The sequence below is a fragment of the Lottia gigantea genome (genome assembly GCF_000327385.1).
Source record: "Lottia gigantea unplaced genomic scaffold LOTGIsca_27, whole genome shotgun sequence".
Classification (NCBI taxonomy): domain Eukaryota; kingdom Metazoa; phylum Mollusca; class Gastropoda; family Lottiidae; genus Lottia; species Lottia gigantea.
Window position 1 is genome coordinate 317593 of NW_008708846.1, and position 72089 is coordinate 389681.

Sequence of the window (72089 nt, forward strand, 5' to 3'; positions counted from 1 at the left end):
GTTTCCTCAATCATTTCAAGTTCATTGGTGAGCTCTAGAATAGTATCTTCTTTTTCTAAATTCTCAGATTTACTGGTATTCAACTGTCTTGTTAGGTTTAGAGAAGCAGTTTGGGAGTTTGAAAGTTTGCTCTCATTTACTAACAACTCTTCTTGAAGAATTTGTAGCTGTTCAGACAACTTTTCTATTTGTAACTGATATTCTTCTGTTTTTCTGATTAGAATTTCACTTGAAGCTTGTAGTTGTGATGTTTTAGAACCTTCTTCAGACAATGATAAAAGTAGTTTTTCATATTCCTGCTGTTTCTCACACAAATGAAATTGGTTTTTATGTATAACTTCCCTGAGGTACTTTTCTACATCTGAATTTTTCTTTTCCAGTTCTACAATGTATAGTTTTTTCTCATCTAAACTTAATCTCATACTGTGTTCAGAATCAGTAAGAATTTGAATGGTCTTTAAGTATTGTTCCTGCTTCTTTCCAAGTTCACAACAGAGGTCTTTTGAATCTTTCAATCCCAACTCAATACTAACTACTTCTTCTTGCAACTTTACCAACTGTTTGCTTAGCTGTACCTTATCTTCTTCCAAACCAACAATTTGGTATCTAGATTCAGATGCTTCTGCAGTTAATCTATTGACATCATATTTAATTTCTTGAAGTGATTTGTTTAGAATTGCTTTTTCACTTTCTAAGGATTCAATGATTTGGACTTTTTCGTTGGCTGAGTTACCAACTGACCTCAACTGTTCTTTGGTAGTTTCTTTTGTTTCATTTAAATAATGCTGAAGTTGCTTGCTTTCAATCTTCAAGTATTGCAATTCTTGAGACAACTTGCCGACATACTTATCTTTTTCAGAAAGTTCATTTTGAAAGTACTGTATTTTTTGCTTCATAACACCATTTTCATTTAATAACATTTCAACCTCATTCTTAGCAGTTTTAAGACATTGTTTTAAGTCTTGAATATCAGAATTCTGGATTGCTAATTGCTTTTCAAGCTCCAGATTAGAGTCAACAGATTGCTGCTGGATGGCCTTAATTTCACTTACACTTTGATGTGCCTCATATAACTCGATTTCTAATTTCTGTTTCTGAGTATGAGATTGATCCAACAAGTACAGCTTAGTTTCAAAATCTTTTGTTAATTCATGGAGATCACTTTTCACTTTCTCAACCTCATCAACAGTTTGACAGATCTTGAGTTTCTTGTGGTTTAATTCCATATTCATCTTTTGTTTATCTAAATCCATTTTGAAAGCATGATTTGTCAACTGTGTGTTTTTTTGGATAATTTCAGTGCATTCACATGATAAGATGTCAGATTTTATTATTTCGTTGTTTAAGTTAATGTCCAATTTTTCAATTTGTATTTTCAGTTCTTCTGTTAAATCTTCTTTTTCTTTGACCATCAGTTTAGTTTCCTCAACTAATCTTTTTAAAGCAATTTCTTCTGACTCCAGTGTTTCAAGCCTTGTCATGGTAGATGTCAAATACTCTTTTGATGCAGCTAAATCCAATTCTAACCTTTTAATATTGCTCTCCAATCCCATATTTTCTTGTACCAAACCATTGGAGGACTCTGTTACAATTTTCAATTCTTCAGCCATTTGTTTAGCATCAGTTCTTTGAGATAAAATAGTGTCTTTTGCAGACTGCAGACTGTCTTTTAGTTCATCAATCATGGTATCCTTTTCATCCATGTGTGAGTTATTCACTGACAAAGCATTATGACTTTCAAGTAATTCAGTGAGAGTCTTTTCAAGTGCACTTTGATTTCTGCTTAAATCATTTTTTAGTTCATCACACTGTTTCTGTTTTTCTGTCAAAATCAAAGTCAGCTCTTCAATGTCATTAGATTTGGTTTCATTCAGTGTATTTTGTTCTTGCAAATGCTGTCGTGTAGCAGACAAAATTTTTGTGAGATTCTCAATTTCTTTTTTACCATTATCTAATTTAGCCTTGGTATCAGTCAATAGCTTATGCATGATCAAAGAATCTTCTTCTTTTTCTGTTAAATCTTGATTTAACTTGGCAATGATCTTCTTCGAATCAGATGTTTTATGATTTAACTGTAAATTCAAAGATTTAATTTCTTCTTCACATTGTTCAATAGTTGATTCCATTTTAGAATGTTGTAAAGATTGATCATGCTTTTTTTCTTTAAAAGAAGAAATTTTGTCTTTCAATATTTTAATTTCAGCCTCTGTCTTGTAAAGTGTGGATCGTAATTCAATCTGAGACTGGTCACTTCTGTCTTGCTGTTGCTCAAGATCTGTTATAGTTTTCTGGCTGATACTCAAAGTTTCTGTCAAATCATTTATTTCAAAGTCTTTAGAATCAATAGTCTTTTGGAGGTTTTCTATCATGTGCTTCAAATTGCTAATCTGCTGTTGAAAGTCATCAATGATTGTCTTTGTCGTTGTTTTAAGATCTTTGTAATCTTCATTTAAAGTTGTGTTCATTTCTTTGACTGAAGAATTTTCTGACGAAAGCTTACAAATGGATTCTTTGAAATTTCCAATTTCTATTTGCAATTGGCTTATTTTAGAGTCTTGTATAGTCAGCATGTCTTCTTTACTTTGCAGTTGCTCTCCATGGTCCTCTATCTGTTTTAATCTTTCAGTTGAAAAAGAACTATATTCTAATTTCAAGTCATTATATAATTTTTCAGTGTCTTCTAGTTTCGCTCTTGTTTTGGTAGCCACTTTCTGTTGGTTTTTCAGTTCCTTTGACATGCTTGAAATTGAACTTTGAGATGATGAAGTTGCTAATTCAAGTTGATTACTTAGATTGTCAACTTCTGAAGACAAAATAGTAAGCTGATGATTATTTGTCAATACAACTTCCTGTTGTTTATTCAAAAGTGCCTGTAGCTGCTGTATTTGTGTGTCTTTAGATTCAACTTGTGTCTGTAACTGCTGTATATGTGTGTCTTTAGATTCAACTTGTGTCTGTAGCTGCTGTAACAGGGTGTCTTTAGATTCAACTTGTGCCTGTATCTGCTGTATATGTGTGTCTTTAGATTCAACTTGTGTCTGTAGCTGCTGTATTTGTGTGTCTTTAGATTCAACTTGTGTCTGTACCTGCTGTATATGTGTGTCTTTAGATTCAACTTGTGTCTGTAGCTGCTGTAACAGGGTGTCTTTAGATTCAACTTGTGTCTGTAGCTGCTGTATATGTGTGTCTTTAGATTCAACTTGTGTCTGTAGCTGCTGTAACAGGGTGTCTTTAGATTCAACTTGTGCCTGCATCTGCTGTAACAGGATGTCTTTAGATTCAACTTGTGTCTGTAGCTGCTGTAACAGGGTGTCTTTAGATTCAACTTGTGCCTGCATCTGCTGTAACAGGATGTCTTTAGATTCAACTTGTGTCTGTAGTTGCTGTAACTGGGTGTCTGTAGATTTAACTTTTGTCTGTATCTGCAGTAACTGGGTGTCTTTAGATTCAACTTGTGTCTGTAGCTGCTGTAACTGAATGTCTTTAGATTCAACTTGTGTCTGTAGCTGCTGTAACTGAGTGTCTTTAGATTCAACTTGTGTCTGTAGCTGCTGTAACTGAGTATCTTTAGATTCAACATGTGTCTGTAGCTTCTGTAACTGGGTGTCTTTAGATTTAACATGTGTCTGTAGCTGCTGTAACTGAGTATCTTTAGATTTAACCTGTGTCTGTAGCTGCTGTAACTCCGTGTCTTTAGACTCAACATGTGCCTGTAGCTGCCCTAATTCAATGTCTTTAGATTCAACATGAGTCTGTAGCTGCCCTAATTCAAAGTCTTTAGATTTAACATGTGCCTGTAGCTGCTCTAACTCAATGTCTTTAGATTCAACTTGTGTCTGTAGCTGCTGTAACTTGGTGTCTTTAGATTCAACTTGTGTTTGGAGCTGCTGTAACTCAATGTCTTTAGATTCAACATGTGCCTGTAGCTGCTGTAACTCAATGTCTTTAGATTCAACATGTGCCTGCAGCTGCTGTAACTCAGTGTCATTTGATTCAACTTGTTCTTGTAGCTGCTGTACTTCAGTGTCTTTAGATTCAACATGTGCCTGCAACTGCTGTAACTCAATGTCTTTAGATTCAACATGTGCCTGCAGCTGCTGTAACTCAATGTCTTTAGATTCAACATGTGCCTGTAGCTGCTCTAACTCAATGTCTTTAGATTCAACATGTGCCTGTAGCTGCCCTAATTCAATGTCTTTAGATTTAACATGTGTCTGTAGCTGCCCTAATTCAATGTCTTTAGATTCAACATGTGTCTGTAGCTGCTGTAACTGGGTGTCTTTAGATTCAACTTGTGTCTGTAGCTGCTGTAAGTGGGTGTCTTTAGATTCAACTTGTGCCTGTAGCTGCTGTACTTCAGTGTCATTTGATTCAACTTGTTTTTGTAGCTGCTGTAACTGAGTGTCTTTAGATTCAACTTGTGTCTGTAGCTGTTGTATTTCTGTGTTTTTACATTCAATTTTTGTCTGCAGCTGTTGTATTTCTACGTTTTTACATTCAACCTGCAATTCATGCTTTTGCTGATTGGTTTTTGACGCATTTTGAGTTGATGTTAAATTTCCATGCATAGATTTGTTTTCTTCATTCACAGAATATAATTGATTTGTTAAATCAAGATTAATTGCAGATTTTTCCTCCAGCATAGACTGAAGAACGTACACTTTATTCTGTAAGTCTTGAATCTGAGTGCTAGAGTCTGAGGTTAGTGTATCAAGAGATGTAGTCATGCTATGAAGTTGTGAGGAGAGAGAGGATATATTTTCATGCTTTTGTTTACATTCAATGTTAAGTTCACCAATTTTATTATTAGTCACAGAAAGTTTATTCTGAAGACACAGATTTTCTTCCTTTAACCTATCAATGTCTACTTTATATTTTTCACATAATACTTTTAGTTCTGAATTGTCAATTTTTAAAGCTCCTAGATTTTTTTGAAATTTATCAGACTCTTCTACTTTGAATGACAAGTCCTCTTTTAATGTTTGTATTTCTGTGGCACAACCTTTTATTTTTTCGTCTAACTGATTTTTTTCTTTGGCACTTAGCTGTAATTGATTATGAAGATTTGCTAAAATAGACTGGTTAGCCCCTAATTCTTCATTTTGATTATAACAGATAGTTTCTATAGCAAAAATTTTATCTGTGAGACTATTATTTTCATATTTAACTTCATTAAGTTTAGTTTCAACTTCAATAATACAACATTTAGAGGAATCACACTGCTGTAAAAGAAGAGTGTTAGTTTCTGTCAGTTGCCTCACCTGATCACTATGCTCAGCTAATTCCTGTTCCAATTTCACAACTTGATTTTCAAATTTCACTTTTTCACTTAAACTTTTCTGAACTGTTGATTCAAGGCTTAGAATCTTTGATATTGAGTCTTGAATTTCAGCATTGAGGACCTGAATCTGGCTGTCCTTTTCCATACACAAATTAATCTTACCATTAACTTCAAATTGCATAGTGGACAGAGAAGATTCCAAAGTTTGTACAGTTTTATTAAGGGAATTTTTTTCCTTTATCAATGATTCAATATCTTTTTCTAATGTCTGAATTTGCATGTCTTTGTCTTCAAATAAAAGCTTCATAGTAGAGGTATCAGATTCCATTGATAAATTCAATTCAGTCAAATTCTGTTCTTTATTAGACAGAGTCTTTTGTAGATGCTCAACTTCACTTTTAGACTGGGTTAATAATTTCGTTTTTTCAACTCGTAAAGATTCGATTTGTGACAGTAATTCATTATTCGCACTTTCATATTTTTCACTGATGATCACAAATTCTGAATCTTTGTGCTCTAAATCATTCTGATATTGCACAATTTGAGCTCTTAAGGATTGCAGCTCATGTTCCTGTTCTTGTCTGATGTCACACACACTCTTTACCTCAGTTCTTAAAGATGCAATAATGTCTTCCTTCACAACCAACTCATTGCATAGTTCTTGACATCTCGTTTTAAGATTGTTTCGCAAAATGTCAATTTCACTAAGATCAGATTTGAGTTGTTCAATGGATGATTTCAGAGAAGAATTTTCAGATTGCAGAGTTTGTACAGCATTTTTTTCAGATTCAAGTTTATTTGATACAGATTTTTCACCTAAAGTTAACTCTTTCAGTTGAGACCTTAGACTCGTTATCTCACCTTCCTTTTCAGAAAGCAAACTAGTCATGGCACTACATTCGGACTTGGAATTGTCTAACTCATACTGAAGTTTTAATATAGTGCCCTGCGATTCGGTAGTAGTTTTTTTATGTTCAAGGACCTCAGACTCTAGATCAGATATTTGATATAATAATGATTGAGATTTCTTTTCAAATTCGACCCCTTTCATAGATTGACCCTCTTCAGCAATTTCAAATTTTTGAGTTATTTTTTTCACATGAAGTTCAAGTTCAGCATAATTATCTGATTTTTCACGAACCATTGATTGTAAATTTTCAATTTCACAATCTTTAACATTGATTAGTGATTTTAAGTCTGAAATGCACCTAGACTTTTCTTCACTTTCATTCTGATGGAAATGAACATCGCCTTCAAGGACCTCATTCCTTCCACGAAGATCTTGTAATTCTGCTTGATATTTTTCAAGGCTGTTAGTTAATTCTGTTTCCAAATTTACCACTTTATATTCTGTTGAAGATAATTTCACAGCAGATTCATTAAGGTTTCTTGTTGTTTCTTCTAAAGTGATAACAGTGGTCTTCAGAGTTTCCTCAAGATTTTCAATTTTCTGTTTAGATGACTGTAACTGCTGTAACTAAAAAGACAAAAATTAGACAGATTATATCTTCTTTCATAGTGTCTATTACATGATAATAGATAGTTTGCTATCATTTGCTAACATTCACCCACGGACAGTTTTGTTTAAATTTATACATCGTCACGTGACCGACATATGTTCTGCAGCGCATGCGCATAAACTTAGCGGTATTGTTTATTTCCGGTTGCTTGTCAAAATGTAAAATTGAGCACACGAGTCTTAAAAATTTTCAGCCAAAATTTTAGATTGAAAAGGAGAAGGTGTTTCTTTTCAATATAAACAGACGAACTGTACTATTTTGAGGCTTCTAATTCTCTTTAAAAATATAGAAAAAATTTAAAAAAAACCTTTTTGGTTTACTCAGTCTAGGAGTACTTTGAAATGTTCAATCCAATTTTTGTATATGTGATATGTCACATTAACACAAGTTAACAATTGTTTTTGCCATTTCATTATGCATCATCTTTCAATATATGATTTGTAGCTGTTTGTCTTTCCTAAATGGTCTCCTATTTTATTTCTGTTTACTTTATCAAACAAAAGAGATAAATTTTGTAAGTATTCACAAATCTTTCTTATTTTCTTTTATTCAGTATGATACATTTCTAATTAATCAACAATTTAGAAAATCAGTACCAGTATCACATAATATTGTGATATGTAAAATTTAATTCAAGATTTAACATACAAATCAATTCCTAAGAATTGTAAAAAAAATCAGATTCTATTTCAGATTTGACAGTTTTAGTATAGAAGATGTTGAGAATATTCCAGAAACAGTGACAGTCTGATCATGTAAGCTTTCTGATACATTCATTTTGTGTTCCGTAGATAATAAATACATAGAATGGTCACTGGTTGATGTAAAGTTATATCTCACATACTTGAATAATGTTGAGTAGAGCAGATTCTTTTATATTTTATCTGAAATGTAAAAATGTGTTTTCTATTGTAAAAAGAAATGAAATGAATTGAGTTTTACGACCTACTTTTCTGCACCATGTGGACTAATGAAGACTTGCACTGCCATGCAGGGTGCAATGAGGGAAATTTTGCCAGGACAGCAGCATCAGCCTGCTCTTTTTTGATTTCCAACTGTCAAGGGATCTTTAACGTGCACAGACTGTAGCATACAGGGCCTTGGTTTACTGTTCCATCCGTATGTCAAGACGCTTTTTCCATGTCAGCCCTCTTACCTGCATCACTGACAGGGGGAAACCTGCTTGGAATATCCGAATGGTATCATCTTGATGTTTTCTATTGTAGGAATAACCTTTGGATATTCTGTTCCTATTATCAGAGACTTAATGCTTAAAGATGAAAATAGTCTTGAATAACGACCTAAAGAAGGCTAATTGGTTTAGTTAAAAGAATCCAAACTCGAGAATTTATTTAAGTTGTATACTTGGGTGTTACAAATGCAAGGATTGATTTAAAGAGTATGTCAAACAAGACAGTTTATTTTAACTTCAAGTCGTCTAAGATATACATTTGAACTGATCAGTAACAGTGTTCACAGCTCACCTTGGAAATTTGAGTCTTGAAACCCATGTGTGTCCAGAATTTTCCGTGATTGAATGTTAAAATGATGACTAGTCATTTCTTGCGACTCAGCCATATATACAGAAAAGAAATAGAAAGAAAAATTCCTAGTTTCAGGTTTGATGCAATTTTTGTACATCACCACTGCCTTTTAAGTAATAAATCATGAAATGCTGCCCCACCCATTACATTTTCTCCTGGGTGCCGATGGGTAGTTAGCTGTCAATCTTACAGGCAGCAACTTTGAACATATGCACACTTACTGTGACGAAGGTCTGTAGAGCACAGTTCCGATGTAATAATTGTATGACAGACACATTATGTACTACAGGTAAGAATAATCCCAACGCAAGATCCAAAATTTATGTTAAATACTGGTCATGAACCACCTCCACATAACATTACCTATTGAATAAAATAAAAACTTTTTAATTAAATTACATAGGATTTCAACAAGATGTTTGATTGGTTAAATTTATCTAAAAAGAATAATATATTTTGATATTAGGCCTATTAAATATGATTATCACATTATTTCAATGACCAATTCATAAATCTTTTTTACACACTTACCTGCTATGAATTGGCAATGTACAGAGTGGTAGGCCTACTGCATACTTCAGAAATTCATCATCCTAAAAAAAAGAGTCCAAAAAGTCTAATTTGATGTGTTTAACAAGACAAAAAAAAAGAGAAGTTTCCAATCTGTAGTAACATTAACAACACAATCATGTTACTTGATGACTGTCTACAAAAGCACACAGTAACAAGTGCAAAACCAACGATTAAACGAATAAAATTCAATCTTCAATAATAAAATCTCATATTATAATGCTAACTGTTTTAAGATTTTAACTAAAAGAAAACTTTACTTACATTACACAATTCATTCAGATTGTAAAGGTAAGATCCACTAGCCTTTGCCATCTTGCTGTTTGACAAGCGACTGGAAATAAACACTACCTCTAAGTTTTCGCGCACGCGCTGCAGAACATATTTCGATGACGTCATGTACCGAGTGATGAGTTGGTGTTCCATCTATTACAGTTCTATGGTCACACTCTGTGCCACGTGCGGCCCTAGTTGTGTTTTCGATTGTAAATTCTTTTTTTTTTTTCGAAATTTACACAGCTTCCTGTGCTTAGACTGCAATAGTTGTAGCAACCATTCAACTTTCCTAGACTTTCTGTAGTGGCAACGTGGAACTTTTTTGAAAAACCGAATGTGCCACAGTTCAACATGTGCAAAAAGTAGAAAATCAGCCCTAAAAGTCGCATTTTTTGGTCAATTTTCTTCGGTTTTCATTTCTGAAATCTAAATGTAATTTCTGATATGATAGCACTTAAAAAAAATTGGAAATACGGCAGAGTTTTTCAATTTTTTACAAAAAAAAATTTTTTTTTTGGCTTTCTGTCTGATTAATTAAAAAAAATTTGAGCAAAGACAAATTTTTTTACTTTACTTCCCGTTTAAACATGAAATCGATTCTCACTTCCGGTTGAAGCCAATCGCTAGCCAATGTTATGACAAAAAAATACAGAAGAAATAATCCGGTCCGAACATGAACATGATACTTTGGTCGCCATTTTGATTTTTCTGAAATGCGTTGATTATTATTCAGACAATACGGCTTATCCAATTTTGATGATTTTGGTCACTGACCTATACTATCAGCTGATACTTTCATATTTGACTTCCAACATCTACTTTCGGTTTTATAGATGTCCAAAAACAGTGATATTAAAGAAAAGTTTTTTTAAAGCAAAATAGAAATTTGTAATATTTTTTAATTTGAGTGTTTTTTACAGTATTTGTGTCTCTTTGAGCTTAGTGCATGTATATATTATGACTTATTTGGTGTTGAGGCTAGAAATTTGGAACACAACTAGACATTCTGAATATGAATAAAACTATGACAAAAAGTAGAGGTGGGCGTGGCACATTCAGGTTAAACTGCAATTTGTTTAAATCATAATTCGCATAGTTTATGTTGTTCAAAATGGGACTTTGCACACAATTACCTCATCCATTTGGCCAGTTTGTGTTAAAAGCTCAGCTGTTTCAGCTTTATAGTTCAAAAAAAGTAACAGGTTTAAAAATTTCCATAATTTCAATTTTTGACAATGACCTTGGCTATTCACTGATACTTTCATTTCTGACTTCTACTTCCTGTTTCACAACCTTCTAAAGAGAAAAATTGCCTTTCTTTAGACTTTTCTGGCACGTGACCTAATTAACCTAAAACATTGATTTTTTCAGAGTCTCTTGCTATTTGCAACATGAGCAAAGTCCCACTCTGTGCCACATGTGGCTCTATGATCTTTGAATGGCATTTAGTAAAGGTGTTGGATGTAATGAAAAAATTCTTATGGATTACAATTACTAACTTTATTTGAGCGACATTTTTTTTGATAAAGACCAGAAAACACTGGTCGAAACGTCTTGATAAAGACCAGAGAACACTGGTCGAATCGTCTTGATAAAGACCAGAGAACACTGGTCGAAACATCGCTCAAATAAAGTTAGTAATTGTAATCCATAAGAATTTTTTCATTACATGTGTCTCTAGTGTTTTTGTTTGTTTTCTCTTAATAAATTTCCTATAGGTATGTATGAATTTGAACATCATTATTAGGTATTAATTATCTGTAATTAAAGCTGCAAGGGTTAAACGGGTAAACATTTAGGTCAGTGTACAAAATGGACAATTGAGTAAACAAAATTTAGTCTGTAGTTTGATTTTGATATTCCCGCTGATAGGCTTGTTAACATGTATGCAAAAACGTGAGCAAAGCGATCATCATCACCATAGTTATATACATGTCTATGAAGTCAAGCCTTAAAACTGCTAGAGGTGTCTTTACTTTATTGCTACTTTACACAGTTCCATATAAAATAGTGAAGTCATAAGTGAATGATGTAAAAAGCTAAAATTTGATGTCATTAAAAAGGTGAAATATAAAGTCATTAAAATAGAAATAATATGTAAGCACAGAGTGGGGTTAGGAGTTACAATAGCTATAACTTTGAGAATTTTTCATTGTATTCAGTATTCATTTAATCCTCTTGGCTAAACTGTGTTATGTTTATGAAAGCAAAAAGCTTTTTAAATGTCATCTTCAGTTTTATACTTTCAAACTTATCCCTTTTCAAATTTTCAGACTTTGCTTTCAATTCAGAATATTCTTGTTTTAGTGAAGTCAATTCTGTTTCTGAATTTTCTAATGATGTCTCCAGTTCTTGTATCTATAACAATATAACAATAGATGTCTGAATGAAATTGATTTTTTCCCTACCGTATTCATTCTATCAAACGCACTGGGGTCATTTTTTCCAGAGGGGAGTGTTTATTTCGTAGGATAAATCTCCGTTTTAAGCCATTTTGGAGTTCTGCATTGCGCAAGAGTGTACGCTTTTAAAGGGAGGCACTTCAAAAAGGTCAAAAATGATTGTCATGTACCGTAACGTCAGACGAAAAGTAACAGCAAAACACCCAAATACAATTTATTCAGTAGTGGCAATTTGAAAATCTTAAATGTGACACAGACATATTTATACTGTTCTTTGACCGAAACCAAATTTCATAGCTGAATCTTTCTGTGTTGGGCGCAAAACTTTTTTCACAATCACCAATAATTTGCTGATTCATATTCAGAGGAACATAATTATGGGACATGCTTCGCAGAATGGTAAGACATTGTAAAAATAATAGATGATAATTGTGATAAATCATGAAACAAAGTTTCTGAGTGTCTGGGCCGCTGTTTAATGTCATAATTTGTAATACACAGAGTGTCGGAATACCCAGAGGTTTTTAAACTAACTAAAGATTTCGGGTTACGCAGAATGTCGGATAACACAAAGTACACTGTAGTGTAAATACGTTAATGTAGATGATTTTTCATTAGGGTTCATTCTTTGATGTTAGATTGAAAACACTTGATTTTTCAGATATTAAATAGGGTTCAACCTTGGGTGTTTACAAACACTCAAACTAAGTTTTGTCAAAGTCCCTCAAGAATTGGGCCTTGTACAGTGTTTACGAGCTTGCAATTGAACACATTTTTAAGAACAAGGGCAAAATATTTTGCCATTTTTCTGATTTTCGCTAGGGTTTTGAGGTGATTACAAACACTCACACCAAGTTTTATCAAAATCCGTCAAGAATTGTGACTTGTACAAGCAATTGTGGACATACTGATAGACGTACGGACACGCATGGGTGTCGCCAATATATGCTTAACATTTCATGTTGCGTATATGGGCGTATAAAAATCGTAAAAAAGTTTCAATTTTAATATAATTCTGACAAAAACTTTTCACTCCCATGCATGTGTACAGGTCAGAAAAATTAATCAGTAGATTACACATATATTTTGTGTCCATTGCGTCAAACTAAATGAAAACTAAAGATCACTGGTTTGAATTACATTGACTTATCACCACACATTAAAAGTCAGCACCCCTGTCTGTCTATTTTTCTGTCTGTCTGTCTGTCTGTCCACAAGCTGGTTTCTTGACGGATTTTGACCAAACTTGGTGGAGTGTTTGTAATCACCCAAGGATGAACCCTATTGAAAATCAGAAATATCGAAAAATAATCAATGAGTTGTTGCCCTTGTTCTTGAAAATGCCTTCAATATTTAGCACATAAACCGTCTAGAAGGCAAAGAATCTTGGTGGAATTGTTTATTATCTCCAAGGGATGAACCCTATTTTGAAAAATCAAAATAAATTATATTATTGTCCTGTTGTTTGACGTTTCGGCTTACTGCCTTCTTCAGAAACATCGAAAATAGATCTCGATCACATCTTATTCCGTTATTTTGCTAACTTTTTAAAGTTTAGATTAAGAATCCGAAAAAATTAACCCTCTAGGTAAATTAGGTCACATTCTAGAGCAGTCCAAAGTTGCCAATATGGCTATAAAACTGGAAGTACATGTCGGAAGTCAAATGTTAAAGTAACAACTGATAGCCAACGTCAATGAACTATGACCTTATAAAGGTCAGGGTAATCAAAAGTCAAGGTCACAAGATAAAAATTGCAAAGATAGCTTGCCAGGCAAGGTAACATACGCCCACTATCAGAAATGATAACAAAATCTTTAGTGGCTTAATAATGAATTTTCAATTAATCTTAAGACAGCTTGCCAGGCAAGGTAACATACGCCCACTACCAAGTTTCATGAAGACTGGATAAAAACTGTAGCCTCTATCGCAACTACAAGACAAATATAACGTGTTTTTTCTAAGTCAAGCGCAATAACTCCAAAAGCATTCTTCCAATTATTACCAGTTTCGGACTCAACTGAGATCTCATCAATATATACATGCATACTTAGTTTCATCTAGGTTGGATAAAAACTGTAGTCTCTATCTTGCCTACAATCGCAATTTGACACGTTTTTAGTAAGTCAAGGGCAATTACTCCGAAATCATTCATCCAATTATTACGAATTTCGACCTTGACTGAGATCTCATTAATATATACATGCATACCAAGTTTCATGAAGAACAGATAAAAACTGTAGTCTCTATCCTGCATATTAGCCAAATTTGACACGTTTTTACATGCAGATTCCAAATATGAAATTCCAAAGAAAATCGATCCAAAAATAAGACCTCTAGAGCAGATTTTCTACTTTTTGCAAATGTGCAAATATTGGCTTTGCAAAACTGTTCCAATTTATATTTAATAACAACGTTGCCACTACAGAAGGTCTACAGATGTAGAAATGTTGCTGCAACTACTGCAGTCTAAACAAATGAAGGTGTGTAAAAATCAAGAATAAAAAAAAAAGGAATTGACATTTCAATAACAATGAATCATGCTTTCAACAACTGGACAGTATGAATTAAAATTGTAATAGGCCTATCTTATCGGCATTGTTATCACCTGCATCAATTAACAAATCAATTATGAAATTAATTTATCAATCCTTGTCACTTCATGTCCATTTCACATCTTATTCTAAGCCATTTTAATGAGGCCTGTTTTGCTTATTAATTGATTACATAATGGATTAAACCTCTCTGATTATTTCGATTAAACGATTATTATTTTCTTCCGATTGCCTATCACTATTCACAATCCAAATTCAATAAAAAATTAGTAAAACTCATCAGAGATCCCACAAATAAAATAATGATAACAAGTTTCGTCAAAATCAGGATCAAAACTGTATCTTTTATTACTTGACATTTTTGACATATCTTTGATAAATCAAGGTCCATTAGTCAAAAACCAATAAATTCAAACTCATCCAGGACACCCAATAGTAGACAGAGGGACATTTATTTTACTTTGATGTTAAAAAAAATAAATCTTACAATATCAGTTTCTTTTTGTAATTTATTTTCCTGATTAGCTTTGTTCTCTTCTTCAAGCTTTATAATCTTACACCTGCCTTCGTCTACATCTTTCTCTAACTGATCCTTCTTCGCTCTAATTTTCTCTACCTCCTGTTGTAAACTAGTGATCAGTCCAGACTGACTTAAATCATGTTGAACTTGGTTCTGCAAATATATAGAACATTCAAATAGGCACATCTAAAATGTTGTTCCAACTGAACAAAATGTTGTGTGAAAGCTGGTCCACTAACAAAACACATGGCACACCGAAGGTTCATAATATTTTGAACTATTAACAGCTAGATTGTAGGAGAAGAAATTTGAATATCTGATGATAAACTGATAAGAACATGGAGTAAATGAGATGATGTAAGTAAAAAGATACTGGAATGTTGACAAGGAATTTTTACACTTTATTTTTTTATGAATCTATATGTATCAAAAAACTCATCTTCACACTGTCAAGCTATCTATTACGTACTTTGTCTTATGTGATTTCATGTTCATCCGAGTGTTACCAATTTTGAACTCGACTGAAATCTTATCAATATACACATGCATTCTAAGATTTATCAAGATCAGATAAAAATGGGAAATTAGACAACATTTCCATGTGGGCGTATAAAAACTGTAGTCTCTATTGTGATCACAAGAAATGTTTGAAAAGTCATATCTAGTTGATGATATTTATTGTGATGTAGACATATATGATGAAAGACAATACATAAAGAGAGCTTACCAGGTCCAATACCAGATGTCAGAAATGATAACAAAGTCTTTAGTGGCTTAATAAAGAGTTTTCAAATAATCTTAAGAACATTTACAAGTCAAAGCAGTTCATCAATTTCAAGCATGAACAAGGTCTCATTGACATACACATTACACAATGACAATAACTCTAAAACCGTTCATTCGATCATTACAAATTCCACACTTGACCAAGATCTCATCAATATTAACATGCATATTAAGTTTCATCAAGATCCGATAAAAATGTAGCCTCTATTATGCCAAGAAGCCAAATTTGATGCATTTTACTTATTTAAGGACAATAACTCCGAAAGTGATCTTCCGATTGTTACCAATTTCGAACTATACATACCAAGTTTCATTAAGATCAGTGGACCACAGCCATATACACCCACCATGGCATGCGGGTGGTAAATATTCAAGACTTTGGGGCAAGGGAAATAACTTTGCTTCTAACGGTCGAAAATAGTATGTATACACATACCGAATTTCATTTGATTCCATCAAACGGACCAACGGATGGACAGGGGTGCCGACAATATAAGTCCACATAGAGAGAAGTGGGCGTATAAAAACTGTAGCCTATATCATGTCTACAAGAAATGTGGATGGAAGAAGGGCAGACCGACAGACAGGGGGACAGCAATTTATATCAATGCCAATGTGGGTGTATGAAAACCCGGGGGAACATTACAAACACAAACATATAGATGAGCTGATGATGACAAAATGGTTGTTAGGCCATGCTTATTGGACTAGTCATATTATAAACTGAGACATCCTTTCATATCTTATATCTACTTCCTGTATTTATGCGGAGCTTGGATCTACATAACTAACTCAACTTCTGGTATCTAGTCACTAATCTATGTTAACAATGTTGACCTACAGTCCGAAAGGCAGAGACGAAGGCAATATATACGCCACATTTTCATATGGCCGTATAAAAATGTAAAGGGTTACAAAAATCTGGATCTTTCAGAAAAGATAATCAAGAAATTTCAGTAAGTTTTGATATATATTGCGAGGCAATTTTGTTTCAAAATTTAATTTTTAATAAATAGTACTTTTTTGTAATCATATACCAATTTTTTTTTTTTTAAGACCATCCGTATTGATATAAATAAATAATAAGTGTTTGGTGGTACATATTTTGGTACTAGTAAACTAAGCATTAAATTCTTTAGATGGAATCAAATGGTTTAAATTAATTGGAATCGTGATCATTGAACATTTGTAACTAGAGATTTGATAACCATTCATAAAGTAGATTTACAAATAAAGCTAAAGAAGCTCTGTCAGAATAGTAATCCATTTATTGTACCCCAAATTTATCTAATTCTAACTTTACTGTAAAGTACAGTACACATGTATGCTTTACAGCTGAAAATGTTCTGAAATCAGAATGAAATTATGCCCAAACTCACACCATCCTAATTTAACCATATATATCATTATGGTTGGCATCTTTGCAATGCTCGAGTACATGTAGTTTGATTCTGTTTTTTCCTGATTCGGGCGCAGCTAATTTGGGCACAATCTTGACTATCATAACAAACATGTTAAATAAAGCTCTGAATGAATATATTTCCTATGAGAAAATTCCATGTATTTGAAAGTGTAAATATCGATGTTTACCTCATCTACACTACATTGTAAGTCAGTTACAATCTGACTTAATTTTTCTCTTTCATCATTAGTTACATGGAGATTAGACTGCAGTTCTCTTATTTCACTTGATAATTTCTCTTTCTCCTCCAGTAAATGACTTAACTTAACTTCTAGTTGGGCTGGAAAAAAAATCATAGAAATAATAACATTGTTTGAGGTAAATAGGTTTATGGCTTATGAATGTGTATCTTAAGTAATAAAGCTTAGGTCATAGCTTCTATTTGCACCATTCAGATTTCCCATATGATATCTGTGGTTCATATAACTTAACCTGATACAGTGTTGTCATAATCTGGTGAAGGAACCACACATTGGCTGAATGGAACGTCTGAAGATTATAAAAGATATCTTGCCCAGCAAAGGTAACATACACCAACCATCAGCTGTCAGAAATGATAAAGTCTTTAGTGAATTTTCTCATATTTCATAAGTAAAGACAATAGCTAAAATAGCTTGCCAGGCAAGGTAAAATACGCCCACTGGCAGCTTTGTTTGAAAATGAACATTGAAGAACAAGGGCTATGGAGAGGGGTTATATAGGCATAAGCCTGTTCCCCAATCCATTTAATGTATTAATAAAATATTGTTTATAAAAAAAAAAAAAGAACAAGGGCAATAACTCATATCAAATAATTTTCGATATTTTTGATTTTCAATAGGGTTCATCCTTGGGTGATAATAAACAACTTCACAAAGTTTGGTCAAAATCCAGCAAGAATTGTGGCATGTAGGGTGTTTACAAGATAAAAATTGAACGCATTTTGAAGAACAAGGGCAATAACTCATATTAAATATTTTTCGATCTTTTTGATTTTCAATAGGGATTATCCTTGGGTGATAATAAACAACTTCACCAAGTTTCGTCAAAATCCGTCAAGAATTGTGCCTTCTAGAGTGTTTACAAGCAAATCCTGGACGGACGGACGGACGGACCGACTGACGACAATCTACGCTCCACATTTTATGTGGGCGTATAAAGACATTTTATCAAATTATCATCAAATTCAAACATGTACAATGTTTCATCAACATAGACATTTATTTCGAATTGCATTAAAATTGGACAAACTTGACACGGTTTAAAAGTCTAAAAATTTTGAACTTCTTTGTATCTACAAGCCAATGTTACTATGTCAGGACCGTTTTTGTGAAAATAATAATATAACAAAATTCAAATTTAAACAAGATAAATCAATAAACATTTATACTCAGTTGCATCAAGTTTCATCAAGATCAGACAAAAACTGATGCGTTTTTACTAAGTCAAATGCAAAAACTTCAAAACCGTTCTTAGATAATTACCTAGTTTGAACGGGACTGAGATCTCATCAATATATACGTATGCAATATACCAAGTTACATCAAGATCCGAAAAAAAACTGCAGCCACTACCATGCCTACAACGTCCAACTGTTCAACCGATAATTACCGAATTCAAACTTGTCCAACTCATCAATATATAACAAATTACATTAAGATCAGATAAAAAGTGTAAGTTCTATCGAGTCAACAAGAAATGTTAACGGACGAACAGCAATATATGTCAATCATTCTTAAAGGAATAGTCAGCTTTTATAGTCAGTTTTATGGTAAAAAACCCTTTAAAAAATAATAATGTTTCAACATTAAAACCAACATAATTAAACAGAATGACTTTTGATGTCATTTTCGGCCGAAATTAATCTTTCATGGGGGGCTGCCATTTCAAAACATAAATATGCGCGAATATGACATCATGTTGTAATCAGAATTACAAACAAAGCAATATGGCTGGCATGTAATATTATTGAATCAGGACACTAAATAATGGCAGCTTGCATGTATCGATGTATTCTCAAAGCTGACTATTCCTTTAAACTGAACTGTGTAACAGACATCTCATTGATCATGTTCAGAAATCATGCTCAATGTATACTGTTTCATGTGTGTCAAATGAATAACTCACCCTGCACAGATTTTTGCTCATCATAATCAACCAGTTTTAATTGTAAATGTCCTTTCTCCTCCTCTAATTCAACCAGTTTATTCTTTAATGTCATTACCTCATCAGCTAAATTACTTCCCTTTAATAAGACAAAATACTCATGCTTTACAAGCTATTTAAAATTCAAATAATAAAATATTCCTTAGTTAAGTTAAGGATGTACAGTATGTACTCACAAGGAACGTGGTTTGTTGAAGATAACAGGAGTGAGATGAACTACAACTAAAATTGACCCAGACATAGGTATATTATTTTTCTTTATAGACTTTGCAGCAGATGGAAACAGATATTTGTTTTTATCTTACAATTGTAATAAAGGGGTATTCTGCGTTTTTCCTAATAACTCAAAAACAGTTCATCTTAAAATCATCTAATTCGAACATGTCCAAAATCTTTTTATTTATATATATATATCTTTTCTATATATGGCAGATTCTCAAGAAAAGACAAGTCGTCCTTTTAACTTTCAAACGTGGATAATTTTAATCAAACATGGATTTGATGGCTCATTATGGACACTATTACTGGTAAACCTGTCCCTTTAAAGAGTATTAGATTAGAAAATGAATGTGCGAAATAAAAATTGTTGTTGAGTCTGTAGAGTTCATTTGTGGACTGATTTGCCTCTTTTTTATGCTCTTTGTAACAAGATGTATCAATTGCAATTAAAAAAAAAAAAGATAGCTTGCCAGGCAAAGTTATATACACCAACTGGCAGCTTTGATTTTAAATAATAATATTTGGCAATTACAATTACCAGTATGAAATATTCAAACTTCAGACATACACTTCTTTTGAGTTTTTTGAGGCGATACTGAATAATAATACCAAGTTTCATCAAAATCTGTCAAGAATTGGGCCTTCTAGAGTGTTTACAGGCTAAAACTTGAACATGTTTTTAACAACAGGAGCAACAATATTTTTCGATTTTCTGATATTCGTTAGGGTTCATCTTTGTGTGATTACATACACTCACACCAAGTTTCATCAAAATCCATCAAGAATTGTGCCTTCTAGAGTGTTTATGTGCTACAAATTGAACGCATCTTCAAGAACAAGGGCTATAACTCATATCAATTATTTTTTGATTTTTCTGATTTTCAATTTTATCCTTAGCTGACAACAAACACTCCCACCAAGTTTCGTCAAAATCTGTCAATAATTGAACCTTCTAGAGCGTTTACAAGATAAAAAAAATTGAACAAGGCAAGGGCAAATAATAACTCATATCAATTATTTTTCGATTTTCTGATTTTCAATAGGTTCATCAAGTTTCATCAAAATCCGTCAAGAATTGCGCCTTCTAGAGTGTTTACAAGCGTTTTAAGAACAAGGGCAATAACTTATACTAAATATTTTTTGATTTTTCAGATTTTCGATAGGGCTCATCCTTGGTTGATTACGAACAACCATATCAAGTTTTGTCAAAATCAATCAAGAATTGTGCCTTGTAGAGTGCTTACAAGCAATTGTTGACTGACGGACTGACGGACTGGCGGGCTGACGGACGGACCGGCGGACGGACAGACCGGGGGATGGACGGACAGGGTGACGACAATAAACGCCCCTATTTCATGTGGGAGTATAAAAATGAAAACAATTATTAACAAGAACCATGGACGGTACCCATGCAGTGCGTATTCACAGTGGGATTTTTTACTGACAGAAAAAAGCATGTTAACATTCGGACGTAAAAAACTAATTTTCAATTAGCTGTAAAGCCGGAAGTAAAAATCACACAACAATGAACATATATTTGAATAGGTCTTGTCAAGCACGTAAAGCACAATAACTTTTGTTCTGGTCATGAGGTCAACAAAGGTCAAATAAAAGAGATTTAAGCCTTAAAGATGGGTTTCCTTATTTTTTAGTGTTAAATTAAGCAAACTGAAACTGTTTGATTAATTGGTGTTTCTAATAATTTATCATGTATTCTTAATTATATCATCATATTATGTTCTCATTGCATATAATTTAAAGTTTAAACCAATCATAAATGGTCATATACGTGCAGTCCGCGTAAACAAACAAAAAAAGACTTTTTAAACTTTCTTGATTGGTCACCCATTGGAATTCTGCTGTTAGTTCCCTTTTTATTAGGCTAATAATGAATTAATTATGGACATGTGAGACAAACTGGTATTTTTCCATGTCATAAGAAAACCTCTACTTTCTATTCATATAAGTATTAGCATTTTTATTCTCATAAATTTTAATTCTCTTTATAAGTTTTGAAAGTTGCTTTTTTTCGAACCTCTGTAAAAACGGAAGTATATGTCGGACATCAAAGATCAAAGTATGAATGATCATCCTAGATCAATAACCTTTGACCTTTAATCCAAGTAAAAGGTCAAAAAATAAAATTTTGTAGATTACATAACGTACTCCTTTTTTTTTTAAAATATAAAACCCAGAAAACCGTGTCTTTATTAGGAACTGGCCAAGGTAGGGTACTATTTGATGCAAAGTTTAAATGTTGAAAAATGCATACTTTGCTTGTTATAAAATTTTTTGATCAAGTTAGGTAAATGTGAATCTAACCCGGATGTGCCATGCCCACATCAAAAATTTTGTTATATACATCATCATCTGTACATTGTTGAATTATGTTCAAAAATACGTCTACATTTATTACATAATGAGATATTTGTTGTTTTATCTCAGAGACTTGAGTTTATCAACAAAAACCAATTTACGCACAGTTACTAAAATTTACTATATAGAAGTCGGTATAAAATTTTAAAATTTTAATAAGCGCAATTTTGATCAAAATAACAAGTGTGATATACCACCAAAAAAAGGAGATTGTGCACTTTAAGAATATAAAAGAAATTTTGCCATATGTTAATTAGGTCACATGACAGAGCTATTCAAAGTTAAAAATGACGATTTTCGAATGGCTGTAAAAATGGAAGTAACGTTGCATAATAAAAATGGGAACATTTATTTCTGGATAGATCTCGCCATGGGCAACAATTTACGTGCTGGTCACAAGGTCATCAAATGTCAAGGTCACGAGTAATTGAAAAAAATCAACCAGAAATAACTAAAAAACAAAATTGAAATTCGGCTCCCACACTTTGGTTAAGAATTGATTGCTGATGGTATAGACATTGAAATGATGTATATCCCATTAACCACTGATTCAAAAAAATTCAAATATTTATAAAATTCCGGAAGTGGAAATTTCAACTTTAGAAGCAAATGATGTCAAAACCGGAAGTGATAAAAAAATATGAAAACATATTCGCTATCAAAATGTCTATCTACTTATATATATTATATATAGATCAATTGAAACAAAATTGTAGAAGTTGAAAAAAAAACGCTAAAATTTAAACAAAAAGAGTCAGCAACAAGTCAGAATCTGAAATTTTTAAAGTGCTATCATTTAGCTATTATTGAAAAGAAATGAACAAAACAAAAATTTGATCAAAAAAAGATTCAGAATTAGAGCAGTAATTCGAAAGAGGTAATGACTTGCTACATTCTACGTTATTTTACATTTAAACATCAACGACACGCATTAAATGACAGATAAAGATGACAATTAATGTGTGACATATGCAGTTTTGACTGTGCGCTCTAACCAGAATCAAAAAAAAAGAAATATTTTGAAATTTTAGACTTGGGTGCTAATTATTGCATCAATCTGACTTTAGAGATATAGACAGAATGCCAATGCAAATAAAAAATTTGTGTTATCCACAAATGTCTACATAAACCATACAGATTATCTACAATATATAATTCGAACAAGTCGATAAAATATTTGAATAAGTTTGCCATTTTTTATCTGATTTGTATGATTTGTGTTTATCTAAAACTTGTTGGGAACAGAATTTTGAATTTGAATTTAATCCTTTTTAGTTCAGTAGGTCCTTGACCTCAGTTATCTGAAGGTAAACAATATCAACTTTGATTATAGCCAACCGAAAATTCACATTTTTCCCACTTATAAACACAAGGGTGTGATTTTTTTCAGTTCCTTAATTGTGGGACTTTGTCCCAGTTTGTTATCGAAATGTCAATTCTTTTTTTTTTTTTTGATATTTACACTTCCTGAGCTTAGACTACAATAGTTGCAGCAACCATTCAACATTCACGAACCTTAGATATAGGCCACGATGTGCATAAATATATTTTGGATCTTTTTTGCAAAACCGGAAGTGCCACAGTTCAATATGTGCAAGAATAGATAATCGGCTCTAGAAGTCGTATTTTTCGGTCGATTTTCTTTGGGTTTGCATTTTTGGAATCTACTGTCAAAATCTGAAAGAATAGCAGTTTCAAAATTTCAAAATTCGAAAATTTGTCGCAGACATTTTTTTTGCCAAATTTTGCATTTTTTTCATTTTTTTTGCTTTTTGTCTGATTAATCTGAAAAAAATTTAGCAAAGACAGTTTAAGAATGTTAACATAATTTTCAATTTCACTCTCGGTTAAAACAGGAAATTGATGTTCACTTCCGGTTGAACATCTTCTGGTGTAATTTGTATAGGACAAAAAATTTTATGCTGATAGGTAGACAAAGTTATGACAAAAAAAACGAAGAATGATTTTGGTGTCAAATGAAAGAAGATAAAAAAAAAAACATGACATTAGGAAGCCGTTTTTCGATTCTCAAGTTTTGCTTTTTTGCAACATCCGGTTGAATTTTTTCAAAGTTTGAAGGGTCATATCTCGTGATCTTGACCTTTGATGACCTTGACCTTCATAAAGTCAAAGGTCATTAACCTTAGCTATCAGTTAATACTTTGACATTTGACCTCAGACATGTACTTCCGGTTTTATAGCTGTCCGAAAACAGCCAAATTCGCAACTTTGGACTGCTCTAGCACGTGACCTAATTAACCTAGAGGGTTAATTTTTTCGGATTCTTAATGTGCTTTTCATGCTCTTTCAAGTGATTTATAACAATCATTTTTTAAAGCAAAATTGAAATTCGTGAATTTTTCAAATTTGAGTTTTTTTTTTTACAATATTTCTGTTTCTTTGAGCTTGGTGTGTATATATCTTATGACCTATTTTATGTAGAACATTGAAACTTGGAACACAACAAGACAATTTGAATATAAATTAACCTATGACAAAAAAGTTGAGGTGGGCGTGGCACATCCGGGTTGAATTACTAATTGTTTACATTTTGGGAAAGGGGCATAACTCGCATTGGATACATTTGTTCAAAAAGGAACTTTGCACACAATTACCTCATTATTTTGGCTAGTTTGTGCTAAAAGGTCAATTGTTTCAGCTTTATAGTTCCAAAAAAGGAACGGGTTTTGAAATTTCCATATTTTCAATTTTCTATTTTGACCTTTATTGACTCTTGTTGACCTGTATCTTTTGACCTGTATGATGTAGAAGCTTTAAATTTGGAACACAACATAACATTCAGAATATCAATTAACCTATGCAAAAGAAATTGAGGTGGGCGTAGCACATCCGGGTTAAATTACTCATTATTGACAATTTTGGCAAGGGACATAACTCGCAACGTATACATTTGTTCAAAATGGAACTTTGCATACAATTACTTCATCCGTTGAGCCACGTTGTCTTAGAAGTTCGATTGTTTCAGCTTTATAGTTCAAAAAAAGGAACAGCTTTTGAAAATTCAAAATTTTCAATTTTTGACCTTGACCATTTTTTACCCTGATTTTTGTAGGATTAAAGGTCATTCACATTGGCTATCTATTTATACTTTTATATTTGCTGTCCTATCTCAACTTCCTGTTTTACAGCCGTATATATTTTAAAATTTTGATGACTTGTATCTCGTAACCTTGACCTTTGTCTCCCTTTCAATGTCAAATGTCATTGACCTTGGCTATCTTCTGATACTTTCATTTGTGAGGTCTGTCTACTTCCGTTATAACAATCTTCCAAAGAATTCTTCTCAACTTTAGACAGCTCTTGCGTGTGATGTAATTATCGTAGAAGGTTGATTTTTTCAGAGTCTTTTGCATTTTGCTACATTTGCAAAGTCCCACTCTGTGCCACGTGTGGCTCTAGTTGTTTGTTTGTTATCGAAATGTCAATTCTTTTTTTTTTTGCTTTGTTTTCGTTAATTGAAAAAATATTCTTTTTTTTTTTTTTTCTTCGAATTCTTGACAGAGCTCACAGACGAAACTATACATGGTATGGATATTTTTTAACTATGTCGTATCTATACTCCGCGGTCATTAGATTTTAAATGTAAAACGGCACGATTTTGAAAAAACGGACATGCGTAGTGGTGGGCCACCATGACTAACTACGGAAAGCACTGGTATGCTTATTTACCGCTCGATTTCCATAGAATTTTCTGCATTGTATTGCATTAACGTAACGTCATACTGTGGCACATTCAATTATGCAAATTTGCTATATTGTTTGCAAGTTATAATAGCAAAGCCTCTCTAGCACTGTACTAAAACCTTTGCTATGAAGTCAATCGATCTGAAATTTATATGGGAAAATATTGTCATGTTGATAAACTCAAATGTGTTTTCAGAAGTTTTGCATCATATCCAGTTTTTGCAAAAATTGTCTTCAAAGTCAGTTTTGCACCTTTTTACTTTTCACAGCTACGCCTAAAAACACATATGCACATCATTATAAATGTTATTCAAAGTAAAATGAGCGAAAAAAATTTGATCGGAAGCGTCAATAAAACCGCCATTTTGATTAGCGTAATATTTCTTAAAATCGATATTTCTCTCTCATTTCTTATCCGATTTGCATGTTTTTGGTGTCAATGGAAACTTAAGACATTTGTCAACAATTCTCTGCAAGCCGAATTTTGAATTTTGATTTTGCTTTCTTTTCATTCTTTAATGAAAATTTTCAAATTTGTTCGATATTTAAGGCTTTTTATCTCGTTACCTTGAAGTCTTATGACCTTGAGTTTTATATGGCTTAATGTCCTCGACAATACCTATCCGATGGTATTTTCATTTTTTGTTTCCGACTATAACTTCTGAAAATAGCGAAATTTTCTTTTAAAGAGCTCTAGCAACCATTCTATTAATGTTATAACCATATTTTTTACAGAAACGTAATCTACGCATCGAGAGCTTACCAGTGATATATAACATGAATACCTTACATGCAAATTCAAAACCCCATTCACTTAACATGGGGCTATTATTGTACAATCCCTGTAAACAACCTGTCGACACTTGTTAGAACTAATTAAAATCAAAAAGTCTATGTTCATTTTAAAGAAACCTTCCCTTATATATTTGTTTAATATGTAGTATGTGCAGTTATGGTATATAAATAGCTCTAGGGTATATTGAACGCTATTATTAGGTAAGTTGAGCTTACAGAAGCACATTAAAGGGATACCCCCACTTAATTTACCAACTTTCTTATTTATTATCCAATTTTCATCAAACTTGGAATGTATGGGTATAATCCAATTCAAAATTGATGGATATATCGACTTTGCGTACTACGCATGCGCATTACCAACTTTCTTATTTCTTATCCGAATTTCACCAAACCTGGTATGTATGTGTATAGTCCAATTCTAAATTTGATGGAAATATTGAATTTTTGTTGTGCGCATGCGCATTACCAACTTTCTTATTTATTATCCGAATTTCACCAAACTTGGTATGTACGTGTATAATCCAATTCTAAATTTGATGGAAATATTGAATTTTTGTTGTGCGCATGCGCATTACCAACTTTCTTATTTCTTATCCGGATTTCATCAAACTTAGTCTTTATTAATTGACAAATATTCTTTTATTCCTAGTAAATATACTTTAAACTCCAGGCACTTTTGGATATTTGCATTTAGAGATGCAGAAAGGTATTTACATAAAGTAATTGCAATAGACCATCTTCGTATGTACCTGAATGTCGTAACCCGCCCTGTTATTAGAACAGTTCTAGTTTTTTTGTTTTTTTTTCGATTTTTACACACCTTCCTGAGCTTAGACTACAATAGTTGCAGCAACCATTCAACATTCACGAACCTTAGATATAGGCGACGATGTGTATAAATATATTTTGGATCTTTTTTGCAAAACCGGAAGTGGCACAGTTCAATATGTTTAAGAATAGATAATCGGCTCTAGAAGTCGTATTTTTCGGTCGATTTTCTTTGGGTTTGCATTTTTGGAATCTACTGTTAAAATCTGAAAGAATAGCAGTTTCAAAATTTCAGAATTCGAAAATTTGTCGCAGACATATTTTTTGCCAAATTTTGCATTTTTTTTGCTTTTTGTCTGATTAATCTGAAAAAAATTTAGCAAAGACAGTTTAAGAAAGTAAACAAAATGGTACAGTCAAATTTTCAATTTCACTTCCGGTTTAAACAGGAAATTGATGTTCACTTCCGGTTGAATATCTTCCGGCGTAATTTGTATAGGACAAAAAATTTTATGCTAATAGGTAGAAAAAGTTATGACAAAAAAACGAAGAAAAAAAAAATCCGGAACCGACGTGAAACTTTGGCCGCCGTTTTGTTTTTTCTGAAATGATTCGATTTTTATTCGGACATAATGGCTCATCCGATTTAAATGATTTTGGTGCCAAATGAAAGAAGATAAAAAAAAAACATGACATTAGGAAGCCGTTTTTCGATTCTCAATTTTGCTTTTTTGCAACATCCGGTTGAATTTTTTAAAGTTTGAAGGGTCATATCTCGTGATCTTTAACTTTGATGACCTTGACCTTCATAAAGTCAAACGTCATTGACCTTAGCTATCAGTTAATACTTTGACATTTGACCTCCGACATGTACTTCCGGTTTTATAGCTGTCCGAAAACAGCCAAATTCGCAACATTGGACTGCTCTAGCACGTGACCTAATTAACCTAGAGGGTTAATTTTTTCAGATTCTTAATGTGCTTTTCAGGCTCTTTCAAATGATTTATAACAAGCAAAATTTAAATTCGTGAATTTTTCAAATTTGAGGTTTTTTTTTTACAATATTTCTGTTTCTTTGAGCTTGGTGTGTATATATCTTATGACCTATTTTATATAAACATAGGAACACAACAAGACAATTTGAATATAAATTAACCTATGACAAAAAAGTTGAGGTGGGCGTGGCACATCCGGGTTGAATTACTAATTGTTTACATTTTGGGAAAGGGGCATAACTCGCATTGGATACATTTGTTCAAAAAGGAACTTTGCACACAATTACCTCATTATTTTGGCCAGTTTGTGTTAATAGGTCAATTGTTTCAGCTTTATAGTTCCAAAAAAGGAACGGGTTTTGAAATTTCCATATTTTCAATTTTCTATTTTGACCTTTATTGACTCTTGTTGACCTATATCTTTTGACCTGTATGATGTAGAAGCTTTAAATTTGGAACACAACATAACATTCAGAATATCAATTAACCTATGCAAAAGAAATTGAGGTGGGCGTAGCACATCCGGGTTAAATTACTCATTATTGACAATTTTGGCAAGGGACATAACTTACAACGTATACATTTGTTCAAAATGGAACTTTGCATACAATTACTTCCTCTGTTGAGCCACGTTGTCTTAGAAGTTCGATTGTTTCAGCTTTATAGTTCAAAAAAAGGAACAGCTTTTGAAAATTCAAAATTTTCAATTTTTGACCTTGACCTTTTTTTACCCTGATTTTTGTAGGATCAAAGGTCATTCACATTGGCTATCTATTTATACTTTTATATTTGCTGTCCTAGCTCAACTTCCGGTTTTATAGCCGTATATTTTTGAAAATTTTGATGACTTGTATCTCGTAACCTTGACCTTTGTTGACCGTTTCCCTTTCAATGTCAAATGTCATTGACCTTGGCTATCTTCTGATACTTTCATATGTGAGTTCTGTCTACTTCCGTTATAAAAATCTTCCAAAGAATTCTTCTCAACTTTAGACTGCTCTTGCGCGTGATTTTTTCAGAGTCTTTTGCATTTTGCTACATTTGCAAAGTCCCACTTTGTGCCACGTGTGGCTCTAGTGTACATTTGGTTTTATTTTTCTTGGTCAAATCATGTTTACTGTTTGATTAATTGATTTTTCTAATGAATAATTCAAGTGTTCTTGAGTGCAGAGATTGTGTGGGGACAATTGAAATATTAAATGTTTCGGTTGGTAATGTGCGGCTGTAAAAACACAAAGAGTTACCTTACTTATGGAAAGTGTGAGACAGGCTAATCTTGCAATCCCTTCATCATTAGCTTATTTAGAGTTAATTATTGACTTTTGAGATAAACTGGTATTTTTCCCAATCATTAGGACATTTCTAATTTCGATTGATATAGTATTAACCGTTCAATAATGGAATATAATTTATATAGTCAAGTAACCAATTACTTGCTACCCGATTTTCGTGCATCTCCCAAAATGATTAATAATTTACATGTGCGACCTCGTGCGACCTTGTGCGACTTCGCGCAACCTCCGCATTTGCTTGTTTTGATAAACATGGGTTATCTCTACAATATCAGCTAGTAGAATGAATCCAGTAGTTTCAAGCAAGGTAAAATTTATTATAGTTACTTTGACAAATACAAAATGGCAGATTTCAGTTATTACCAAATGTCACAATTTTTTATCAGCCCAATTTCCTTATAATCCCAAGCTGTAATCGGAATTCAAGTGTCGTCTGCTAGAACGACGTCACGTAACAATCTAGCGGATTCCATGTCAGCAGAAAAATTCTATGAAACACAATGGGGTCATATCCTTAGGTTGTTTCAATGAATTTTAGCAATAAATCACTCTTATGTTTTACTTATCTAATTTTGTCAGTCAAATTTTTTTTTCTTTAATCATTTATCTATGAAGGAATTGTCACTCGTTATAATGAAATATTGTAAAGATTTATACTAACAGAAGTTATTATACCACTGGGTATGCATACAACATGTTTTTCTCGACTTATTTATAGATCAAACATTTTACACGAAAATAGGAGACGCAATTTGCCGCCGTTGTCAAGTTGGTTACTTATGAAATATGGGTGAAAGCAGGGGATTCATAAAGAAAATTGAAAAACAAACCAATTTTAATTATTTTATAGAATATCTGGGGAAACTTTTAGGACACTTCCATTTTTTAAATCTGATGAAATTCGGTGTTAAATTCTTACATGCAAAAAAATAGGTTACACCACTGTATAAATAAATGAAATATGGGAAACCGACTTTAAATCAGAGGATGTACCAATATCTTATAGAAACTACTTAAAGATGGGTTTCCTTATTTTTTTAGTGTCAAACCAAGCAAACTATTTGATTAATTGGTGTTTCTAAAGAATTATGTATTCTTAATCATATCATTATGTTCTTATTGCATATAATTAAGAGTTTTAACCAATCATAAATTTCAATGTTTGTACAGTCTGGATAAACAAAAAGGACTTTTTGACCTTCCTTGACCTTTTGGTCACTCATTGGTAATTCTCTTCTAATTTGGCTAATTATGAATAAATTATGGACATGTGAGACAAACTGGTATTTTTCCAAGTCATGAGAATACCTCTACTTTATATTCATTTAAGTATTAGCATTTTCATTTTTATAAATGAAAATAAGTGAAACCATCTTTAATGTGTTATTGTACAGGAAAATTTAGACTTGACTTTTTTTCATAATTATATCACCCACCAAACTTAACCATTACTTTATTATATTTAATTAACTATCATTGTTAGTTTTTAACTATTAATCCTATAATCTGTAGGAGTGGATACCAAACCCACCTTAACTCTGATATGACAAAATGTAAATATCTATGTTGTTATTGTTACAATTGAAGAAATAGAACTAATTACTAACTATACAAGAGTTATGTCTAATTATTTGAAGATACTATTATATGAAAATAATATGGCATTAGGCTAGTAGAAGCCTGACATATGGAGTGTCCCAATCTGTCTCGCTAGAGCTGAAAAACCAGAACTAAATGAGGGACTGGTAGGTGATATTTATAACTTCTTATGGTGATTGCCTTCCATTTAAATACAATTCAGGTGAAGAGTTATACATGTTATTATTCAGACCCCAATATTATCTTGGTTAGGAATTGCTGGATAAGTAACTTTAAGTGGCTTAATTACTTTATATTTGCCTTGCTGACGTATATATTCTGTGTGCTAGCAACACCAAATTCATAATGGCATAGATTCATCCTAGGGAAATATTATTGAAATATTTGTATAAGGTTAAATGCACACATATGGAACTTTATTTCAATTCAAATTAAAGGGATTGAAAAGAGGTTTTCTAAATTCTTGCAATGATAGCATCAATTTTCCTCATTTCAATTATCATTCAGTCATTTGTGATTCCTGCAATTCCATTAAAACTAAGTGTTTGATTTCGAAGGGTCTTATGTGATAAAGCATATTATTCGATAATCAAACATAGTTTTGTGGTATCTGAAACCTCAGATATTTGATTGTAAATTGGAAAGGTACAAATTGATGCTATCAGTGTCCCTGATACACTTACAAGATAGCTTGCCAGGCAAGGTAACATACGCCCACTATCAGCTGTCAAAATGAAAACAAAATCTTAATTAATGGCTTAATTATAAATTTTCAAATAATCTTAAAATCATCCATAAGTCAAGGCAAAAACCTGAAACAGTTCATAAAGTTATCATGAAATTCAAACATGAATTCTCATCGCTGTACACACAAGGGCAATAACTCGGAATCTGTTAATTTGATTATTACCAATTTCTAACTTGACCGAGATCTCATCATGCATATCTAGTTTCATCAAGATTGGATAAAAACTGTAGTATCTATCGTGCCTGCAAGCCGAACTTGACAAATTTTACTAAGTCAAGGGCAATAACTCTGAAACCATTCATCTGATTATTACAAACTTGACTGAGATCTCATCAATATATACATGCATACCAAGTTTCATCAAGATCAGATAAAAACTGAAGTCTCTATCGTGCCTACAAGGCAAATTTGATGCGTTTTTACTAAGTCAAGGGCAATAACTCTGAAACCGTTCACCGATTATTACCAATTTCGAGCTTGACCGAGATCTCATCTTGATATTAAGCATTTTTCAATAGTTAATTGCAAATTTATGTATAATTTCTAAGTTTTTTGGATTTATCGGATTATATAAGGATCCTGTTATGTTATTTATGATACCAGGTATATCTTCTGGCTCTTATTCGCCAAGTTTATAATTCTTAAATTTTATGTTAATTCTTAGATGTAGTATCACTTTAACAAGTTTCTAAATCTGTCAAGAATTGTGCCTTTTCGAGTGTTTATGGGCTAAAAATTGAACACATTTTCAAGAACAAGGGCAATAACTCAAACTTAAATTTTTTTATTTTTTTTTATTTTCAATAGGGTTCATCCTTAAGTGATAATAAACAATTCCACCAAGTTTCGTCTAAATCAGTCAAGAATTTTGTCTTCTGAGGTGTTAAGATTGAACAATATTGAACATGTTTTTTAAGAACAAAGGCAATAACCACTAACATTTTTAGATTTTTTGCTTTTTAATAGGGTTCAGTCTTGGGTGATTACACCAAGTTTCTTTCAAATCTGTCGAGAATTGTACATTGAACTTTATTGAAGCTGAAATGATACTGAGCCGAGAGATCGAGCTTGAGCTTCACTTGGTAAACCTGGCTGCTGCCACGAAAACATGATTATCTTATTCATCTATATGTTTGTGTTGTAATGTTACCCCATGGTATCGTCTACATCATCATCAACTATGGTTTTCACGACTGACAGGGGCAACAGCAATATACGTCCACATTTACACTCCCCGAAGCAATCACTTTGCAGTTGTGAATTATTTGTTTATCTTGTAAACAGCTTTGATTTTGAATAAAAATATTTAGCAGTGCAGTAACAATTACCAGTATGAAATATTCAATCTTCAGTCTTACACTTCTTTTTAACTTTTTGGGGCGATACTGTATAATATTAAGGTGATACTACGTCTTAGAATGAACATAAAATTCAAGTTCTCGAAATGGTCAATATGAGTATATATCATCAGTTAGCTTATCTGTCATTAAGTTACAACAGAATCCCTGAAAAATCTGGAAAATTGGAAAATTCATAAAACTAAGTAATTATTGAAAAACACTTAATCTTTATATTAAGTATTTTTCAATAGTTAATTGCAAATTTATGGATAATTACTAAGTTTTTTGGACTTATCGGATTATATAAGGATCCTGTTAAGTTATTTATGATACCAGGTATATCTTCTGGCTCTTATTCGCCAAGTTTAAAATTCTTAAATTTTATGTTAATTCTTAGATGTAGTATCACTTTAACAAGTTTCTAAATCTGTCAAGAATTGTGCCTTTTAGAGTGTTTATGGGCTAAAATTGAAAGCGTTTTCAAGAACGAGGTAGATAACTCCTATGAAACATATTTTGATATTTTTGATTTTCGAAAGGGTTCATCCATGGATTTCACCAAGTTTCATCAAAATCTGTCAAGAATTGAGCCTTCTCGAATGTTTATGAGCTCAAAATTGAACACGTTCTCAAGAACAAGGGCAATAACTCATACTATATATTTCGATTTATCGGATTTTCGATAGGGTTCATTTTGAGGTGATAACGAACACTCACACCAAGGTTCGTCAAAATTTGTCAAGAATTGTGCCCTCTAGAGTGTTCACAAGCTAAAAATTGAATGCTTTCTTAAGAACAGGGGCAGTAACTCCTACTAAATATTTTTTTGATTTTTATGATTTTCGATAGGGTTCATCCTTGGGTGATAACGAACACTCACACCAAAATTCGTCAAAATTAGTCAATAATAGTACATTCTAGCGTATTTCAAAGCTAAAACTTGCATGAGTTTTTATAGCTCATCCTAAATATTTTTCGATTCTTCTGCTTTTCATTCGGGTTCATCCTTGGGTGATTACCAACATTCACACCAAGTTTCATTAAAATCTGTCAAGAATTGTGCCTTCTAGAGTGTTTACGAGCTAAAAATTGAACGCGTTCTCAAGAACAAGGGAAAGTACTCATACTTAATATGTTTCAATTCTCCTGATTTTCAATAGGGTTCATCCTTGGGTGATTACAAACACTCACAACATGTTTTGTCAAAATTTTGTCAAGAATTGTGTCTTCTAGATTGTTTACGAGCTAAAAATTGAACGCGTTTTCAAGAACAAGGGCAATAACTCATACTAAATATTTTTCGATTCTTATGATTTTCAATAGGGTTCATCCTTACGAACACTCACACCAAGTTTGGACAAAATCCTTAAAGAATTGTGTCTTGTAGAGTGTTTACGAGCAATTGTGGAAGGACGGACAGACGGACATGGGTGACGGCAATATACGCCCCCCCATTTCATGTGGGCGCATAAAAATGCATTCGAATTTGAATATTTGTGTGAGCATTAACCTCTCCAACCTGCATCAAAGACAGAAAATTCTAGGAGATAAATGATTACGAAGATACTGGCTTACCTGTCTTAGTCCTTCAAGTTCTTTTTCTAAAGTTTTTATCTTAGATGTCATCTGAGCCTTCATTTTTAACATTTTCGCTTCTGACTTTTCAGATTTAGTATCTTCAACTGTTGATTTTTTCAAAATTTCAAGTTCGTCAGTTTTCAGAGCAATCTCTGTTTTTAGACACTCATTAATTGTTCTCAGTTCTTGAATCTCAGATACACTTGAAGACAGAGAGGTCTGTACTGATGATGGCTGATTGCCTTCTTTTACTTTTTGGAGTTCATTGAATGTTTGCTGGTAACGTTCTTGAAGAGAGCTATATTGAACAGATGCTTGGACATACACACTTTCGTATTGTGTTAGTGACATTTGTAAAGATTGCATTTGCAGATCTTTTTCACTTACTTCAGTTTCATGTTTTTCTACTAAACTTTTCACTTTTGTTTCTAATTTGGATTTCTCATCTCTCCATTGTGCTTCCATTTCAACAAAATTAGCTTGTATTAACAATAACTGCTCTGATGTCACTTGAAGTTTATCTTTTAAATTTCTCAAAGCCTCACGATTTTTTCTGAGTTCTTCATCTTTACCGGTCATTTCACTTTGCATAATTTCTACAACTTTTATTTTCCCCTCTAATACCTCATTGCTGTCTTTTATTTTTTGTTCCATCATGTTTATGACAGCGTCTTCAATATTCATAGAGCTTTTTGACATAATAGACTGAATATCTCGTTCATGACGGTTTATGATTTCACGTATATCATTTTGACTAGTTAACACTTCTTTTTCTTTTATTGAAATATTTTCGTGCAGTTTTCTCAATTCTGCTTCTCTTTCACTCAAAGTTTCCTCAAAATATTTTTGAGATTCAGAGAGTTTTAGACTAAAGCGATCAGTTTCTATTTTTAGATCATGTTCCCTTTTCTGAAGTTGTTCATTCAATAAACTATTATGTTCTTCACTTTGTTCCACTTTAGCTGTTAATTTGGCTATTAACATTGCTTGGTCCTGGACATTTTGGTCTTTTTCTTTCAGAGAGCTCTGTAGAATCTGAAAGCAAATACTCAGATCAATTGAACAAATCAAATACGGTAGTTATAGTTGAGGTTTTGTATGTTGCAAATGAACATTAAAAGATAATTTAACAATTAATTAATTAAAAATATCAGATGTCCATGTATGGGGATGAAAATACGTAGGGAAATAAGTAGGGAATAATTCAAAACCGTCTCTTAATGGAGGTGGTTTCTTAGAAGAGAATCGGGTCAAGATAAACACGAAAATCATTTTGTTTTGATGACCAACCTTTAGACTGATATAATTAATCAATAATTGAATTAATCTGTTAAAAATTAGCAAATTGCCCATTAACTATAATCCCTTTTAATCTCACCAGTATGTGAAACCATGTGATGTGTATATATTGGAGATAATGATATAGGTCGATTAATTAAATCTCTATCGTGCCTACAAACCAATCTTGACACGTTTTACTATATCAAGGACAATAACTCTGAAAATATTCATCTGAATAATACCAATTTCGAATTTGATTGAGATCTCATCAATATATCCATACATACAAAGTTTCATCAAGATCTTATTAAAACTTCAGACTCTATCGTGCCTACAAGCCAAATTGGACATGTATCACGCCTACAAGAAATGTGAACGGACCGACAGACCAAATTCGAACTTGTCCAAGATCTCATCACTAAGCTTCATTTCAATCAGATATACACTATAGTTTCTAGTGTGATCACAAACAACTTTTGACATGTTATGTTTAATCCAGGGGCAATAACTCAAAAAACGTTCATCAAAAAATAGTCAAATTAAATATATATAAATTTCATTTCAACAGATAAAGATAGCGATGGCCATCATAATACAATTTTGCTTTTGATTTTCGATTGGGTTCATCCTTAGGTGATTATAAACAATTCCACCAAGTTTCGTCTAAATCAGTCAAGAATTTTGTCTTCTGAGGTGTTAAGATTGAACAATATTGAACATGTTTTTTAAGAACAAAGGCAATAACCACTAACATTTTTAGATTTTTTGCTTTTTAATAGGGTTCAACCTCGGGTGATTCCACCAAGTTTCTTTCAAATCTGTCGAGAATTGTACATAAAACTTTATTGAAGCTGAAATGATACTGAGCCGACAGATCGAGCTTGAGCTTCACTTGGTAAACCTGGCTGCTGCCACGAAAACATGATTATCTTATTCATCTATATGTTTGTGTTGTAATGTTACCCCATGGTATCGTCTACATCATCATCAACTATGGTTTTCACGACTGACAGGGGCAACAGCAATATACGTCCACATTTACACTCCCCGAAGCAATCACTTTGCAGTTGTGAATTATTTGTTTATCTTGTAAACAGCTTTGATTTTGAATAAAAATATTTAGCAGTGCAGTAACAATTACCAGTATGAAATATTCAATCTTCAGTCTTACACTTCTTTTTAACTTTTTGGGGCGATACTGTATAATATTAAGGTGATACTACGTCTTAGAATGAACATAAAATTCAAGTTCTCGAAATGGTCAATATGAGTATATATCATCAGTTAGCTTATCTGTCATTAAGTTACAACAGAATCCCTGAAAAATCTGGAAAATTCATAAAACTAAGTAATTATTGAAAAACGCTATTTTTCAATAGTTAATTGCAAATTTATGGATAATTACTAAGTTTTTTAGATTTATCAGATTATATAAGGATCCTGTTATGTTATTTATGATACCAGGTATATCTTCTGGCTCTTATTCGCCAAGTTTAAAATTATCAAATTTTATGTTAATTCTTAGATGTAGTATCACTTTAATAAGTTTCTAAATCTGTCAAGAATTGTGCCTTTTAGAGTGTTTATGGGCTAAAAATTGAACACATTTTCAAGAACAAGGGCAATAACTCAAACTAAATATTTTTTGATTTTTTCTGATTTTCAATAGGGTTCATCCTTAGGTGATTACAACCATTCACACCAAGTTTTGTCAAATTCTGTCAATAAGTCAACCTTCTATATTGTTTACGCCATAAGATGTATTTCACTAATCAAGTTCGCCTTCTTTAAGTCACGTGCAATGTAGCACAAAGCAAGTAAACCTAGCCATTCTGTCTTCCGACTACTGTCCTGTTAACACCTTGAAGTCTTGTCATGGTTTTCTACATTAAGTCTTACTATTAACCTTGAGTTGTTGTTGATCAACGTGGAACGGGTTATGTCTTAACTAACTGGCATTACAAGCTAAAAATTGGACGCCTTTTCAAGAACAAGGATTTTTCTGATTTTCAATAGGGTTCATCCTTGGGTGATTACTAACACTTACACCAAGTTTCTTGAAAATCTGTCAATAATTGAATCTTCTAGAGTGTTTACAAGCTAAAATTGAACCCTTTTTTCAAGAACAAGGAGGCGGCATGATGTCAAATTGTTGAAGCAACGTCATTTGCTAGTGCGCTATACTGGTGAGCCCAAAGACACCATTTAAGCTTAGAAGTCTTATAAAGACTTTTTCGCATTTTTCTTAAGAAATTATTACTCGATGGAGATGAATGATTTTTTACCCGCATGTTTAGTTCTTAGAAATTCTCATGTCATGGGCCAAACAAATCGTCACGCACACCTAGGGCAGTGCACCAGAATGCCACAGCAATTGGTGTTAGCGAAAATGTGCCTAAGGGGGGAGTACATGTAACAACTTCCTCTTCGTTCTCGTGCTAACATCTGCACTGTGTTTTAGTGTTTTTCGGTATGATATTTTGTTTTAAATGCACCTACGGCAGACAAATTTCCATGGAGGCAAACACGAAATATTGGACCGCCACAAAATACGCACCAGAACGTAAATTAACGGGAGTGCATATCAGCGCAAAAATAAGCACATGAACCTTGAATTCGAACCAAAAATCCTTTGATGTGAATTAAAAATAACAATCTGCGCTTTTTCAGGTCCCGCTGTATTTATTTAAGAAATCCCTCGCATAAGAAATTATTCTCTTGTTACCGATAGATGAAAATCTTCCTCATATAGACATAGGCTGTATAGCGCCTATTATAAATACCGAAAAATGTATTTTTCCATTGAAGCATGTGAAATATCAATTTTAAATGAATAATATTATGCATATTATAAAGTCTTTGTAATTTAACACATTTTTTTTATTCATGGTTGCCGTATGGCAAACTGCCTTTTTGGGGCCACTTGAAATGAGTTGCGTCACTCAGCGCTATGAAGTTATAGTCTATTAAAGCTTCTTGGGTGATTACAAACACTCACACCAAGTTTCATCAAAATCCATCAGGAATTGTGCCTCTTTGGTTACGAGCTAAAAATAAGAATAACACTGCAAAATCACAAATAGCCAAAACGATGGTGAATTCTATTTCACAGTTTCAAATGAAATGTTCAAAACTTAAATAGCATTTTGTTTCTAATTTGTTACACTAGCTTTGTATTACTCTTTAATATTATCTAATAAATCGTTTAAATGTGTGGTCTGAATTCACAGGCCGTTACAAATGTCTGATTCCCCCAAAAAATATGAACAGTCTTGATTTCATTGTGGGACATTTACATTTCAAATTCTGTTCTTTTTTGTTTTCTTTTTGATTTTTCCACAGGGTACACAGCCAAGGGTTCATAAGCTGCAACAACATTTGTACATGTGTAGGCCTTCTGTAGTGTAAGCGATAAAATCACCACAAACTGAAGGACAAGGGGGCAACAGTAGAGGACTTTTTGAACTGAATAAATGGGAGGATGAAATATATTGAATTTACCTCAATAACTTTATCTCTACCTCTTATAACTTCATTTTTTTCACTAACATATTCCTGCAAATCCATGACCTGTCTGTCTTGCTCTAATATTTTATTATTCAATTCCAATAACTTTTTATCTTTATAAACAATTTGAGCATACATCTCGTCCATACCAGACTGAAATAATGCAAAATTATATTGTAGATATGAAGTTTAGCATACCATTTCTGCATGCAATAAAAAAAACAAGTGGTTGCCAAGCAAGATACTCCCACTTCCCTGTTACATTTTCAGTATATCAAGGGCAGTCACCAATCTGCGTCAAGTCGAACCAAAAATCTGTGCAAGGTATTGTTCATTTAAACAAACACACAAAATGTTGACATAAACTGTGACCTTTTTTTGGCACGCTTTTTCCTAAGTCAAGGGCAATAACTCAAAAACAATTAACCGAACGTAACCAAATTATAAATGATAACACCAAATTTCATTTAAATGGGATGAAAACTGCAGTCTCCATTTTGCTCACAAACAAATTTTGATGTGTTTTTCCTAAGTCAAGGGCAATAACTCAAAAACCGTTCATCGAAAGATTGCCATATTTGAATTTGTCCAAGATCTCATCATTATTAATAATCACACCAAATTTTATTTAATTTGAATGAAAACTGTAGTCTCTATTGTGTTAAGAAAAACACGTCAAAATTTGTTTTTTAAGTCAAGGGCAATAACTCAAAAACTGTTCATCAAAAATCTTCAAATTCGAACTTGACCAAGATCTCATGAATATAAATGATCACACCAAATTTCATTAAAATCAGATAAAAACTGTAGCCTCTATTGTGTTCACAAGTTGGGACTGACCGACAGGGGCGACAACAATATACGAACACATTAGAATGTGTTCAATAACATAGATGACACACAAACCATTTCACAAAGTTTTTTTACTGGTCCATTTTTAGTTGATCCAAATAATGTGGATACTCTCAGGGACAGACACACATGAAATGTCCGTAAAAGTTCAATGATGTCACTTTCCTTGGTGAAACTTTGTGAAAGGTTTGGACCCACTGCATCTTCCTTAGCTTAGGCTATTGAACAATCATCATTTTATGAAGCCAAAATGGATTCCTACCATGAGAAGAATGTTGGAATGTTACTTAGCAACTACCAAGGAAAATGATATCATTGAACTTCAACTGACATTTCATGTGTGTCTGTCCCAGAGGAAGGGTGCCTTTGTGCTCTTGAAACACATTATAATGTGGGCGTATAAAAATTCAATTTATTTCAATATATATGTATTTCAAATATAAACAAGATACACAACCACTTGCAGCTGTTTTAATAAATAGAATACATTTTAAGGAACAAGGGCCATAACTCACTTCAATATTTGCTGATGTTTTGATTTACTAACGATTAATCTTTAAGTGATAAAAAATAATTCCGTTTTGTGACTTCTGGAGTGGCATTTCAAGGAGCAATATCAAAAAATATCTTTTTTAACTATTAAATAACCATTAGAACAATTATAACTATTTTCTTTATTGATGATGCCATTTTATCTCGCTTCACCTATTTGAAGCTGCAGTGTTAGATTCAAAAGAATGACATAAAATGAACAGATTTTTAAGTGTTAGATTAAAACGATAACAAATTGCCAATAAATAATATTTTGAAACATGTTCGAACATCCATGGGTAGGCTATAATTCCCACAAGCAGATAAATCAAACATAGGTTTTACAGTGTAGTCCTATAGGGAATTCCCTAAAACATATTCTTAAGTTTGTAAATATAATATTCATGAGGGCATTCCTCTAAGGATTACATTAAGGTAGGTCACATTTTCATTTACCTGATGAATTGTGTTTCGTCTGAGGAAAACATGATGCAATGTACGGCACTAATATGTGTATTGCTAGTCATACAGCATACTTTAGAACAATGTTTCGTTTCATGGTGTATTAATATATATAGTACAGAGAGTTGGTAATATGTACACAAGTATTGTAGTTGTACGAAACCGGTGCAATGGTGTGCATGATTTGAACCCAATAAATCTTGTAACTTTAATGTTGTTGGTTTAATCCTGAGTATTCATGATATGAGAATAATACACATGAACTGTAAACAAAATAGTATCGTATTAAAAGTCAAACAGCAGTGGTATCATTTGTGTACTATGCACAAGTCTGGTTCGACCATTTATATGGTATATAATTTTTGGCATGTAGAGCTATCTAGGGATAAACAATGGTAGGGCTGGGCAATATTGGTCAAAATATAACGCTAGTAATGATCGGACTGGGGATTTTCTAGAAGGCATGTATTACACCTTTAGAAAAAGTAACATTGTCTGTCGGCCTACAAGTAATTACCAATGCTTTCAGAACATACTGATTTTTAATATATATTACATGTAGGCCTACCGGTACCATTTAATTTAGAGGGCTGGGATCATGCTTGCATCCTTGTTTTCAAACATCATTTCACCTTGGCATTGTATTTGAATTAATCAATACTGAAGAATGACAATATTAAATATTTTCGGGCCCATAAATTTGGAATGTCAGGCACTAGAGTTATTTTATGCTTTGGTAGGCCTAACCTGTATAGATTTGTAAATTTTTACTCTGTCATGTAGGTAGACCTATTATATAGGCCTATGATAAAACAATTAATTTACATAACTTAAGGCTTAAATTTTGTAACAAAAGAAAGCAAATTAAAGCTTAAAAATCACGAATTTAAGCGCTTTGAAAAAAATCTCGAGTCTTTTCACCAAATCTCTAGATTTTTCACCAAATCTCTAGGTTTTTCAAGCAAATTATTTTTCCTGACCTGTACACAATATGTATGAATATACCTGTTTGATCAGATTAACATTTTACTGCTTGTTGTAGGGGAAGGCCTTTATACTATTGCAAGTTTGAAGGTCCTTTAAGCCTTACCAAAAAGTAATTCCATTTATTTTTGGCATAAACAATGTCACATTGAAATTTCCATGTAATGCTGTTTTTTTACTTTTACCCTAGAACCAAGGGAACGTAAATACTTCAAAAAAATATTTCGTTTTCTTCATTACATATCGATAAAAAGCAATTTAGTTTTGTTTTTAGAATGGCACAGGGACAGGTTTTAAATATTATAAATCCGGTGCCATCACAGTTCACATCTTCACTGATCACAGGTCACAGAATAATACTAATATTAGTAAAATTCACACCTCAAACAAAATATTTATAGTGTTCACAAGCTAATTGTGGAGAGAGTGACCATATAAATCATTTAACAAAAAAATAAAATTTAAAAAAGTAGACAAAAACAAAAATAAATAAATACTAGAACTGTACTAATAACAGTACTGATGCAGGGCGTGTTACGACATTCGGGTACATACGAAGTTGGTCTATTGCAATTACATGGATGTAAGTACTTTTCTGCATCTCTAAATGCAAATATCCAAAAGTGCCTGGAGTTGACGAACTTTCTGATAGAAATTGGGGAGAATGGTACTTTAACGGACATGTCAAACTCAGGAATTTTATCTATACTGACATCTCATTAACCAACTTAAATTTGATACCACAATGTTAAACGAATGTAATTTTATGTTACATAGACATGTTGTATATCACGAAGCTCAGAATCTTAGCATTATGAATTCGAAAGAATTATTGCTATATCACTATTAGGCTACGAGATATAGCACTGCAAAGGTCATCAGATATTCAAGGTCACAATTTATCATCAAAGTAAATATGAAGGTCTCCAAAGGTCAAGGTCATGAGATATACACCTTCAAACTTTGAAAAAAAATATCCGGTCGTACAAAAAAGGCAAAACCGAAAATCAAAATTCTGTCCTCAACTAGTTTTAGATAAACGTTAATTCTATCATTTAACACCAAAATTGTTCAAATCGGATAATAAATAGCTCCAAAATAGCAAGTTTTGCATATTGAGGCAAACCAATATGGCGACCTATATGTTACTTTCGGTACGAATTTTTTTAATTGTAACACTTTGTATTAGTGACACTAAGCTTATGCATATGTCATTTCTGACATAACTCAATTTCACCGGAAGTGATGCCACCGGAAGTACTAATATCGAAACCGGAAGTGATGAACATTTTTTGACTATGCAGAATTATTTGCCCATACCGACGGTCTACGTCATAAAAATTTCAAAACGATCCGTCAAAAAGCAACCGAAATAGCATTTTTTGATTAATTTCGACAAAAAAAAGTATCGAACGAATTTTGGAAAATCGAATATTTTCAACTGCTATCATATGTCCTTTGTACTAAGAATTATAATAAAGGAAACCCGAGAAAAATCGAACGATAAATACGCCCTCTACAGTCCATTTCCGGTTTTTTGCTATCTCACTTCCGGTTGCGCAGAACATTTTCGTTTTACATTTAATACGTGAATAGCCACGAGTTAGAAAACGTCATGAAGTCCGTTTTGTCGTACCTATTTCTGGTTCCGAGAAATAAGCTCCCTAGCTGACGAAAAAAAAAATAATCGTTACGAAAACAAAGCAGGGCGTTCGCTTACGAAAGCCCTGCAAAAAAAAATACGTAGACAAAAAAAAAGATAACTTGTAATATACAACCACTGGCAGCTTTGATTTTCAATCAATAAATCTATTTGGCAGTACAATAACAATCACTAACTTAAGAAATAAACTTTTTTTTAACTTTGGGGGTGATAATATTACTAAGTTTTGTGCCTTCTAACATGTTTACGAGTTAAAAATTGAATGTTTTTCAAGAACTAGGGATATAACTTATTCTAAATATTTTTCAATTTTTCTGTTTTTTTCCATCAAGAATTGTTCCTTCAAGAATGTTTACAAGATAAAACTGAACGCGTTTTCAAGAACAAGAGCAATAACTCATACTTAATATTTCTTTATTTTTTTGATTTTCAATAGGGTTCATCCTTAAGTGATAACAAACACTCACACCAATTTTCGTCAAAATACGTCAAGAATTGTGCCTTCTAGAATGTTTACAAGCTCAAACTTGAATGTGTTTTCAAGAACAAGAGCAATAACTCATATTAAATATTTTTCAATTTGTCTGATTTTCAATAGAGTTCATCCTTAAGTGATAACAAACACTCACACCAAGTTTTGTCAAAATACGTCAAGAGTGCCTTCTAGAGTGTTTATATGCTAAAAATTTTGAAGACAAGGACAATATACTAAATATTCTTTTTATTTTGCTGTTCATCCTAGCATGATTACATTCAGACCAAGTTTCCACAAAATCTGTTAAGAATTGTGCCTTCTAGATGACCGGACAGACATGGGTGACGCCAATTTTTCTCACATGAAATAATAACAATAAAAATTTAGTGGTAAAATTTTGTCAAAAATGCTATTACCATCCTGGTAGATAATCTTTGTAGGAAATACAGTCAGGCATGTACTAAAATCTGTTTAGTGCAATACCTGGAAAAATTCTTTCGATCTCAAAATACTCACCTCTCCAATACCAGATGACTGTAAAACTACCATTGCCTCTGTTTTCTGTTGAAGCTGCTCTCTTAAATCTAACATAATTGTTTCTCTTTCAGCTAAAACACTTTCTTTAGCCTCAATCTGATTCTCCCTTATTTTAATAACTTCATCTTTCTCCCCTATTATTTTTTCTTTTTCTTCTAACTTTTTCTTTAACAGTTTGGCATGACCTCTTTCTAATCTAGATAAGTCTTCAGCATCATTCTGGTGAATAAAAAGAAACACAAAAATACATGAAATAGGTTAAAAGGTAATTGGGATGAAAGTTCAAGAGGCCTGTATTAAGTGGCTACATTTAAGATAGCTTGCCAGGCAAGGAGATATAACCCCACTGGCAGCTTTGTTTTTTAACAAAAATATTTGGTAGTACATTAACAGAATGAAATATTCAACCTCACGTCATAAACTTTTGAACTTTTTGGGGTTATATGCTTACTGAATAATAATACCATATCTTGTCAATATCTGGCAAGAATCAAGCCTTTAAGTGTTTACGAGCTAAAAACTGAATGCAGTTTCAAGTTTGGGGTCAATAACTCATATAAAATAATTCTCAATTTTATGGGTTTTAATACAAACAATTTCACCGAGTTTCATCAAAATCAGACAACTCTCTAATCAGCTTTTCTATAAACCCCTCAATGAAGACCCTAATTCAGAGTTTAATAAGGAGATAACCAATGTTCTCACCAAAATTTACCAATCGGGACAAATCACTGAAAAAATCCTAAAGGGCCTCATAGTTGACGAACCTAGGCCTGGTCGTTCTACTTATTACCAAAAATACACAAAAATTGCGAACCCAGCAAAGTACCAGGCAGACCAATAATCAGTGGTAATGGGACTCCCACTGAATTCATCAGTAGCTTCATTGATGAGCACATTAAAGTGTTCGTTCCCCTATACCCCAGCTTTATTAGAGACACCACTCACTTTATCCAAAGATTAGAATCACTAGATCTAACACAAGATCCTGATATTATTCTTGTCACTATGGACATTACTTCACTATACACTATAATGACAAATGTTACAACAGATGTCAGCCAAACCCCCGGTATACATCCGCAACTTATGTCATAAACAAGCTTATAACCACATGGGATCAATGACAAAATCCAAACTTGGACACCCCCACTTCTCTCTTTATTTTACAATTTTTGTTCCAACTTTCGATTTACCATTTAGCCTTTCTACCCTCTCACTTACCCTTTAATGTAACCCTTTACATCCCCCTTAAACTGTTCACTACCAGACAGTACTCTCACCGTCCTGCGCATGCCAACGTCACAATCCAGTATCCAACATCTACGTACCTTCACCTGGGACATCTGCGAACATTGTGGGAAAACTTTTTCCAAAAAGTGCCACCTCTCCAGACATATAAGACCTTTCCAGACCTTTTCGGAATGTACTGCATGCGGCAAACTATTCCGCAGGAAGGAATATCTCACTAAACATACCTGTAGAAGGCAGTCCACCGATGGCGATACTCTAGATGAAGTGATCCCCAACACCATCGATGGACTGGAAGAACCAACTCCAAGGCACACACCTGAAGACTCAGACACTGAATCTGTCACCGCAACCTACTCCACGGAGACGGTTCTAGCAGTACCAGTAGCTGATCCAAAAGGACACCACAGCCTGGGATTCCTCTTCCCGCCACAAGAGCTGTGGAACCGCGTCAGCCCGCTCAACATCCTTGGCGGGTTCAACATAGAGGCTGCCTCAACTAACATCCTTGGTGTGCCCTTCCCACTCCTCTCCCACTGGGAATGGGAAGGAGCTCCCACGCCTCAGTCCCTCACCACTGAATGCTGGAAAACCTCCTCGACTTGCAGGAGCGACATCTCGTCAAACCCTGACCGGGTGTCTGATGCCAGATTTTACCTACCCGCTGAAGATCCTACACTACTCTGCCAACTAACCAATGATGACCTATTCCACACTGATATTATCAATACCTTATCTTAGCCATTATAATAAAACCTTTTACACACTTCTCACCGTGTCATCTATCTCCTCTGGTTTCCTACAGCTCGTCTTAACCCAGACAGCCTTTTAAAGGTATTCAACATCCCCCGCCGGGACAGACTAACCCGGAAAAGAACAACCCTGCTAAACCTGGTAACAAATCCACCCCGGTAACCTCGTTAAAAAGCAACCCCGCTAAGAAATCCAACCCATTAACCCTGGTAAAAACCAACCCCGTTAACCCCAGTTAATAGCAACCCTGTTAACCCCGGTAATAAATCAACCCCTTTAAAATAAAACTAACCCCGTTAGCTGAACAGTATAAATAGGACCCCACAAAGTGAGCCAAATCAATCAGTCTGAAGAGTACACCAAACTAGTCACTGATAACTAGGGATAACTGGTCGCCTCGCCAATCTTTATCTCATATAACAAATCATGTGGAATAGATCATATTATTAATGAATATTTGAAAAATAGCGATGGCCAAATCGTAATACGCACACCATTGTAATGGTAGCAAAGTCATCCGGGCGGTTGACAAGAGCTATCAATAAATGAAATATTTCAAGAGTAACATTTTCATACTGCACAAGCTTTATACAAAGACTTTTCAACAAGTTTTGTCTAAATAAGTCCAGAATTTTGTCTTCTGGAGTTTTACGAGCTAAAGATTGAACACATTTTTAAGAACAAGGGCAATAATCCATATTAAATATTTTCCGATTTTTTACTTTTCAATAAGGTTTTGGTGATTCATAGTGTTGAAACGGTTAATCAGTTAACCGATTTCAGGTAGTATTTCACGGGTAGCCGGGTCTGATTTGAGTTGATCGGTTAACCATCAATTTTATAAGAAATAAAAAGAGAGCAATTTTGACAGAAAATTCGTCACTGTATGAGTCTTTAAGCTGTTTTCTTAAGTTCAACTAATTACTCGTTCTGGATAATCGCGTCACGATGGTCTTAGTGTGCACCGTTATGTTAATTAGGTTTAACAAATAAGCACTGTAATAATTATCAGACGTTGGCACGTGCCACAGTTCGTTGCATCTTGTTGTTTTTATGTATTGCGGATATGTAACACAGTGTTTTTTAAGCATGTTCTAGTGTTTTAATAAGTTTTGTTATTACTTTTATTATATCAATCGGGTACGAGTTGCTTAGAATAAAACATTTATAAAGATTGTATTACTTTTTAGTAAATCTCCTGTAATTAGCTGTGTATTTCTTCTTGCCTGTCAATCAGCTTCAAGCTTATTAATATTCATGAGTACGGATTCATTGAGACAATAGTTTTATACCAGTTGTGGACCATTACACGGATTCGCGGCGACTTCAATGAGATACACTCATTACACTGACTCCACAAAAAAAACCTTTGATCTGTTAGAGACTGTAGCAATGAGTGTCAATGTCTGAACTCCGTCAGGCCCGTTCCTAATCTTACATTGAAGCAGACGCTTCAATGGATAGTTTGGTATCTGTCGATTTGTACCGACAATTCGCTGGGAACTAGCCAAAATCTTCCTGGGGACTCATTTACACTTACTCTAGTTTAGTTAACGGTGAGTTACCGCTGCAAGTGCGGTTTTTGACTCCTTTTATAATTAACCGGGATCAACCGGGTAACAAAAGGTTATTGCCGACGATTACCCGGTTCGTAAAATTCACTAACCGTTTCAACACTAAGTGATTCAACCAAGTTTCTTTAAAATCTGTTCAGAATTGTGCCTTGAATGGGATTGCAAGAACAAGGGCAATAACTTATATTAATACTTAGCTAAAAATTGAACACGTTTTTAAGAACAAGGGCATTTAGTCATACTAAATATTTAATTTTTGATTTTCAAACACTCATACCAAGTTTTGCCAAAATGTGTCACGAATTGGTCCTTGTAGAGTGTTTACAATAACACATACTAAATATTTCTCGATTCTTCTGATTTCAATAGGGCTCATCCTTGAGTGATTACGAACACCCACACCAAGTTTTGTCAAAATCAATCAAGAATTGTGCCTCCTGGCATGTTTGTGAGAAATTGTGGGCGGACGGACAGACATCGGTGAGGCTACTGACTGATTCGCACTGCAGACTCTTGGCTTGCTGTTTTGGGGTTTACTAAATTACGTTAGCATAAACTTGTCCATCTCATACACATGTACTTGTCTATATGTATTTTTCTGTATATACTGGTTAAATTGATAGAGCTTGTACATCTTTTTCGGTCTTGTACTTGATCACAGCAACATAGTCTTTGTATTTGTTAAACAGGTTGTCCATCGAGGTATTGTGTATTTTTTTTTTATTAATTATATTATTGTTCCAAGTTTATTATTACAGTGTACTCTGTGATGTCCGACATCTGAGTACTCTGACATTCGGTGTATTACAAATAACGACACTAATCAGTCATCAAAATCATTTATCACCAATTAGATAATCACTTGTATTATTAATAATCCAACATAAAAAAAAAGATCACTGATATGTGAAAAAGGGTCTATTCTGCTGATTAATCACAACCACTGACCTTGCGTCATTGTGTCATTCATTACATTCGTTATACATTTCATATACCACGGAAATATGAAACTGTACCTTTCTTTGTTTCGGGTTTTATCATAATTATCAATGTTATAAAGTTTGATCGTCCTGCATGTCCATGTACTGATGAGTTTTGAAGCAAATTATTGGAAATTATGAAAAAAGTGCTGCGCCCAATGCATAAAGATTTTGCTATGAAATTTGGTTTAGGTTGAACAACAATAAGTTGTAAAATGAATTTTGAATATTGCCGACAATATGAATTCCAATAAAAACGTATGATAGTAACTAAAAATATGAAGAATTAAATAATAATACTGAATGTATTCATCTGAATAGTCTTTTATAATTGTTTTATTATTAGAAAGGTATCGTAGAATCTTACATGGGTCACTGAGCTATATATAGTAACAGGTAGCACATGTTAAAATATCTCTGAACTTTGAATACTCCGACACTCTCGCTAATCAAACATTGTCTCACTGTCCTTGTGTATGTCGGATTACGCAGAGTATACTGTATTAGTATTATTAAATCGATTTACGGGTGTCCCAGCGGGAATCGGATTCCCAGATTTCCGTTAAAAATTAAGGTTGTAGTTCTAAGCTTGATGATGGGTTTTTAAGTGTCAAATGAGGCAAACTATTTGATTAATTGGTGTTTCTAATGAATTATCATGTATTCTTATTCATATCATCATATTATGTTCTTAATGCATATAATTAAGAGTTTTAACCAATCATGTAAAGTCAAGCTTAGTAAGGGTTTGGTGCACACAGTTAAGAATGACAAGTTGATGTTTTTTAATTACATGCATTACCTAACAATAACAATAGGCCTAATAACAATTAAAATAGCATTACTGATGTTCAACATTAAAATAATCTTTAAGGCAAAACTGTTTTACACCTTTTATATGCCCAAATGGAAATGTGGACGTACACTGCCGTCGCCCCCGTCCGTCCATCCAATTTTCTTGTAGGCACGATAGAGGCTACAGTTTTCATCCAATCTTGATGAAACTTGGTATGCATGTATATATTGATAAGATCTCTGTCAAGTTCGAAATTGGTAATAATCAGATGAACAGTTTCAGAGTTATTGCCCTTGACTTAGTAAAAACATGTCAAATTTGCCTTCTAGGCACGATAGAGACTACAGTTTTTATCCGATCTTCATGAAACTTGGTTTGCATGTATGTATTGATGAGATCTCAGTCAAGTTCCAAATTCATAATAATTGGATGAACTGTTTCGGAGTTATGACCTTGACTCAATAAAAACTTGTCAAATTCGGCTTGCAGTTTTTATCTAATCTTGATGAAGCTAGATATGCATGATGAGATCTTGGTCAACAGTTTCCGAGTTATTGCCCTTGTATTGTGTGTACAGCAATGAGACATGGTTCATGTTTGAATTTGATAATAACGAACTCTTTCAGGTTTTTGTCTTGACTTATAGATGATTTTAAGATTATTTGAAAATTCATTCTTAAACAACTAAAGATTTTGTTATCATTTATGACAGCTGGTAGTCTGGGCGTATGTTACCTTGCCTGGCAAGCGATCTTTAATTTTGGATGGATTTTTTTTCCTGGAAGGTTTAGACAAATATACAACGCAATAATGGCAAATTTGGTTTTTTCCACTAATCATATCAATAGACAGCTAGTCTTCAATCGAATAGGATTTAAAACCTTGGTGCATGATTAAAAAAATTTAAAAATTAATATCTAAAAGTTACACTCATGGATTATAGACAAAGGATATTCTGTTTGGCAGTAATTAATGGTGAGTTTAATTTATCGGATTAACAAGAATTATTGATAATTGACTGCTTATTGGTGAGTGACATCTGTTCACAGTCAAGAATATCATGCATCAAAAGGGTGGTGCTTATTAGTAGTAACTTTGGATGAAAATTTAATTTTCGGTAGCTGATTATTGAAGGGTGGTGCTGAATACAAGTGACCATTAGTACAAGTTTTATTCTATGTACAGTCTGGATAAACAAAAAACGTCTTGATCGTTTACTCTGGTAATTTTCTTCTAATTTACCTAATTCTGAATTAATTATGGACATGTGAGTCATTAGAACACCTCTACTTTCTATTCACATAAGTTTTAGCATTTACGTTTTCATAAATGAAAATAAGGGAACCCATCTTTAATAGCTTTGAGGACATAATTTTTGACAATTACTCATGCATTAAATGGTGTATTGTGGCTTAGAGCTGTATGCAGCAGCCCTTGCAATAAACCTTAACAGAAGACTTAAATCAAACTTTTGGTATGCACCACTCAATCTGTATGAAAGTCATGCTTATCATTTACTTTAAAAGGTATAAAAGGAAGCTGATGTATACCTCAGTTTTACTGTTTGTAGACACGAAATGGTGAATTATTTAGATCAATTGCACCGTTTAACAGACCTTCACTAACAGGCAGTTTTGATCAACTTATTGCATATTCCACCAATGTTACTTCTGATAACTCTACGCTGATATGCATCTGGGTCATTCTAAATTCAATGTAGAAATTTAGAGAGTGACTTGAGAGTGGTGCTTTCACTTCGATGGTTGACACACTAATGATGGTTTTGGCGCGCGCATCTCACATGACCTCGAAATGATATCATACATCAAGACAGATTGATTGATTCTTTAACATATTTACCAATTAACGGTAAACGGTATATAAGTCGGATAATGACCTGACTTGTTTTTACTGAGTTTAGAAAACCCTTTAAAGAGAAAGGCTGCAAAAACTCATCTTGTATTTTCAATAGGGTTCATCCTTGTATAATAATAAAAAATTTCATAAAGTTTCGTCATGATAGCTTTTCAGGCAAGGTAACATATGCCCACTACCAGCTGTCAGAAATGACAATAAAGTCTTTAATAGCTTCATAATGAATTTTCAAATAATCATGACAAAAAAATTCATCAAATTATCATCAAATTCAAACATCAACGTACATACAAGGGCAATAACTCTTAACCATTCATCCTTTTACTCCTCTGAGATCTCATAGATACCAGGTTTCATCAAGATCAGATTTAAACTGTAGCCTCTATCATGCCTACAAGCCAAATTTGATGTGTGTTTATTAAGTCAAGGGCAATAACGTCATCCGATTATTACCAATTTCGGCCTTGGCCAAGATCTTATCAATATATAAGTGCATACCAAGTTTCATTAAGATTGGATAAAAATTGTAGACTCTATCTTGCCTACAAGTCAAATTTGACATGTTCTTACTAAGTCAAGGGCAAAAACCCTAAACTGTTCATCTGATTGTTACCAAATTCAAACTTCACTGCCATCTCATCAATAACTACATGCACATCATACCGTGTTTCATCAAGATAGGATAAAAACTGTAGCCTCTACTGTGCCTACAAGCCAAATTTGAAAAGTCAAGAAGGTCAATAATTCTAAAACCAATCATCCGATTATTACCAAATTTGAACTTGAATGAGATCTTGTCCATATATACATGAATACCAAGTTCCATCATTATCAGATAAAAACTGTAGCCTCTATTGTGGCTGCAAGCCAAATTTGATTCGTCTTTAATAAGTCAAGGGAAATAACTCCCAAAGCGTTTATCCAATTGTTACCAAATTCAAACTTGACTGAGATCTTATCAAAATATACATGAATAACAAGTTTCATCAAGATCTGATAAAAACTGTAGCCTCCATCGTGGATACAAAACAAATTTGATGCAATAACTCCAAAACCATTCTTCCAATAATTACCAAAATCGAACTTGATCTCATCAATATTCACATGCATACTAAATTTCATTAAGATTGGATAAAAAGTGTGGCCTCTATCGGGGTTATAAGAAATGTGGACGGACAGACGGATGACCCAACCTGGGTGACAGCAATACACCTCCAGATCTAGAATGTTTATGAGCTAATTTAATAATTTTAAATTTATAATGATTTTCAATAGGGTTCATTCTTGATAATAACCAATTTTTCAAGTTTCTTCAAATTCCCTCAATAATTTTGAATTTTAGGGCTAAAAATTGAATGTGTTTTCAGGAATAAGGGCGATTACTTGTATCAAATATGGATGGACAGACAGACGGATAGACTGTCAGACAGACATGGGTGATGCCAATACGCTTGGATATTTTGGTTACAATTTTCAAAAGAGTTAAAGGATCGTTAGTCTTTATTTTAATATACATTTTCATTTAGGTCTATCTTACCTTTTCAGTTGATGCAGAATCTGAAGTAGTGCCTTTCCCTTCAAGTTGACGGAGTTTAGTATCTTTCGCTTTAGTTTGCAATTTCAGTTTGGCCACTTTTGCATTTGATTCCTGCAAAAAAATTGAAAACGTTTACTTTCTTAAAGCTCAGACGACTGTTACTTCTTACACCGTGGGGGCTTAGAAAAAAAGCCGTATAAGATGCTGTTTCAGCTTTGCAATATCAAGCTATAAGGGAACTGCGTCTTATACTACATCTGGATCTTCCATGATACAAGAAAGGTAGTTATCGCAGTCATGCAAGGCTTGAAATAAGCCTCCAGACACTGAAATTACAATTTCAGCAAATGTCCAGTACAATCTGGGGCAAAATATTTTTTTCTTGTTGAAAAGATCGTGAATTATCAGCGATTCTGACCGTTGATATTGCCAATAGACATCAAAGTTGTGTGTTCTTGGAAAATTTCCTTTTTCGAGTAACAGATTACCTTGGAAAGCAAAAAAGTATGGAATGACAATAACACAGTCTAGATCATCCAGATTACTAGCACCTATTGAAGACATGCAAGGTCTGGATGATCAAGTCAAAACACGAATGAAGGGTGTTGACACAAGTAGGCCTAGTTCAAGTCAAGTCGTGTCCAAATCTTTTAGTAATTTTAATTCTATAATTACTTTATATAAGCTTAATCATGAGATGATCTTTCATATGGTACTATATTTTATAATCATGATAATCACACTTTTATACTTTTATTTCAAATATTACATAAGAATTTGATAAGATATACACTGAGCCTGAGGAAATTGTGAGGCACCATGTTAAATAAACACTGCTGGATGTGTTGATTAGCACAAGTACAAAATTTCAAATGTCCGACACAAATTGAATTGTGCCAGACAAAATGTCTGGCCCAATTTCTGGAGGTATTTCAAGCTTGCAGTCACAAGTCACGGTATAAGAGGCAGTTCAGTATAACTGGATATTGCGAAATTGTGAAAAGTGTCCTATGACTACAATTTTCGTTTAATAGGAACTAGTTTGCATCCCACACTGAATAATTTTTTTTTTATCATAAAGCAACAATAAAATGAGTTGATGTATTTCAAATATATTTCGAGTTTGGAAAACTTGGTGAGTTGTGAAGAATATGTTTAAGCTTTTGGGTAATCTACAAAGCTCATTTCCGATTGGTCAAAATTTCACCAATTCACATTTACCTGAAAACTGTGCACTAGTTTAGAAAGAAAATAGCCACAGTTCAGCTCAGGTAGGTGTTTTGTTGGCTGTGCATTCTCACCAGAATTCGGAAAAAAAAAATGTTCATTTGCAATAATTTCAGTTTATTAAGGGTTGCCCTTGTTGAATATGTACCCTTATTCGAACTTAACCAAGATCTTGTGGATATAAACCTACATACCAAATCTTATAAAAATTGGACAAAAACTGTGGCTTCAATCTAACTGTGAACTTGTGTGAGGAATGACTGACGGACAGACAAGGGTGACAGCAATAAACTTCCACATTAAAATGTGGCACATAAGAACTAAAGTAAATTTTACATCGAGATTCCCTTTTGGATTATATGCAAAAAACTGTAAATCAACATATGCTTTTGTCATTTTGCTTTGCACTTAATCATTTTGCAATGAAATCAATATTGTCAATGAAACAACTCCATACCATAAAGACAATGTTATTAATATGAAATTAACTTAAGGTTATAACCATTCCATTTTATCACTGTTGAGAATTCTGCACAATCTGAAATATTTTTTTGGTCGCTATTAATTTCCTTATGTCAGTTTAAAAAATTCTGAGTACCAGTACTTCGACAATCTGGGTATTCTGAACTACAATACAGTGTACTCTGTACAATCCGACATGTATTTAATTGGGCCGTAGAAATATGTCGGATTACTGAGAGTGTAGAATGTGGGAGTATTCATATTTCGTAACTTTTAACATATGGCACCTCGATAAGCTTATGGATATTAATATGTCTATTTTAAAACCGATCATCTAAACTAAAATTTCACTAAGTGTTGTTCAACAACCAAATTTTTGCACTATAAATTGATTTGATGGAAAGGAATTTCTATAACACTGAGACTTTAACACTTTCATGTTTTTCTCAAAAAGGTTGACAAAGCAACAAAAATGAGTGGAAATTCTTACAGTTATAGGAAACCGAAATGACATAGTTATCAACTTATTTTAAAGTTTACTTCAAGCTCCTACCATAATTTCAAGTGAAAAGGTGTATAAAAATTCCATGTCATTGGAAAATAGAAATGATAGTAGAAAAAATTCTCCCTCTTCTTTGTTCCTTTTATTTTCTGAATCTGAAGCCTTTTTAAATTGTGCATTCTTCGAGCCGCCATATTGTTGTTGTGAGGAAGAAAGGAATGTGGGGAGTGCACATGCACGCATATTTAAACGATTTTTAACCAATCACAGATGTCCCTGACTGTATACACTGGTTATTCGAAAAAGACTGGACAATTTTTTAATCAGGGTCACGCCATGGAAATCCTCGCCGTAATTAGCTAATTATGGGCTAATTAGGGACCTTTGAGACAAACTGGTAATTTTTTCATTCATAAGAATACCTCTACTTTCGATTGATATTAGTATCTGCCGTCCAATAAACGAATATATATATAAGAAAATAAGGGAAACCATCTTTAAATCAAAACTAATTTTGAAGAATGTCACATTATTTAAGTTATCAGATTAATCATATCGAGCCATTATAAAGCCAAACACAAAACGAGATCAATCTGCTTAATTAATTAATGAACTCCATTTTTAATGAACCCTTTTAAAACATATTCAGTTTGACAAGCCTGGAAATAGCGCCGGTCATAGGTGATTGACCGGCGACTTTAACCTTTTTGACAGGCGACCTTAGTGTACTGCCGGTCGTTTTGACGGGTGACCATGAATGTTCATACAAATAAATATATCACGAAATTTTCAATCGCAAATGAAAGATGTCTTCTCGATCATGCAAGTCTACGATGTCTATGAATATAACAGTGAGCATAATACGGTTCGGTAGTCGCATACGCACTAGTCAAAAATTGCAATATGATTTTAACATACAACTCATACGATTGGTCATTCAGGTTAACCACATTGACATTGTCACATTCAAAGTTTCATTAAAGGCTGCTATTGCTTAATTTTAAATGTAAATTCAGGGTGATTTTGGTCTATAATATCACGTTTAAATGCAGTAGAAATATTTTAGGGGCCTGATATATGATAAAACCGAAATATTTGTGTAATTGTGTTAATCTTAATAAAGTCGAAACTGAACACAACTCTAGAATTTCATAAGGATTTTTTTGGCTTAGAAAAATTTCGTGACTAGGCTCCTTTTACCGCGTGCCAGGTCTATACTTAGTAATGTCTGAAATAAAATGTCAAACTGTCGCCTTTTAAGGATTGAAAATGTCCAAATTAAACACCTAAAAACGGTCTGTAACTGTGGAAATTGTCAACAAATGGAAAACGAGCCAACTGGCTGAAACTTTTCCAAATTTATGGCTCAAAGTCCACCAAAAAGACGGAGTTGTCCTCGAATTTTGCCGCCGCACGTCAGATGTTTTTATCGCGTATAAAACAGATGAAAGAATTTCGTCGGGATTTTATAACTGGCTCTAAAAATCATAGATTGAGCAGTCTGAAGGACCAAGCTTATTCCTGTTGCCACAAGATGTTTTATGAACTTTTTTGTCGTCAAAATGCCAATAGTGGTGGTAATGTAAATACAGATGATCAAACAGATTGTGATCCATCCAACATTGATAGCACCAGTGCCAGTATATCAGGTTCTAGAACGTATTCCGACAAAAACCAACGAACTATTGGAGATTGTTTTTCTGGATTAACTGATAAAATTAAAACCCAAATGTGTAAAAAGATGGAAATAGCTTATTTTGTCGGGAAGAATGAACTACCATTCACAATGTATGAAGCTATTGTAGAATTGGAATCAAAACATGGCGTGGATCTTAGTGTGGCCTACACTAACAGGAAACAATGCTCTGAATTTGTAGATCTTCATGGAGATCATATTCGTCAAAATTTAAAAGCCAACTTGAAGAAAGCCAAGTTTATATGTATACTTACTGGTTCAACAGACACCAGTGTCAAAGAAAAGAAGTCATATACGTATATTTTCTACCAGAGAAAGGTTGTGACAAAATAGAGACAAGCTTAAAATTTGTGTACTTGAAAGATGTCAAGAAGGCAGATGCTTCTGGAATTATTGAAGCTATTGAGACAAGTTTTGAGCATGTGGGAATAAATTCAACAGAGTTGTATTCAAAGATGATTGGATTTGGATCAGATGGAGCCCTAGTTAATAGTGGTGACAGAGCAGGTGTCAAAGCTATCCTGAAAACCAAAGCCCCATGGTTGATATATGTATGGTGTTTTGCTCACCGTTTAGAGCTTGCCCTAAAATATGCCTTTAAAGAAACTTTTTTTCAAACTATTAACGAAATGCTACTTCGTGTTTATGCTCTTTATCATAAATCATCAAGAAGGGACATTTAAACCTAAGCGCTCTAATGGAACTAAATGGATTAGTTTCAAGCTATCAGCAATGCATATTATGTTTGATAAATTTGGTGTTTTTATACAACATCTGGAAACTATAGCTTCAGAAAGATCCACTAAAGATAGGGATAATCTCATTGGTTATCTAAAAAAATGGAAATCAGTTAAAATGTTGTTACAAATTGCTTTGTTCATTGATTTATTAATGCCTGTATCTGTGTTGTTAAAAAACTTTCAAAGAGAAGATCTGGACATTGTATCTTCCTTGAATTCTCTTAGACAAGCTAAAGAGAAAATCATACAGTTAAAACACAAAGAGACTTATCAGATGGCTAGTTTCAAATTCTTGGATTCAAAATTGTTCAAAGGTAATGATTTTGTGGAGTATCAAAACGTAAGATTCAAGAAGACGGAATTTGATAATGCATATGAACAGATAAAAACTGACAAAGAAAAATTAGTGGATATGTTATTAGAAAATCTGCAACAGAGACTTGAAGGGGAGGATGATATTATGTTCCAGAAAATAGCTAAAATATTGGACACTCAAAATTGGAATTCATTGGCGATTCAATGTGAAAAAGAAGAATTTGCTGATGATGATATTGTTTCACTTCTGGAACATTTCTACCTAATTTTAGTAGCCAATGGTGTTGACATTCCCATCCCAGAAATGCTTTATGAGTGGCATGACTTAGTTTATTTTGTTATTTATTACTTGAATCCAGTCAGAAATGAATATAGAATAACTTGGAAAGTTATCTTTTCTTATCCTAAAGCAAAGAGCAACTGGAAAAACATTTTAATCTTAAAGAAATTCTCCTTACCTTTCCAGTAAGCAATGCAAAACTAGAAAGGTTGTTTTCCAAATTAAAAAGAACGAAATCTGAAACAAGGTGTTCATTGAAAGAGAAGAGACTTTGTTCTCTATTGCAAATTGTGGAAGAAGGTCCACCACTAAATGATTATGATGTAGTCCCAATGGTGGAAAAATGGTCAAAATTAAAATCCATACGTCCAAATCAAATAAGGAAAACAAATCAAACCAGAAAAATCCTAAACAGAGAAAGAGAAAATATTATGAACTGGACAGTACTTCAGATAATGAATCTTATGTTAAGGGCAAATGTGACTCTGAAAGTGATAATGAAACTTCTGATGGAAGTTCTAGTGATAGTCAAAATGTCAAATCATGGTTTGAAAAAAACATTGAATCGTCTTCAGACGAGGATTTTGAATGATTTTAACATCAGTTGCTAACATTTCATATGAACATAAATTGCTATTTGATGTTGAATAAAAGTAAACATATTCCTTATTTCCAGGCTTGCAGGTTTGATCAAGTAGATACTCAAGTAGCATACTTTAGAAATATTTTCAGATATAATTTAAGATTTTTGAACATTTGAATGAAAATTTTGCATACTGCCAATTTAAGCAAATAAAGCATTAAATCAATCCTCAACAAACAGCAGCAAAGAATCTCATATAATATTCATACCTCATAGGTGATTAAAATCTGTACCAGTAATGTATAATACTGGTACTAATGAAAAGAAATAGCTACCTTTAGCTCAGATTCTTTTGTCTGCAATAATTCTTCCTTTTCACGTATCATAATTTTCAAATGCTCTATAAGCTGCTGTTGTTCAGCTGACTGCAGTTCCAAATCAGCCATTTTTAATCTTCAATATCTTAAGTGTTGTGTCAGCAATTCATATTTATCAGCCTAAAAAAGTAAGTTTATGAGGCACCATTTACAAAACAATCTGATTTACAATGAGTGAATGTTTAGCCAGTTTTATCATGTTGATATATCAAAGAATTTTACATACTCTCACAGTCCTGAAGGTTGCAAATTGGCATTGGTTACATTACTTTGACAGCCTGAGATAACATTGGTATGTAGTAGTCCTTATAATAATACTTGTTGTAGAATTATAATCATCGCCTTCTGTTTCTGCTAGCTTTTTCGAAAACAAATTCTAATGAACAGTTTTATGGGAATTGGAATGGAATGGAATAATTGATTAATCGAAATAATCAGAGAGGCATAATCGATTACGTAATCGATTAATAAACGAAAAGGCGCAACATCTAATGAACATGCACTTGTTTTAAAGCTTTATAAATTAATTTCATAGTTGTTTTGTAAATTATGATTAGTTTAATGCAGTTTAAAATTTTTTGTCGCTGTTTCCCACAACAGTAGGCTTATCCACTGACATATCCACTATTTATAATATTTCTTCTTTAGTGGCTTTTCTTATACTCCTGATATCTCTTGTTATTTTTGGTGATGAAATACTTGCATTTAGAGCATTAAAGCTCGGGTTTGCGAAAATGGATATTTATAAATTGTTAACCGAATGTGCAAGCGAATTGTTTGTTTGAAAGGTGCAAAGTAGATCACGTCCCCACGTTAATATAAATAGTTACATTTTATAGAAAGATGACCTTGACTAGAACGCAAACCACCTGCACTGGAATTGTTAAGCAGAAGATAAGTCGCAATAAAAATTGTCTTTCAGATACTTCGAACGTTGATGCCATTTCTTTCTAGTTCTGTTGAGACCCAAACTTTAGATATACCGGTACAAGATACTGGGAGAGCCATTTTACAATAAATTTGACCACAAAATCTTGAACTTTATCTATTTGTTTTGCCTTCATACGCGAACAACCATCTCGAATAAGAAATGATGCCCTCAATTTATTAAGCACACATCCGCTCCAGTCTATGGCCAAAACTTTAAAACAATTTTTATGAGACGATTTCCTCAAGTAGACGACCACAACTCCATTCGTCCCAACTTCCGCAGGGTATTAAAATATATGTATAGGCCTTTCTGTATTTGGTATATGATATCAAACTCATTCTCCAAAAGCATTGTATTAGCGTAATATTTTTGGTGATAACACACTTGTGTATGAAACTCGCGAATATTATCTATATTTACAGGTGAATATTGTCGATATTGACCCGTAAATATTGTATAATTCCTGATGACTTTCAAAAACAATTCATTGTTATTTGCGTTTGTTTTAACCCCACAAACCGATTATTTTTTAGTGATAACACACTTGTGTATGAAACATTTACAGGTGAATATTATGTACACTAACTGGCGTATATTACCTATATTGACCCGTAAATATTGCATAATTCCTGATGACTTTCAAATACAATTCATTGTTATTTGCGTTTGTTTTAACCCCAGCGATGGTCCTAATTTCAAACCAATGATTTTAAATGCTGCACCCGTCCCTTTCAATGTTTTTATGTAAACTTACAAAAGTTTATATTTTTTATATTTTTATCAACTCAGTCATTCTATGCTGCATGCATATCAATAGAAGCCTACAGTTTAAAAGGTGATCTTCAAACTAACTCTAAAACAGTCCAGCAAATTTCGATTTACCAACGAATTTGTGAAGACAGTTATTTAACAGTAACTCTGGAATGTACACGTTGCTCTGTAGCTGGGGCCTACTCCTAATGATACTGTCACTGAAGTCGTACTGCCGTACTACAACTGTATCTACATAATTCAATCAATAATTACACTACGTACCCTTTTTATAGTAGGAAATCATACAAATCCACATAACTCCTCTCATTAAAATAGTTTACAGAGGGCATGTAACGAAAAAAATGTTTAAGAAAGACATATTAACAGCAAGCTAAATTTCGGTAGCCATATTGTTTAACAGGCTAGTCACGTGACCACAGGTACCCGTTACGTGAGTTTCATCGATACACAAACAGGCTATCAACATTCTCAATCCAATATCCAGTGCGGCAGTGGTATCTAAAAGGATTCGTTTGCCACAGCCAGATAAAGAAACATAAGAAATGCTGTGTTAAGTGCGATTTTCTTTTGAGAAGTTGCAAGAAAATATAACACTAAAGCCTAAAGATCGCCCAAATGGTGACACGATGTACTTCCGCTATTTGACGCATGTGAAATACTTTGTTGTCAAATTCACTAAACCTGTACAAATTCCAAAGAGCTAAGAAATAAAAACCAACATGTCTGCATTAATAAAGGCAGCATTGAAAAAATCAAACGTTAAAGTGTTGAACAATCAATTTAGGGTCTTCGGATCGACGAAAGTGAAATGCCTGAACCTTCAGGAGTATCAGAGCAAGTCCCTGATGGCAGAAAATGGTATCAATGTGCAAAAATTCAAGGTTGCCTCAACTAAAAAAGAAGCGGCTGAAATTCCCCCGTCACTGAACGTTGACGAGTACGTTGTCAAAGCTCAGATTCTTGCAGGTGGACGAGGAAAAGGCACCTTTTCTAACGGATTTAAAGGTGGTGTTCACCTCACTAAAGATAAAAGTGAACTCTGTGAGTTGGTTGAAAAAATGTTAGGACAATCTCTTATTACAAAACAAACACCTACAGAAGGAGTAAAAGTTTCTAAAGTGATGGTAGCTGAAGCCTTGGATATTGCCAGAGAAACATATTTTGCAATCTTGATGGATAGAAAACACAATGGTCCTGTGATGGTTGGAAGTCCCCAAGGTGGAATGGATATAGAGGATGTTGCAGAAAAAAATCCAGAAGCAATCTTCACTGAACCCATTGATATTTTCACTGGTGTTACAACTGAACAAGCTCAAACCATGGCACATAATTTAGGTTTTCAAGGAGAAAAGCGTAATGAAGCAGCAGACCAAATACAGAAACTTTACAAATTGTTTGAAAAAGTAGATGCAACCCAGGTTGAAATAAATCCTTTTGGTGAAACAGACACAGGAAGAGTAATTTGTTTTGATGCCAAAATTAACTTTGATGATAACGCTGCATTTCGTCAAACTGAGGTGTTTGCAATGGATGACATGGCAGAAAGTGATCCTAGAGAAGTTGAGGCAGCTAAGAGTAATTTGAATTATATTGGAATGGATGGAAATATTGCATGTTTAGTGAATGGTGCTGGTCTAGCCATGGCTACAATGGACATTATTAAATTACATGGAGGATCCCCTGCAAATTTTCTTGATGTTGGTGGAAATGTAACAGAGCAGCAAGTCTATAATGCCTTCAAACTTTTAACAGCAGATAAACAAGTGAAAGCTATTTTGGTGAACATTTTTGGAGGTATTGTTAACTGTGCAACAATTGCTAATGGTATCACAAATGCTTGCAAATCAATCAATCTGAAACTGCCTCTTATTGTTAGACTGGAGGGTACAAACGTTGATGAAGCTAAACGGATTTTGCAAGAAAGCAAACTTCCAATTGTTTCAGCAGCAAATTTAGATGATGGAGCCAAAAAAGCTGTGCTTTGTTTGAAATGAGAGAAGAATAACAAAATAAAGAATATTTATGATAAATGAACAAAATTAATCCAATAATGTGATAATTGCATCCAGGGCAAAAAATGAACACAGCCTTGGATAAATCTATTTTAATTCCTGTACTTATACCTTGACCAAAATAGTCAAAATTCTTGTACCGTGGAATGCAGCGATTTGATTGGATTGTATGCCAACGAATACAGCAAATCAGAGCCCTCGACAGAAAGGCTGTAAACATTATGGCTTTATGTTTGCGGACAATCTGTCAAGGCTTCTGATTAGCTGGGGTACAATTCCATCAAATCGCTTCATTGACACACTTCAATGATACATGAAGGTCATTGAAACTAATAAGTAGATAATGTTATGACTTAAAAAAGAAGAGGCATTTACTAGACAAGAAAATTGATAGTTTGGACGCCATTTTGATTTTTCTCAAATTCTTCCAAATTTTATTCAGCGATAACGGCTTGTCAGATTTTGATGATTTTGGTGTCAAATGAAAGAACACGAACATATTTAAGAAAACTGTAGGAAGCCGATTTTTGAATTTCTTTTTTTCTTTTTTGCAATTTCCGGTTCAGTTTTTTTGAAATTTGAAGGCTCATATCTCGTGTCCTTTGATGAGCTTCATATTTACCACGATGATAATAGCTGACCTTGACCTTCTTATGACCTCTAGATGTTTGAGGTCAAACCACAATTTCGGGTTTTATAGGGGTCTAAATATGCAGTGCTGTATTTCAAACCCTTATTGATTTAGCACCCTACCACCTTCAGATTATTTCTGTGCTTATTTAATGGTTTCAAATAATATCGTATTTGATAATGTCATAGGCATATTAAAGAATCTTAAAACTTTGAACGCTTTTATCTCAAGAGTTACTGCTTGGATGATGCTGATATTTACAGTAATAATAATAGATATTGACTACAGCTTTTAAATGATGTTTATATTTTCACGCCCGATACGTATTTCAGGTTTTATTAGTGTCACTAAAAGTTGAGTTTGCAACTTTAAAGCGTTCTAACAGGTGACTTAATAGAGATAAAGCAATATTTTTTTCGGATTTATAATGCTGAGATCCTGAGCTTTACAGTCATATATAACATGTATGCCTTACATGCAAATTCAAAATTCCATTCACTTAACATGGTGCAATTATTTTAGTCTAAATACGCTGTCATCGGTCTGTCAACCCTAATCAAAGTCAAAGTGCCAGTTTTTCATTTTAAAGACACACTCCCTTTTATATTTGTTTAACATGTTTTATGTCCACTTATAATTTATAAATAAGCTCTAGGATGGATTGAACCGTGTTATACTGTAAGTTGAGCTTACGGAAGCACCTTAAAGGTATATCCCCACTTTATTTCCCAACTTTCTTATTTCTTATCCAAATTTCATCAAACTCGGTATTTATGTGTATAATCAAATTCTAATTTTTTTGTGTGTGCATGCGCACTACCAACTGCTTTTTATTTTTAAACCGAAATTCATCAAACTTGGTATGTATGTGTTTAATCCAATTATAAATTTGACCAAATTCTTGTTGTGCGCATTACCAAATTTCTAATTTCTTATCTAAATTTCTGTCCACCTTTGTATGTACCTTTATGTTGTAACATACCCTGCATCAGTATTGTTAAGAGAACAGTTCTAGTTTTTTTTTCATCCCGGGAGCAAAGTTCTCGGAAACGGCAACAGGTACGATAAAACGGATTTCAAATTGTGGAATAAATGTAAAACGAAAATTTTCTGAGCAACATGAAGCGACGTAAGCAACAAACGGAAAATGGACTCTAGAGGGCATGTTTTTCAACCAATTTTGTTCGGGTTCATTGTATTTCTTGAAACCAAGGACAAATAATAGCAATTCAAAATTTTCAAATTTCTAAAATTCGATAGATACTTTTTTTATTTGCCTATTTCGGTTGTTATTTGGCGTATTGACTTGAAACTTACAAACTTAGACCGCTAGCATAGTGGAATAGTATTGATGTTAGTAGGCCTACAAGCCTTAATACAAACTTTTTAAACTAAAAATAATATGTACCGGAAGTAACATGTTTGCCGTAATTTTTGTTTGCCTCATTTTGCGAAAATTGATTCCCAGAAGCCATTTTTTAATCCGATTTGCGTAACGTTTGAGTCAAACTGTTCAAGGTCAATTTTAGGAAGCATAATTTTGATTTTTGGTTTTGCCTTTTTTGTACGAGCGGATGTTTTTTTTTCAAAGTTCCAGGTCGTATATCTCATGGCCTAGACCTTTGATTTATGTTATGATAATTTGTGACCTTCTTTATTTGATGACCTTTGGGGACAAACAACTCTTTCCATTTTTACAGAGGTCTGAATATGGACCATTTTGAGCCTTTGCAATGCTGTATCTCGGTCCCAAACAGAGATATACCAATAATTCTCTCGATGTAGATATTCCGAGCTTCTCAGCAAACATCGCAACATCGGCCGACATTATAGCAATCTCGGCACGTCGGATCTGTTAAACGACCTCGACCAGATGTCGGCTACATAATATAGACTTATCGATATCGGTTAGACTCTGTCGGCCCTATGTCGGGTCTATTTCGTATATCGACGATGTCAAGCGGAAATCTTGCCGACGAGTATCCGACCGATGTGCTCATTTCTATCAAAACTGAATTGGAACTGACGTCAGGAAGATATCGGCATGTGATAGTGTATAGATGATCGATTTGGAGATATAGAGCCCATGTCTGTCTCTTTTTTTAGATATCGACGATCAATCTAACGATGTCAAGCCGAAATCTTGCCGACATCGGATCGTCTGCGGTTCACAATGGACATCCGATGTGCATACTACTACATAATATATGATAACTGAAGTGAAACTGACGTCGGAAAGATATCGGCATGAAGTGGATAGATGATAGATTTGGAGATATAGAGCCCATGTCTGTCTTTTTTTAGATATCGACGATCAATCTAACGATATCAAGCCGAAATCTTGCCGACATCGGTTCGTTGGCGGTTCACGATGGACATCCGATGTGCACACTTCTACATAATTATGATAACTGACGTCGGGAAGATATCGGCATGAAGATCGATAATCGATTTGGCGATATAGGGCCTATGTCGACGATATATCCTTGTTAAGCCGAATTATATCCCACGTCGGGCCGTTGCCGGTTCATGATCCACATCCGATTTTTCAGTGTCTGTGTTACTGTGGTAAAAATGATATCGAAAAGAGATCGCCTGAAGGTAATTTATCTATAGTATCGATTTGACGGCAAAAACATATTACGTGGGTCGAGCTTCTTGTCGATATCGAAGTTCCATCCAACGTTTTTTATACGCCCACACGTAAGATGGGCGTATATTGTAATCACCCCGTCGGTCCGTCCGTTCACATTTGGCTCGTGCTCGTGCTATGAAGATGATCCCTATTGATTTTCGTGATGATCGGATAATTTTTCACCGAAATATCGTGTCTGACTTGACGTTTTACTCTATTAGCTATATTGTGCAACTCGTGCTCACTCTACAGGCTACAATTCTTTACAGATTCTTTTGATTTTTATTTTGTATGTCTATGTCGTTATGAAGATGATCCCTATTGATTTTCATGATGATCTATCGATTTCCATGATGATCGGATAATTTTTCACCGAAATATCGTGTCTGACCTGATATTTTACTCTATTAGCTATATTGTGCAACTCGTGCTCACTCTACAGGCTACAATTCTTTACAGATTCTTTTGATTTTTATTTTGTATGTCAATGTCATTATGAAGATGGTCCCTATCGATGATTGGATAATATTTCACCGAAATATGGTGTCTGACTTGACGTTTCACTCTGTTAGCTATATTGTGCAACCCTGTAGTCACTAAAGACTGTTTAATCATTTCTGACAGCTGCCAGTGGGCGTATGTTACCTTGCCTGGCAAGCTATCTTTTTTATCGTCATAGAATAGGGTCATGGGCGAAAGGATACCTACTTTGTGTAGTGGACTAATTATCCAGTTGACGACATGTAGTGCCAATATTGGGCTTTTTTAGTTTTTGGTTTCCAACTGTCAAGGAATCTTTGAGTTCCATCCGAACGACCAGACGCTTTTTCCATTGGGCTTATAGATAGCTACTCTAGACGACATCGGGTCATTGGTGCCTCGCGCCCGACATCAACATAGAACTGATATCGGAAATATCTATCCAGCAATGTAAGTAAAATCGAAATACCGACGTTGACCTGTGTCGTTGGCTTTTATGACCAACCGATATCACTGGCATCAATAATCTTTTGGTGCTCTCATCAGACCTTATGAAAGCTCGTGGTAAGCTGTGGCCACCATTTTAATTATGAAATGTTGAGCAAGATGAACATTGTTACATTAGTAACATTATGGCATTAGCTTTGTAACTTTTATGAATAATTCTGAGAAGAAAAGCGTCATCGTTTATTTACTCGATATATGAAAGGTATAATATGGAAGAGAATTTTAACTAAATTTTTAACGAAATCATAATGTATCATAACAACTATGAAAGTATAAAGATATGATAATGGCACGTAAAAACACCGCGAAACAGCACTAAAAACATTGAAGAAGTCACAGATAAATAGCAATATCTACAATATCATATTGAACTAGGTTAACAAAGATTAGGCGATAACACATAAATTTGAAAGGGCAGTCTGCTTTTGTACATAGGTCAGAAGATATTGTTGCTCAAATATATGAAAACTATACATCAAAATCTAGAGAAATTTGTCCTTTTAATTTCCCTGATACAACTATAGTTAGAGGGTTTATTTAGGCTAATCAGTTTTACGTCGTTATGTTTTTTGGTCGTTGTTGGAAAACTAATGTGGGCCTACGAATTTTAGCGTTTCAACTAATAATATCGAGCCACTACAAAGCCAAACACCAAAACTAGTTGAAACTGATTAATTAACAATTAGTACGCTCCGTTTTGAATAATCCTTTTAAATCAAATTCAGGTTGATCAAGTAAATAGCATTTTTTAGAAATGGTATAATTTACCATAACGTCTTTAACTGGCATTTAGCGATTGTGAGCATAAGTGCCTGAGGACGATGGGGGAAACACGTCGAGACGTTGGATAAAACTTTTACCAGTGATTGTTGTTCCATAAAGCTGTGTCTATATATAATATAATTACCATGTTTTTTCTATATAAAATTTGCATATTGCCTCTTTATGCTTCTGTTCATAGTAGTTAGCCGCTTGTGTTATTTCAGCGTGATTTTTTTCTCACAATCCCAGAATCTGCGCGTGTCGCTTTTTGGCTACAAAGGTTTGTACAGGGTTCGCAAAAAAAACAAAACAAAACAAAAAAAAACCTTTAACTGTTCAAATAACAGTACTGATGCAGGGCGTGTTACGACATTCAGGTACATACGAAGATGGTCTATTGGAATTACCTTGATGTAAATACTTTTCTGCATCTCTAAATGCAAATATCCAAAAGTACCTGGAGTTTAAAGTATATTGACCAGGAATAAAAGAATATTTGTCAATTCATAAAGACCAAGTTTGATGAAATCCGAATAATAAGAAATAAGAAACTTGGTGTGCGCATGCGCACAACAAAAATTCAATATTTCCATCAAATTTAGAATTGGATTATACACATACATACCAAGTTTGGTGAAATACGAATAATGAATAAGAAAGTTGGTAATGCGCATAACAAAAATTCAATATTTCCATCAAATTTAGAATTGGATTATACACATATACATACCAAATTTCGTGAAAATCGGATAAGAAAGAAGAAAGTTGGTTATGCGCATGCGCACAAAAATTTAATATTTCCATCAAATAGAATTGGGTTATATACATACATACCAAGTTTCGTGAAAATCGGATAAGAAATAAGAAAGTTGGTAAATATATGCTGCTGTGAGCTTAAATTACTGTATAACATGGTTCAATCCAAGGAGTATAGTGAATAGCAAATGACGTCATGCCGTCTCCAGTTAATCTATACTCAAAGAGAGCTTATTAATTATATACCATAACTGGACATAAAACATTTTTAAGAAATATAAACGGGAGGGTGTCTTTAAAACAACTTTAACTTTGATTTGTAATTTGGGTGACAGCTAGGTTAATCTAATTAGCCGATTTATCTAATAATAACCCCATGTTAAGTGAAGGTTTTCATCAACAAAAACAAATTATATCAAAAGTCAAACTGATTGAACACTTGAATTTGCTTGCTCAAAATAATTGCAGTTTTTTTTATTATTTTGACCCCAACATTTTGCTAAACCTTTTATCAAATTTTTTTATTTAATTTTTGTATGAATATTATTTGGTTATAACTTTTTGAATAGTTTGATTTTCAAATATTTAAGCTTATATTGATGTAAGCATAGATACACTTTAAATATACATGAAGCTGTAGCACTTGATAAGAAATTTATTTTGTACTTTATATGTTCACTATGGAAGGGCAAACCAGTCATAATTAAAAGATTTACACGATATGGCTGACATTTTTAACTATACATAAAGCATAATACATCAGGTAAGGAAGTGAAATGAATTGATGTAAAGATTTAAAAGGTTTGAGATGCTTACACTCAATCAGAATGTGTTTCATTATCAGGCGTACCTGACAGTGCTCACAGACTGGTTGTGGCTCTCGCTTGAGCAGATAACAGTTGGTGAGGTGAGTATGACCAAGTCGAGAGCGACACAAAACAACTTCATTCCTCCTGTTGGCACAATAGGAGTTTGGCCAGTCTCCTAGGAGAGGCTTAATGGCATGAAGCTTGTTATATAGTGTCTGCAACATCCCATCTTTGCTGCCATCGATGTTGAATAAAAGACCTTATCACCGATTTATAATTTATAAAAATACAGAAATAACATAAAACATATAAACATTTACAATGTAACATGAATGAGGAAAGAAATATGAAAATGTAACCAATATGTTTCCCCACGAAACTACGAATTATATACTAAGTTTATAATAAAAATACAGATAATTTCATAAAACATATATCAAAAACATCACGGATGTGGTGAAAAATATAAAAATGTAAACACTGTGTTTCTTATATGATATATATGATGGTATAAGTTTTTTAAGTAAAATGAAATGGAGAGAAAAACAAAAGGACTGGTTATAAATGCTATGGAATCAATTAATCAGTATTGTCAGTAAGAACAAACTTCTTCAGTTCTTGTTTAAATATATATAAAGACGGATTATTTTTTACAGTTTGTGGTAATGAATTCCAATGTAAAGAAGCTGTATATTGAAATGAACTCATCATAGCAGTTTTATTACATTTCGGCATGTCTAAAGTTCGGAGTGTTTCTGATCTCAGTGTCATACTGGTTTCCGTTAATTTTGATCTTTCCGTAAATTTATTGTATAAATATATTTAGGGTGTCAAGTTTGAAATATTTTGAATGTCATTATGTCACGATTATATCTAATACTTTGATACAGTGTCAACCAATTTAAAATTTTGAATAATGGTGCCGAAGGTGAATCATGTTTTTCATCTAATACACTCCTTGCAACGTGTTTTTGTAATTTGTATAAAACATCGAATTGACTTTTATTGGATTTCGGGGAAGGGAGGGTTTGATTCTCCCAAATGTACAGGCCTAGGGTGGAGCAGACACTTTATTTAGAAATTAGGATTAAGGGTTTTGATATTGGGTTTTCTTCTGTTCTTATTCTGATCTGAAATTAGAAAAAAAATAACTCGCCGGATGGGCCAGAAGTATAATATCTGTTATGTACTGATTGTTTTTAGTTTACTATGAACAATATTATCATGTAAGTTCTTATTTTTTGAATATGCAACTTTCATTTTCTGCTTATAGACATGGGGGAAGGCTCTCATAGCGGGCATGAACTATCTTGCTTGCTCGATTGCTGGTTGTATTACACGGGACAACAAGGGCTGCTATGCCTACATTATGATGAATATTTAGTCCTATAGGTCTTGCTGTATTCAATGTCTCAATCCAATGGACTTCCCTAGATTGACGGAATTTGACGTCTATTGAATGATCGTCGAGGTTGAAATGATTAGAAGCAGGCTTGTCTTTCTTTAATTTGATGTCTGACCTATGAGCATTAAAGCGAGTTCGTAAATTATTCTTAGTTTCTCCTACATATTGTTTGGAACATTTCTTGCATGAAATTAAATATATTACATTCGAATGTTCACATGTTAGATGTTCCTGGATCGGGTACCTTTTATTCGTAGGGTTGCTTACAAAATAATGAGTTTCTGATATAAAGGGACATGTTTTGCATCTACTGGACAAACATGGAGCACTTCTTAAACCTGGAGGCATAAAGTCTGTTTTTAGCTGCCATCTGTGCTAAGGTGAAATTTTTTATGATTCGTAAAAATCGTTTAGAGTACCCACGCTCTTTCAGTTTTGAGAAGACAATCGTACAGGCTTGGTTGAAATCAGAAGATCTTGTACAAATTCGATGAAATCGTAAAACTTGTGACTTAATTATACCAGAAAAGGTATGTTTTGGGTGAAAGGAGCTCTTGGGCAGGAGTTGATGAGTATCAGTTTCTTTGAAATACACTTTAATATCCAGTTTATTTGTTTCTGCTATGGAATCTCCCTAGTCTATGCTTTTGTCACTCACGTTTGCGGTT

At 33.5% G+C, this 72089-nt stretch overlaps 6 protein-coding genes across 6 annotated transcripts; 4 read left to right on the plus strand and 2 right to left on the minus strand.

The window, feature by feature from the left end:
• Positions 1–2910: 2910 nt before the first annotated feature.
• Positions 2911–4401, plus strand: LOTGIDRAFT_117882 (hypothetical protein; the record flags this gene model as incomplete). The annotated part of the gene is made up of 2 exons (XM_009056217.1): positions 2911–3395; positions 3885–4401. Coding segments are annotated over 2 exons (1002 nt in total), but the record flags the coding sequence as incomplete, so codon positions are not given.
• Positions 4402–11360: 6959 nt separating this feature from the next.
• Positions 11361–19116, minus strand: LOTGIDRAFT_160958 (hypothetical protein; the record flags this gene model as incomplete). The annotated part of the gene is made up of 4 exons (XM_009056218.1): positions 11361–11549; positions 14636–14821; positions 17045–17196; positions 19023–19116. 4 exons carry the CDS (start codon positions 19114–19116, stop codon positions 11361–11363), a joined length of 621 nt encoding a protein of 206 aa, XP_009054466.1.
• A 13474-nt stretch (positions 19117–32590) lies between these two features.
• Positions 32591–55160, minus strand: LOTGIDRAFT_160959 (hypothetical protein; the record flags this gene model as incomplete). Its single annotated transcript, XM_009056219.1, has 6 exons — positions 32591–32656; positions 34477–35514; positions 39262–39420; positions 44751–44990; positions 53538–53648; positions 55101–55160. The coding sequence occupies 6 exons, from the start codon at positions 55158–55160 to the stop codon at positions 32591–32593; spliced, it is 1674 nt and encodes a 557-aa protein (XP_009054467.1).
• Positions 55161–57262: 2102 nt separating this feature from the next.
• LOTGIDRAFT_160960 (hypothetical protein) lies at positions 57263–57757 on the plus strand (the record flags this gene model as incomplete). Its single annotated transcript, XM_009056220.1, has 1 exon — positions 57263–57757. The coding sequence occupies one exon, from the start codon at positions 57263–57265 to the stop codon at positions 57755–57757; it is 495 nt and encodes a 164-aa protein (XP_009054468.1).
• A 258-nt stretch (positions 57758–58015) lies between these two features.
• On the plus strand, positions 58016–59351 carry LOTGIDRAFT_160961 (hypothetical protein; the record flags this gene model as incomplete). Its single annotated transcript, XM_009056221.1, has 2 exons — positions 58016–58944; positions 59087–59351. The coding sequence occupies 2 exons, from the start codon at positions 58016–58018 to the stop codon at positions 59349–59351; spliced, it is 1194 nt and encodes a 397-aa protein (XP_009054469.1).
• Positions 59352–62093: 2742 nt separating this feature from the next.
• Positions 62094–64357, plus strand: LOTGIDRAFT_203895 (hypothetical protein). The gene has a single exon (XM_009056222.1). It carries the CDS (start codon positions 62144–62146, stop codon positions 63416–63418), a length of 1275 nt encoding a protein of 424 aa, XP_009054470.1. The 5' UTR covers positions 62094–62143; the 3' UTR covers positions 63419–64357.
• The last annotated feature ends 7732 nt before the right edge of the window (positions 64358–72089 follow it).

Coding starts and splice junctions, on each gene's coding strand:
- LOTGIDRAFT_203895 (XM_009056222.1), top strand. CDS start 62,144: ATGTCTGCATTAATAAAGGCAGCATTGAAAAAATCAAACGTTAAAGTG.